Below are 60,651 nucleotides of genomic sequence, written 5' to 3'. Positions count from 1 at the left end.
CCCCAGTCCCTGTAATCACACAAAATTTTGACTAACAGTTAAAGTCAAATTTTCAGACTGGAAGAGGCGGGCTTACTGCAAGGTTTCCTCCCACCCCCGCCCCATTCACTCTCCTTAAAGAGACACTGAAGCGAGACTAAATCTCGCTTCAGGTCTTATATATAGCAGGGGCACGTGTGCCCCTGCTAAAACGCCGCTATCCCGCGGCTTAACGGGGGTCCCTTCACCCCCAACCCACCCCCCGCAAACCTGGGTCGGAAAAAGGTCGCTGGAGCTGAGCTTCCTGGAGGCAGGGCTAACGGCTGCAGCCCTGCCTCCAGTCGCGTCTATCAGACGCGCATCGCCGCCTCTCCCCCGCCCCTCTCAGTGAAGGAAGACTGAGAGGGGCGGGGGAGAGGCGGAGGTACGCGTCTGACAGACGCGCATGGGGCAGGGCTGCGGCGGTTAGCCCTGCCCCAACCAGGAAGCGCTCCCCCGCTGCTCGGAGGGGGTTTGGGGGGACAGGGACCCCCGTTAAGCCGCGCTATAGCGGCGTTTTAGCAGGGGCACGCATGCCCCTGCTAGCTATGAGGTCTGAAGCGAGATCTATTCTCGCTTCAGACTCTCTTTAAGAGGAGGGAAAGGGATGGTGATAAAAGGGAACATTGTGTCAAGCCTGCCTCTTCCTGTCTGGAAATTTGACTTTAACCAAAACTTAGATTATTCAGTGAGTGATTTCTGAGACCGAAAGGGGGGACCAGGAGAGAAACAGCACACATAGCTATTTGGATCCAGCATGACCATATCTCTGTGCTCCTTTAGAAATGCAGTAAAGGAGAAAAGCTTCCGGGCACCAGTGTGCCCGGAAGCTTTTCTCCTTTACTGCATATTGGATCTTAGATCTGGAGGCACAGTGGCTACACCGGTCCCTCAGTGGTCAACCAATGATCTAGTGCCAGTCCGTTTTTTGCTCTTCTTTTTGCATACAATTGACGACTATTTCTGGACTTGAGCACAGATGCAAGCTTCAAGCACCATTAGTTCCGAGAACCAGACTACGTCTGCCACTGGAGCGACGTCAGGAACTACAGTAGTGCAAGCTGGACGCAGCGATTGGTTGACCTTTCTCACCGATACTTCGCTTGGCACGGCTTCAAGTAAAGCGTTAGGTGTCAAAGTGGTGGAACAAAGATTGAATAAGCTTTCTGAGAAGGAATTACAGTTATTCTGGATGGTGGCGACCCTAAAACGCTAAAAAAGGTAAGGCTAGACCTTGCGAAACAGACTGTTAGGCTATAACATCCTATTTTAATCTTTGTACTGAGGATGGAATAAAGGTGTTTTCTTTTGCTACCCACTGGTGCCCGGAAGCTTTTCTCCTTTACTGCATATTGGATCTTAGATCTGGAGGCACAGTGGCTACACCGGTCCCTCAGTGGTCAACCAATGATCTAGTGCCAGTCCGTTTTTTGCTCTTCTTTTTGCATGCTCCTTTAGAAAGCTTTGTCTCTGGGCAGGTGTCCTTTAAGAGTCCAACTCAATCCAATATTAAACGAGACAAATTTTGAAAACCATCATGTTCACCATTGTAAACGAAAAATATCACTTTTTGAACCGAACATTCCAAGATGGAAAAACAACAACTAAACACCATTGCTTGCTTGCAGCCATTCATCTTGGGGAAGACCTTCCCTGTATGACAAGTTACCTTTTAGTCTGAGGTCTTACAATTGCTTGCCACGTATGTCCTATAAATTACAAACACCCTCTTCTCATGTAGACACATGTAGGGATGGTCAGTGAGATGCACAGGCAGATCTATGCAACCAAGGTAGAATTTAGTTGGTGAAATCTCACCTGTCCAGGTGCCACAACTGTGGTGGCTCAGTGTGATGGTGGTGCTCTGGGTAGACCGCAGAAGAAACCGGGAGTCGTAGCAGCCGGACAGGTGAGACCACGGACAGGCAATGGGGGGCATTTACATTTGGGGGAGAGTGGAATCGGCAGTGGCGTGAGGCAGATTCCTAAAAATGCTAAAACTTATCAGGAATGGGTCTGCGGTGTATGAGAAGCCAACAGATCTCCATTTAGATTCGATCAGAGAGAGAGATCTGTCTCTTGGTCAATTTGCCCATACATTGCTAGATTTATGAGCATGTTGACTGAGAAATTGAGGTTTGAGAAGATACCACAAAGAGCAACAAGTTTTGATCATGTTTAATCAAAACCTATCAAATCTTACTGCTGTACATGGTTTTGCCATGTTTAATACACTAAGGAACCGTTGATCCACAGACAGCTAATGACAATTTGCAGCTACAGTCAATCGCATCTTTGATCAGTTTGTTTGTTAAAACTGATCAGAAACAACCCCTCAATTTCTAGGGGGGGGAGGGGCGAACACACACACACACACACAAAGCTCAACACAGATTCTTTACAATCGATGTAATGTATGGCCATCACTGCTTTAATCTACCAGTGATGGTGACTTTTTGAACAAATTTGGTGTGACTTGGCTACCTTGACTCACCGTATACCAGAAAATCGGGTATATACAGATTTTGAATCAGTATTAAAAGTTTCATATCAACGGAATACTTGTACAGATTTTAAAGCATTTTTACTATGTAATTCTGGAAAACAAAACACTTGCAGACTATTTTAATGTTGTCAAATTATTTTTTAAGCATTTTACAGACTTTTCAAAACACTTAACGTGTTCACTTCCTATATTTCAATTGTGTAACCACTGAGTACAAACCGAATACTGTGGATCTAAGTGACTCAGGTTGGGAGTTGTTTATACTGCATGTTATCTTGTCAAGGTCCGCCCTTGCACAACTCTGGACCCGCCCCTGCAGAGCTCTGACCTCACCCCTGCTAAGCTTCAAGTTTACCCCTGAGGAGCTTCAAAACATATGGCCATTTTGGAGTCAATTCATCCAATGAATGAAGGGTCACAGTAATATTTACGATGATTAAAACACCTTGGGGTCACTTTGCATTGAGTGCAGCTTCTCCCAGACAAAAGTTACCCCCATCCATTATATCCCATTTCTATATGGTTTCTTTAAAAGTTCAGTACACAATTCAATATCATTGTACAGATCTTTGTATATACTTTTCATAGTCTTGGTACACTTTGAACAAACACCAAATAAATTTGTGTAAATATAACAGTGTGTGCATTTTTAATTGATGTGTTCAGTTTCTGTTGAATAAAATGTTTTGTATTGAGTGTTGTTTAGCCTGCTGTCAGTTTTAGGCAGCTAAAGGCATAAAGTACTTACATCTCACCATTTAAAGGGACATTCCATTTGGTTAAAAACTTCCATTCAGTTCTATATTTTGCAAGGATTACCAGTATGGATGATCAATGATTTGCAAATACTTCCGAGTTTATGCAAATGTATGTACATTTTTATGCAAATATATGGAGCTTGAATGTGAACCAGTCAAGTCCCACCCAGGTTTAAACTGATTGGTCCAATTTCAAGCTGCATCAATTTGCATAAATTCACAAATATTTGCATATCAATTCCATTTTATGTTCACATCAAGCAACCATTCTGGAGTGTTTCTAAAGCTATATACGCATGCTAAGCTAAACTCATCCAGGAAACGGGTGTGTGTGTACAGGTGATCCTAAGCTCATTGCTCCCCTTCTTACCCTGCCCACCTTGTGTGCCATGCTGACATGTCTCCTCCCCTTTCCATAGCAACAGTACACCACACTTTCTCCACAGTGCTTGTTGTGGGATCTAACGCAATTCAGATACAGAACACTAATTATATGTGCTTATTTACCTTAAAGGGAAGGTTCAGGGAGTATGAAAAAAAAATTAAAATCCATATCCACTTACCTGGGGCTTCCTCTAGCCCGTGGCAGGCAGGAGGTGCCCTCGCCGCCGCTCCGCAGGCTCCCGGTGGCCGACCCGACTTGGCCAGGCCGGCTGCCAGGTCGGGCTCTTCTGCGCTCCAACGACGGGCTCTTCTGCGTCCCACGCGGGCGCGTTGACGTCATAGGACGTCCGGGCTGTACTGCGCAGGCGCAGAACTACTGCGCCTGCGCAGTACATCCCGGAGGACGTCCGATGACGTCAGCGCGCCCCCGTGAGGCGCAGATTAGAGTGCAGAAGAGCCCGACCTGGCAGCCGGGCCTGGCCAGGTCGGGTCGGCCACCGGAGACGACCGGGAGCCTCTGGAGCGGGGGCGAGGGCACCTCCTGCCTGCCACGGGCTGGAGGAAGCCCCAGGTAAGTGGATATGGATTTTTTGTTTTCATACTCCCTGAACCTTCCCTTTAAAGTGTACCAGAGATGACATGTTGAAATAGACATGTGCACAGTGGCAAGCATACAGACACTTATGCTGTGCTCCTTTTCTTTTTTCCCTACCTGAAAAAGTTTATAATTAGCTATGGAACTAACTGTTTTTCTCCAGTTAGGACTCAGTCGGCTCACTGATAACAAATTACAGCTATAAAACACTTTCCTCAGCAGATACCTGGGCTTTTTACTGTGAGAGGAAAAGATAAAAGGGTCAATATTTCATGTATTTTCACTCTGACACTGCAATAAGGCAGAGGCTATGAAACATTAAATCTGCTTTGTAAATGTTGATGCATAAAATGAAACCTTGAGATATCTAAAAGAGTCATTTTTTAGGAGTAGAAGGACAGATCCAATTTTTTATCTCAGTAGTTTATTTTCATCTCTGGTTCACTTTAAGGGGCACCTAAAGTGAGAGGGAGATGGAGGCTGCCATTTTTATTTCCTTTTAAATAATGCAATTTGCCTGCCCTGCTGATCCTCTGCCTCTAAGGATCCTCTGCCTCTTGACCTGACGAAGGCGTGGTCAACGCCGAAACGCGTCGTGACGTCAGACGGCATCCCCGCGACCTGGCTCCGCCCACCGCTCTCGACTCCTCCGCCAACAACCACGCTCCCCGCTGCTCTGGCCAAGCACGGGTGACAGGAAGCGATTGCCGGCAGGCTGTACAGGCGCTTTTGTACTACGATACACTGTGAGTGTAACTTTTTATTGCGTGTTATTGAAGTAAAAAGGTAGTGCGCTCCTGGTTTCTTTTTCACTCTAATATTTTAGAGGAGGATCTGTAAGAAAAAGAGCCCCTGGTGGGTACTTACCTGATGAGGCTTCCCCCATCGTCCTCCATCCTTCCGTTCCAGTGATGGCAGCCCCCAAAGATCGCGCTGGGCTCAAGGATCATAACAATCCTGTGTGAGCCTCCCGCAGGCGCAGTAGTGGCTTTGTTTAGGCTCAGGCCGGAAATAGCCGAGCCAGATCAGCTCTACTGCGCAGATGCAGACACCAGACCAACTCTGCAGTAGAGCGGATCTGATCAGGCTCGGCTATTTCCACCTGAAGCCCCAGACTTCTAGGATTTGCCGATAATGTGTTGTTACCGGATACTGTAGAACAGTGTTTCTCAACACGCGGTTCGCGTACCCCACTGGTACGCAGCCAGGAGGGGGACGCAGCTCAAAACGGGGGAGCATGCCCACACATAGCGGCTGGGAGGGGGGTCCACTTCCCCCCTCCCTCACCTTGGGCTCCCCCGTCAGCGCTTCCCTCTCCAACACACATTAATAGCAGCGGCGGCAGCAGGGTAAAAGGAACGCGGACTTACTTCCACGTTCAACGCCGGAGGTCCTTCTCTGTCTGTGATGACGCTACTTCCTGTCTATCGGACCTTCGGCGTGGAACGCGGAACTGTGCGTTCCTTTTACCATGCCGCCGCCGCCACTGCTATGAATGAAGTGTTGGAGGGGGAAGCGCTGACGGGGGAGCCCAAGGTGAGGGAGGGGGGAAGTGGACCCCCTCCCAGCCGCTATGTGTGGGCATGTTCCCCCGTTTTGCGCTGCGTCCCCCTCCTGGGTATACTGAGGGCACCCATGCCTGGCCACACTGGGGGCACCCATGCCTAGCTATACTGAGGGCACCTATACCTAGATATACTGAGGGCACCTATACCTAGATATACTGTGGGCACCCACGCCTGGCTATACTGGGGGCATCTATACCTAGATATACTGTGGGCACCCACGCCTGGCTATACTGGGGGCATCTATACCTAGCTATACTGAGGGCACCTATACTGGGGCTGGCACCTATACATGGCTATCTATCTATACTGGGGGCACATATAGCTGCGGTGGGGTATATATATGTTAAAGGGAAAGATCCGAGGAAAAAAAAATTTACTTACCAGGGGCTTCCTCCAGCCCCTGGCAGCCTATCTGTTCCTTGCCGCAGCTCTGGTGTCCCGGGGTCTCCTCCGATGCAGATGCCGACCTTGCCAGGTTAGCATCTACTGCGCCTAGCATAACGCTCCAGATGACATGAGCACGATCGCAAGCAGTGCGGCCGCGCATTCGCACAGGCACAGTAGATACCGACCTGGCGAGGTCAGCATCTGCAACGGAGGAGACCCCAAGACACCGGAGCTGTTGCGAGGGACATATTGCCTGCCAGGGGCTAGAGGAAGCCACGGGTAAATAGAACTTTTTTTTTTCCTCGGTTCATTCCTTTACCTGCCAAGATTGCACCATACTATCTTACCAAAGAAGCTGTAGTAAGGGCCAACAGAAAATGCTTTGAAAAGGTTTAGGCCCGGTTCACATTAGCGTTCGCTATCCGGATTTTCCGGATCTGATCCGGACCGCATACTGTACAAACGGAACGTACGTTCCGCATAGCAATGCAAAGGCTATGCGGACGTTCACATACGTACGTTCCGTACAGTACGTAGCCGGACCGGATCCGGACTCCGGACTCTTTTCCAACATGTGCTATTTTTTGTGTCCGGATCTCCGGCCCACGCATCCTGACCGGAGCCTGACCTGAGCCTGACAGCACCATCAGGAACACAGAAACCAATGGGAAACGGAAGGCACAGAACACACTGCCTACAAAAACCTGACGTTCTACCCCACTTCCTATGTGTATCCAAGCGGCCATTTCGGATGGGGACACATGGGCCAAGCATGTCTGGAGTGGAGCAGCAGTGACAGACGTGCTGGAGCTGTTTGGCAGAATATCGGAGGTGATGCCTACAGCGGAGGAACCTGATTCTACAGGTGCACCAGGTGCACCTTCTGCTGACCCAAACATTTTTTTATTTATATTTAACTATTTTTTGCCCACGGATCCGGATGGCAGCCTGATGCATGCCTGATACAAACGGACCGGATCCGGATCGGAACCGTACGGTTCTGATCAGGATCAGGTCAGGATCCGATCAGGATCCGGTCCGTTTACTTACCAAAACGCAAGTGTGAACTTAAATAAATATCCATTATGGCTTTTTTTTCTTTACCTTCATAATTGTGATATTTCCCCTCTGTAACATGGCGAGGTCGAAGAGTGGGCTCACACACCAGCTTCTCAATAGAGCAAAAAAAGTCGTTTATTAATCCATCATGTGTCAAACACAGAGCATGACAATTGTTTCGGGGCCACTGCGGGTCCCCTTCATCAGATAAGTGCAGACAAACATTGAATTAAAATGTGCACACCAATAAGTACTAGTGATACAGGCTCAACCCATTAAAATGGGAAACACCCACTCATTATAATGTAAACATGTAGCAAACCATAGATAAATGCCATCTATGCAAATAACACAAACATCAACAAACATTATGGATGCATAGTGTAATGCCCAAGTAATGGGTCTCATAGCAAGCTTTGCTGTATGCATAAAAACAGAAACAGTAGTAATCTATCTATGTTGTCACTCACCGCTAAGTTCAAACCTATTGGTCAGCGCCGCCCGTGTGGGACAACACCCTCCGTGAGCAGCCGTTAGAGCAAGTGCCGATCGTGAGGAACATCCACAATACGCCCATTTCTGGCTGGCCCGATCCACCGCGAGATCCAACAGAGCTCGCCGGAGCGGAAGGGGCGTGGCCCGACATGCCGCCACAAGATCCAATAGGAGCCAGATCGCTCTGCGCACAGCAACAAAGCGTGACGCCACAGAGGACAAGTAGCTCAACAAGCTGGTATGCCTGGCGTCTCACGTCACCTTGGCAACCACACTGAGGCCACCCCGGAGTATACGCTGCGCTGGCTGCGCACCAAGTGCGCTAACGATGACCCATAAGAACGTGCACACATCGCGCTCCAATACCAAATGCGGGGGTGTCCCACTAAGGTCCGCGCCGACCAATAATAAGTATCAATCCTTGCAGAACATGCAAAGTTATCGTTACTATCCATATACTGCTGAACAAATAGGCCCTTATACAATACAATACAATACAATAACATTTCTATAGTGCTTTTCTCCCATAGGACTCAAAGCGCTTAGGCTTATAATACGTCCGCAGTGTTAGAACCAGTGACGGAGCTGCATGCACATTAAAGAGATGGGCAAGGACAAATAGGAAAGGGACAAACAGGGAATGGGAGACGAACAAGGGAAATACACAAGAGGGAAAATAACAGGAGGGCCTGTATAAATAAACAAATACTGTGATGATCGCTGCTGCAGCAGCTGTTGCTGGAAGTAGTAGTGCTGCAGCTCAGGCAGTTCTGATCTATTTCCATGCAAGCTGCATAGCTTTGTCTGTCTTTCCCTGCTGTCAGCTTGTGACTGATTATCATTCACCTGTGTGGGAATCTGCATGTCTGCTCCCATTGGATGACCTCAGTATAAAGATCTGCTTCCTGCAGGGTTTCCTTGGGTTTTCATAGCTTCAGTTTAAGCCCGTCTTGCTGTCGCTTTAGCCCCCGATCGTGTTTCTTGTTATAAAGATACTTTGCTGGTCTTTGCATCATATATTGGTTCATTGCCAATATATATGCATACCAGCACGTTTATTATTTTCCTTGTATTCGTGTTACGTTGATACATCAGTGTCGCTGATATATACGTACACGAACTGTTTATTTCCTGTGTTCAGTTAGTCAGTTTTCCAGCACGTTTTGGTAGTTTGCGCGTTCCGTGAGCACCCGTGCTGAGCTAGTTATCCTGTTTGTGGACTGGTCCTGTTTGTGGATTGCGTTCATCTCTGCGAAGAGATAACGAATCCTTCTGAATCCAGTTCTGTTACTGTTTGTGGATTGCGTTAATCTCTGCGAAGAGATAGCGAATCCTTCTGAGTCCTGTTCCCTGTATTACTCCAGTCCTAGTCAGCGTTCCTGCTTATGTCATATATCGGTTCATTGCCGATATATACATATGTTAGTCAGACGTTACAAATAGTTTCATTGATAGCTGTAATTGTAATACGCTAGGAAAACATACTTATTGTATATTTATCTGTGTTACGTTCATCTATCTCGATCCTGCTATTTCCTGACTATCCTGTCCTGTCTTTGTGAGGCACGCCATCGCCGCAACGCATTGGCTGCCTCATTCCAGTCTGTCTGGTTTTGGACGCTTGCTGTCGCTAAGTAGCCGCTAGCTAGCAAGCGTTCATTCTGTCTACCTGTCCTGATCTCCTCAGTTCTGGTTTATGCGCTCAGCGCTACTTTGCGCTGAGACGTTATAACGAAAGCATTGTTTGTGGCTGTCAGATCTGCACCGGCTCTGTGCGCCACAATCTCCTATTGGAGTCAGTCCTCCCCTCCACTATACTAGGGATAGCCTGTTTCTTTGTGCTAGTGTGTGTACCTCCTCCACGTCAGCTCATGCGTTGCATGCTGACTGTGGAGAATACACCACCAAGCCTTACAAATACATCGTGCAATTGCAAGTAGTTAATTGGAGACTACAGCGGAGAACTGCAAAAACTAATACAATAACCTTCCTGAGGTGTAAATAAACAATGCTATCTCTCATCAAGATAACATGTGAAGGAGTTGAACTGATTGAGTCCTTTTGGTGACACAGTGTCCAGAGTATGTATCCAGAAAGTTTCCTTCCTTAGCAAAAGATTGTCCCAATTGCCCCCTCGCCTCGGTTTTTTTACCCTGTCAATGACAAGGCCCCTAAGCTCACTGACTCGGTGACCCATTTGCACAAAGTGTACCACAACATGTTTAGTAGAATCCAGGGGTTTGCCTTCCTCATGTGCCTTTATGGCAATGCGTATATCACTCCTATGGTGTTGAAATCTGGTTTTAAAGGCTCCAGACCAGTGGTCTTTCCCACATATCCCTTGCCACATGGGCATTTCAATAGATAGACACAGTGTTCACTGTTACAATTGTAATAGTCATTCATAAAAAATTTCTTACCAGAACTTGGATGGGTGAAGAAGGTACCTGTAATAAGCGAGTTACAAAAATTACAGTTAAAACACTTATAACATCCTTTCTTTTGAGAGAAGATAAATTGTTGTATGCTATATTTTTGACATGGATCAGCTTGCACTAAAATGTCCCGGATGCTCCTGCTTGATCTATACGAGAACAGTGTTTTTTCTCTAAGTATAGGGTTGAGGCTTTTATCAGATTGTAAAATCGATAGGTTTTTATCCACTGATCTTTTAACAGCTGTGGACATTTGGCTAAAGTCTTGGACAAAGGGAATGTTGTTTTTGACAGGTTTCGTGATCGTACCATTGAAGATGGCATGTGCCTTGCCAATAGCTCCCTGGAGGATGTGGTCTGGGTATCCTCTCTCAATGAATCTGTCCCTCATATTGTCAATTTCATCCTCTGCTTCTTTTGCATCAGAACAAATCCTTAGAACTCTAAGAAATTGAGAGACAGGCAACCCATTCATTAGATGACTGGGATGAGCACTACTATACAGCAAAAATGTATTCCGATCAGTCGGTTTTCTGTACAATGTAGTGCTCAGACCATCTGCCGTTTTTTCCACCTTAACATCTAAGAAGGGCACAGAGAGATCAGAGATCTCCGGGTTGAAGACAATACCTACAAACAGTGAATTGAGGTATTCAATGAAATCAAAAAGATCCTTACGGTCACCTCTCCATAGCACAAACACATCGTCAATGTACCTTACCCACAAAACGACGTGGGCAAGGTACAGTGGCGACCGGAACACAAACATCTCCTCAAGATATCCAACAAATAAATTAGCATAGGCAGGGGCAGCCGATCTTGCGGCGGCACATCGGGCCACGCCCCTTCCGCTCCGGCGAGCTCTGTTGGATCTTGCGGTGGATCGGGCCAGCCAGAAGTGGGCGTATTGTGGATGTTCCTCACGATCGGCACTTGCTCTAACGGCTGCTCACGGAGGGTGTTGTCCCACACGGGCGGCGCTGACCAATAGGTTTGAACTTGAGTGGTGAGTGACAACATAGATAGATTACTACTGTTTCTGTTTTTATGCATACAGCAAAGCTTGCTATGAGACCCATTACTTGGGCATTACACTATGCATCCATGTTTGTTGATGTTTGTGTTATTTGCATAGATGGCATTTATCTATTGTTTGCTACATGTTTACATTATAATGAGTGGGTGTTTCCCATTTTAATGGGTTGAGCCTGTATCACTAGTACTTATTGGTGTGCACATTTCAATTCAATGTTTGTCTGCACTTATCTGATGAAGGGGACCCGCAGTGGCCCCGAAACAATTGTCATGCTCTGTGTTTGACACATAATGGATTAATAAACAACTTTTTTTTTGCTCTATTGAGAAGCTGGTGTGCGAGCCCACTCTTCGACCTCACTATAAGTATTGGATGTTGGCTTAGCGTCCAGGACTCAGCACCCGATCTTTGAAAACGGAAAGGTGTGCCGCTCCTAACCCTATTGTTGCTCTGTAACATGGCAGGCAGCCGAAGACGGAGCAGTTCTTTTCAGCGCATGAAGATTTGGGTGCAGCTGGTGCCACCACCATAAGCCGTAATAGGGCTTTTTAACACTGTAATTCGGCCGCCAGCGATAGCTGGAAGCCGAAATATATCATTCCTCATTATCCACATGGACCTAGAGGGGGAATAGTAATTAACGCCGCCAGGAACTTGTGCAGCAGCAGGATAAGCCATACCGGCTGTATCCTGCGCCCAAGTCTCCCGGCAGCCAATTCATATGTATGCTTTGCACAGGCGCAGTAGATACCGACCTGGGGAAGTCAGCATCTGCAACGGAACACCAGAGCTGCGGAGAGGAACAGCTGCCAGGGACAGGAGGAAGCCCCAGGTAAGTAAAACTTTTTTTTTTTTTAGCTGCCCTTTAGCTGCCAAGATTGCACAATACAATCTTACCAAAGCTATGTAGTAAGGGCCAACAGAAAATGCTTTGAAAATGTTTCTATGAATATCCATTATGTTCTTTTTTTTCTTTAGCTTAATTATGATATTTCCCCTCTGTGACATGGCAGGCAGCTGAAGACCATGTCAGAAAAGGCTGCCTCGTCTGACGACCACACCCCTCCATGGAAGGGAGCTGCACATGCTGATGGCAGTAAAAGCACACACAGCTATAGTACCGAAAAGAGCTGCACATGCGCAGTCTTACCCTTCTGATGGGGAGCCTCACCAAGCGACGGCGGAAATGAGAAGCTGCTCCCAGAATGCTGCACGGCAGGAAGTGGCTGGATTGTGTGTGTGTGTGTTTGTTTGTGAGAGGAAGGCAGAGTACTCTCCGAGGAGAAGAGCAGCAGTTCTGTAGCTAGCCCAGCATATCGGGGAGACAGCATGGCGCAATACAAGGGGGCGGCCAGCGAGGCTGGGAGGGCCATGCAGCTGATGAAGAAGCGAGAGAGGCAGCGAGAGCAGCTGGAGCAAATGAAGCAGAAGATCGCTGAGGTGACCCGCTCTCTACCCCTATACTGTGCTGGCTACTCCGACACTGCTCTGTACTGTGCCCCAATATATCACTATGCACCACTATACTCCATACTGCACCCCAATATTCAGCATCGCAATATACTGCTCTGTACTCAGTACTCTACCCCAATATACTATAATACACTATAACCCCTACTGCTCCCCAATATTCTATACTCCCTACTGCTCCCCAGTATACTGCACTGCTCTGTACTCTACCCCAATATATCACTATGCAACACTATACTCCATACTGCACCCCAATATTCAGCATCGCAATATACTGCTCTGTACTCAGTACTCTACCCCAATATACTATAATACACTATAACCCCTACTGCTCCCCAATATTCTATACTCCCTACTGCTCCCCAGTATACTGCACTGCTCTGTACTCTACCCCAATATATCACTATGCAACACTATACTCCATACTGCACCCCAATATTCAGCATCGCAATATACTGCTCTGTACTCAGTACTCTACCCCAATATACTATAATACACTATAACCCCTACTGCTCCCCAATATTCTATACTCCCTACTGCTCCCCAGTTTACTGCACTGCTCTGTACTCAGTACTGTACCCCAATATATCACTATGCACCACTATACTCCATACTGCACCCCAATATTCAGCATCGCAATATACTGCTCTGTACTCAGTACTCTACCCCAATATACTATAATACACTATAACCCCTACTGCTCCCCAATATTCTATACTCCCTACTGCTCCCCAGTATACTGCACTGCTCTGTACTCTACCCCAATATATCACTATGCACCACTATACTCCATACTGCACCCCAATATTCAGCATCGCAATATACTGCTCTGTACTCAGTACTCTACCCCAATATACTATAATACACTATAACCCCTACTGCTCCCCAATATTCTATACTCCCTACTGCTCCCCAGTTTACTGCACTGCTCTGTACTCAGTACTGTACCCCAATATATCACTATGCACCACTATACTCCATACTGCACCCCAATATTCAGCATCGCAATATACTGCTCTGTACTCAGTACTATACCCCAATATACTATAATACACTGTAACCCCTACTGCTCCCCAGTATTCTATACTCCCTACTGCTCCCCAGTTTACTGCACTGCTCTGTACTCAGTACTGTACCCCAATATATTACAATGCACTATACTCCATACTGTACCCCAATATTCAGCATCGCAATATATACTGCTCTGTACTCAGTAATCCACCCCAATATACTATAATACACTATAATCTCTACTGCTACCCAATATACTATACTCCCTACTGCTCTCCAGTATACTGCACTGCTCTGTACTCAGTACTGTACCCCATTATATTACAATGCTCTATACTCTATACTGTATCACAATATACTGCTCTACTCAGTACTCTACCCCAATATACTATAATACACTATAATCCCTACTGTTCCCCAGTATGCTGCACTGCTCTGAACTCAGTACTGTACCCCAACATATTACAATGCACTATACTCCATACTGTACCCCAAATATACTACAATACACTATACTTCATGCTGTACACCAATATACTGCACTGCTTTGTATTCAGTACTGTGCCCCAATGTACTACAATGCACTATACTCCATACTGTACCCCAATGTACTGCACTGCTCTGTACTCAATGCTGCACCCCAATGTACTAATACACTATAATCCCTACTGCTCCCCAATATACTACACTACTTTGCACTCTATGCTGTACCCAGTATTCTGCACCCCAATATACTGCACTGTACTCAATTCTGTGCCCCATTACACTACACTGCTCTGTACTCGGTACTGTGCCCCAATATACTGCAATGCTCGATACTCTATATTGTACCTCATATCCTACACTGCTCTGTACTCAATACCGTGCCCCAATATACTAAAATGCTCTATACTCCATATTGTACCCCAATATCTGACACTGCTCTGTATTCAATACTGTGCCCCGTTATACTACAGTGCACTATACTCCATACTGCACTCTAATATTCTGTACCCTAATATACTGCACTGTACTCAATACTGTACCCCATTATACTGCACTGTATTCAATACTGTACGCCAATATACTTCTCTGCACTCATTACTGTGCCCCAACATACAACACTGTTCTTAATATAGTGCCCCAATACACTGCACTGTATTCAATACTGTCCCTTGATATACTCCAGTGCACTATACTCCATGCTGCTGCACCCCAATATACTGCACTGTACCCCAGTATACTGCCCTGTACTCAATACTTTACCCTAATATACTACACTGCACTGTAATCCATCATGTACCCTATTATACTGCACTCAATACTATACCCCATTATACTGCACTGTATTCAATACTGGGTGCTGGTCTAGTTTAGGGAACCCAGCAGGAAACCTCATAGGGATTCGGCTAACATGATTGGGTGGACGGCACCCTCTTGAACGTCTTGGTTTCCAATAGGTTACAATAAACTACACCCACACTATTCAGTCAATCACAATGCTTTGTGCTGTAATGCTAGGAATACACAGTACGTTTTGTACCATGTAATAGAGCCACTGATGGCTCGATTGATAAAATCCGACATGCCCGATCACCCGCCGGATCGATTCCCCCGCTGGATACCGTGGGCAGGACAATAGAAGAAAACGAGAAGATAAGAAGCGCCCGTGGGAACGAGCGGGAATCGATCCAGGCGCCCGCGGGGATGCACCGGAATCGATCCAGCGGCTCGATTACAAGGTACAAACCGTACCGTGTATTCCTAGCATAAGAGAGTGCTGTGAATGATAAACTGTTTCCAATGAGGTGGCCTGCTGGGTCTCCTAGAATAGACTAGTGCCCAATACTGTATCACAATGGGCTCTATTCACAAAACTACTTGCGGGAAATTTGCGACCAAAATAAGACAATGTTGACATTCACAAAATTTTCCGCGTGCGGAAAATGTGCAGTAAAAGTGTGCAAATGTGGAAATTTACCGCAAAAGTCAGTAATTTCCACAAAAGATCCAAATTCACTATGAAAACTGGTGCATTATTTCTGCCTTAAAGGGGAACTTCAGCCTAAACAAACATACTGTCATTAAGTTACATTAGTTATGTTAATTAGAATAGATAGGTAGTATAATCTCTTACCCACCCCGTTTTAAAAGAACAGGCAAATGTTTGTGATTCATGGGGGCTGCCATCTTTGTCATGGGGCAGCCATCTTTTTGGTTGAAAGGAGGTGACAGGGAGCAGGAGACACAGTTCCAACTGTCATGTGCCCTGATCACCCCTCCCAGCTGCACACCCTAGGCTTCAAATGTCAAATTCAAAGTGTAAAAAAAAAGAAAAAGAAAAATTGCACCAAAACAGCAGAACGAGAACATCAGCAATCCCATCATGCTTTGCACAGCATTAGGGGAAAAAGGCCCGGGCAGTTTTCTTCTGTGCAGCTAAAAATGAGGCTTGTATAAGAGAAAAAAGTTCTGATGCTGTGAAACTGTTAATGAAACACCAGGCCTTTCCAGTGCTGCTGAGTCAATTTTTAGTCTGGAGGTTCACTTTAAAGTTGACCTGAACTCTTGCACAGGACTGAAGAAATACAAAGAGAAATGCACCCTGTATGTATTTAGAGAGTTTAGCCTGTTTAATCCCCCTCATTTGTGTCTAATCACAGGTTGTAATCTGATCTATCCCGTGTCATATGACTGCCACAGCAGAGATGCCAGATAAGGCCATTCGAAAGCACAGGAGGTGAACAATATGTCTGCTCCCATGAATCAGGAAGTAGAAACTGTGCAGATTTATTTTAGGATTTGAATCCGGTATAACAAAGAAATGTTTTTTGTTTAAAGGTTATGATGCTGTTGTGTATCTTTTAGAGCAGAGAGGACTTTCTGAGTTCAGGTCCGCTTTAAGTACTAATATTTTTTTCATATCACCTACAAGTAGCTGCCGGTAATTTAGCGGTAAAAAATCCTTTACCGCATGCGTGATTGTGAATAGAGCCCAATGTACTGTACCCCGATATACTGCACTGTACTTAATATACGCCAGTATGCTGCACTGTACCCCAATATATATAACTGGATCAAAAATTTAAAAAAGGTCCGCACACTCCAGTGTGGTCAGTACACGGTCCCCTTTGGCAAGGCAATAAGCAGAATGGTACCTTGACAAAGGGGACCCTCCGTGGCCCCGAAACGACTTGTTGGGTCTTGATTGGCATAATGTCACGTTTTGTCTAATAAATGTGGACTGACCACACTGGAGTGTGCGGACCTTTTTTGAATTTTTTATCCTCATATTGCCATGGACCAATATATAACTGCACTGTTCATTATTATTTACCCTGATATACTGCCCTGTACTCAATACTATACGCCAATGTACTGAACTATACTCAATAATGTTCCACAATATACTACAGAAGGAGGTTGCTGGTATTCTTCTTTGGTGGGAGGAGACTTTTGGACAAAATGATCATTAAAGGATACCCGAATTGACATGTCACATGATGAGAGACATGTGTATGTACAGTGTCAAGCACACAAATTACAGTGCTGTGTTCCTTTTTTTCTTTCTCTGCCTGAAAGAGTTAAATATCAGGTATGTAAGTGGCTGACTCAGTCCTGGCTCAGACAGGAAGTGACTACAGTGTGACCCTCACTGATAAGAAATTTCAACTATAAAATACTTTCCTTGCAGAAAATGGCTTCTGAGAGCAAGAAAGAGGTAAAAAGGGGAATTTCTTATCAGAGAGGGTCACACTGTAGTCACTTCCTGTCTGAGCCAGGACTGAGTCAGCCACTTACATACCTGATATTTAACTCTTTCAGGCAGAGAAAGAAAAAAAGGAAAACGGCATAATTATTTGTGTGCTAGGCATTGAACATACACGTCTATCTCATGTCGCATGTCACTTCAGGTTTCCTTTAATGACACATTTGGTCAGACAGTCTTGTCTTTACAGGGCTGAAGATATCAGTGACCAGCAAGAGGCTTTTTGTATCATTGCTCAGCAATGGCAGCCTCCTTGTTCTGATGATATATGAACACAGCCGGCTTGTATTTGCTTCGTTTTAATGATCAGGTTTTCTCTTGCAGGAGAATGTGGTTAAGGCAAACATCAACAAGAAGTTCTCAGCACATTATGATGCGGTGGAGGCGGAGCTGAAGTCCAGCACTGTGGGTGAGTAGAGATCATAATTGCAGAGGGGTCTGTCTAGCTTATTAGTGTCATACAATACAAGCAAAGCAGCTATTTTGTGAAGTGGGCCAGCGTTATGCCTGTCACTACAGCATAAATAAACTATCATCCTTCTGGGGCTTCTGCCTTGTATTCCTTCTAATAGCAGCTGCATGCAGCTTAAAGTACCCCTGAAATGAGAGGGATATGGAGGCTGCCATATTTATTTCCTTTTAAACAATAATAGTTGCCCGACTATCCTGCTGCTCTTTCATTTCAGTATTATCTGAATCACACACCTGAAACAAGCATGTGGCTAATCTAGTCAGATTTTTCTCAGAAACATCTGATCTGCTGCATGCTTGTTCAGGGGGCGTGGCTAAGAGTATTAGAGGCAGATGATCAGCAGGTCAGTCAGGCAATCTGCATTGTTTTAAAAAGAAAGAAATCTGGCAGCTTCCATATCCCTCTCACATCAGGTGTCCTTTAATATCAGATTCCAGTCCACTTTTGAATGACGTGTGGCATCCCCAGCAGAATGTGAGCTTATTGCACTAGAAGTTCAGCCTTTTAAAGCAGTGCTGAAGTATAAAAGATGGTCACCTGCATAGTCCAGAGGCTTCTCGGATCCTTTCCCAGCCCATTGATCCAGCATTAGTTGCGATTGTACCGGTTCAACCCAGCAGGTCAAATAGCCTTTCTCTGGTCGAATGCGGCCTTAAACAAGCGCATCTATCTACCAGTACCCAGTATAGGGAAGCAGCCATGCACTGTACATGGGGGGGGGGGGGGGGGTCGTGTCTGTGTATGATTGCTTGTACTGGGCATTTGCAGACTGTACTCGCACATACCTAGTGCAGATGTGCTTGTTTATGGCCTAAAGAGAAAGAGGGGCCCAACGCTAAAGAGAGAGAGATTGGCTGGAGAAGGACCAAGGAATCCTCTGGATGGTCCAGCTTCACACTTATGTGTTAAACTTAGCGGTAACCCCGAGTCAGGCTCAGGACGTAAATCTGCAGCTCAGGGCGGTAATCATGTGCCTGAGTGAGTTATGCATAGGTTGCTGCAGATCTCTCTGTGGAATGTTTTTTTTTTCTTGTTTTTAGGGTCTAAAAGCTTGTGAAACAATTGCACGGCTTTTAGACGCTACATCTGGAAATAATCATAACGCCAGGGAGGTTAAGTATCTAACTTTCAAATTTTATTACATTTCAGGCTTGCTTTAATTACAAAAAAAAACTTTCATATGTCTGAAATAATGCTGAACTTGCACTGGTTTGTTTTTTAAAGAGTAACTCCGGTAAAAATAACAGAGCCTGTCATGACAGTTTCTGTCTTAACCACCCTGGCGTTCTATTGAGATCGCCATGGCGGCTGCGGGAGGGTTTTTTTTAAATTAAAAAAAAAACTATTTCATGTAGCCAACTGAAAGTTGGCTGCATGAAAGCCCACTAGAGGGCGCTCCTGGAGCATAATTCCGATCGCCTCCGGCGATCAGAATTAACAAGGAAGGCTGCAACGAGCAGCCTTCCTTGTTTGGCTTTCCTCGTCGCCATGGCGACGAGCGGAGTGACGTCACCCGACGTCCTGACGTCAGCCGCCTCCGATCCAGCCCTTAGCGCTGGCCGGAACTATTTGTTCCGGCTGCGCAGGGCTCGGGCGGCTGGGGGGGACCCTCTTTCGCCGCTGCTCGCGGCGGATCGCCGCAGAGCGGCGGCGATCGGGCAGCACACGCGGCTGGCAAAGTGCCGGCTGCGTGTGCTGCTTTTTATTTGATTCAAATCGGCCCAGCAGGGCCTGAGCGGCACCCTCTGGCGGTAATGGACAAGCTGAGCTCGTCCATACCGCTAAGGTGGTTTAAGGACAACTGAAGTGAGAAGTATATGAAAGCTGCCATATTAATTTTCATTGTAATCAATACCAGTTGCCTGGCAGCCCTGCTGATCTCTTTGGCTGCAGAAGTGTCTGAAACAACTCTGAAATAAGCATGCAGCTAATCTTGTCAGATCTGACTATAATGTCAAACGCCCGATCTGCTGCATGCTTGTTCAAGGGTCTATGGCTAAAAGCATTAGAGGCAGGGGATCAGCAGGGCAGCCAGGCAACTGGTATTGCTTAAAAGGAAATAAATATGGCAGCCTCCATATACCCCTCACTTCAGTTCACTTTTGACAGATCAAAGAGTCTCGGGTTTAAATACTTACCTTATTCGCCGCTATTGGGTCACAGGTGATGCTCCGCACCCCCTCCTCCTCCAAAGCTCTTTGGAAACCATGCCACACCCCCAGATCAGCAGCCACCAATTAGGCAGTGGCTGCTGAGCTGGGAGTGGCAAACGCTTCGGCAATTTTGAAAAAAAAAAATCGCCATGAGCGCATCTGAGGGAGGCGTGCCTGTAGGCACCCCACCCCCATCCTCCTTTTACTGGAGGTACACTTTAAAGAAGGATTCTTGGTGTAGTCTTATGTTTTGTGACTTTTCTTCAGGTCTGGTGACCCTCAATGACATGAAGGCCAAGCAGGAAGCTCTGGTGAAGGAGCGGGAGAAGCAGCTGGCCAAGAAGGAGCAGTTCAAAGATCTGCAGTTGTGAGTCGAGGACACATCAGCCAATCGGGTACCGTACTGGGCTCCAGGTCATGTGACTGACTCCTTTCTCTATCTCCTGTATGTAGGAAGCTGGAGAAACAGAGGGAGAAAGAGCGGAAGAAGGAACAAAAGAGGAAGATTGCCAGCTTATCCTTCACTTTAGATGATGAGGAGGAGGATGAGGAAGAAGACGACGACGATGAAGAGGATGAGGAAGAGTATGATGATGATGATGATGAAATTGAGGAGGAGGAGGAGGACTTGGAGAAAGAAGGTAAGATTCTGCTTTTACCCATAATCCTTTGCTGTCAAGAATATATTCTTATAGATATCTTTGTCTGCCGCTGAACAGTTGTGTAATTGGCAGATCTGGATAAATCTAGCTGATGGTCCCACAAACTATTCACAAGGTTGTTCTGGTCATTTTGCGTGAAACTGCAGAGTCGCAGCGTAGTGCAATGTGGATGGCAAACCTTAGAAGGAATAGGCAGTGTTTACCCACCCAACTTACCTGCGGGGGAACCCTGCAGATTAGGGCCGCATTCAGCCCTAGTGGAAACGGGTCCTTACTGAACCCAGAAAGATCAGCCGTTCTGCCAGGCAACTGGTATTGTAACAGGAAATAAATATGGCAGCCTTTTGGGCCAAAGTCTTTTGATGCATTTTAGGCAGGCCGACTCAACCATATTTATGTACACGGGTACAGTTTTATCTAATAAGGTTCATGCCTCTGGTAATGCAGAATGCTCATGACAAAGGGTATTAACTGTCTACCGTTTCAGTTTGGCTTGGATGTCTGGTATTTCTTCCTCTGATCTTCATCTCTTCCTTTTTGTTTCAGAGTTGCCAAAGAAGAAGAGGAAACTGGGAAAGAATCCAGATGTAGACACCAGCTTTCTGCCAGACAGAGATAGAGAGGTATGGGAGCTCTATGTCTCTTAAAGAGACTTTGAAGTCTCTAAAAAATCTGTTTATTACAAAATTCCCCTTAACATAATAGCCCTACCTAAACCGCGGCATCCCCGCCGTTTTACGCTATCTAAATCCCTCCAAACTCCTCGGGGGGCACTCCGGGCAGAGCTTCCGTGTGAGGCAGAGCTATGAGCTGCAGCCCTGCCTCACACGCGTCTGTCAGCGGCGGATCGCCGCCTCTCCCCCGCCCCTCTGTCTTCCTTCATTGAGAGGGGTGGGGGAGAGGCGGAGATCCACCGCTGACAGACTTGTGTGAGGCAGAGCTGCAGCTCATAGCTCTGCCTCACACGGAAGCTAATGTTGGCAGCAAAATCTACAACCAAGAAAGTCGTGGATTTTGCAGGGGAGAGGGAGGGTGCGTTAGGGGGGATTTAGATCGCGTACAGCCGCTGGGATGCGGCGGTTTAGTTAGGGCTAAAATGTTAAACAGGATTTTGTTATAAAAAACGGATACAAAATATTACCTAAACCTAGATTGTTCAGAAAAAAACAAAACAATATATGGATCACCTTGATGGCATAAGTAATAAAGTTATTGCTGTATCAATAGTGACTGCTGAAATTCCAAAATTGCCAAGAATTTTAAAGGGAACCTAAACTGAGAAGGATATGGCTTTTTCCTTTTAAAATAATACCAGTTGCCTGACTCTCCTGCTGATCCTGTGTCTCTAATACTTTCAGCCACAGCCCCTCAACAAGCATGCAGATCAGGTGCTCTGACTGAAGTCAGACTGGATTAACTGCATGCTTGTTTCAGGTGTGTGATTCAGCCACTACTGCATCTAAAGAGGTCAGCCGGACTGCCAAGCAACTGGTATTGTTTAAAAAGAAACATCCATATTCCTCTCAGTTTAGGTTCCCTTTAAGTCCCATACACATGCTACATGAAACTTGGCCGAGGTGGCCAATAACAACCGCCTCTGCCGAGAATCCAGCGTATGTACAGCCCCACCCAACTCTGGTAGCAATCCACCTGGTGGATGCCTTCAGCCTGAGAGCATTATTCTCCCCACTTATCACTCCTGTTCTCCCCGCCTCCGAATACGAACAGAACACGCCACTAGCCTGCAGGCTAACGTCTGTACAGCCTTGGCCCTGCAATGTCACCTGAGGATCGGATCCTGATCCCCAGGGGTGACATGCCTCTTGTGTACGAGGCTGTACTGTACAGTATGCATATTTATTTATTATTTATTTATTGTATTTATAAAGCGCCAACATATTACGCAGCGCTGGACAATAAATAGGGATACATACAATATTTAGGGGTGACATACAGCAAAATGACTACCTGAATACAAGAAAGATCAGATCATGCAGCACAGTATGAGTACAAGGTAATGCTTAGTCAGTCACTGGATGGAGCATGGAGATTAGGCAAGTTAGGTTCACTCAGATGCCTAGCATGGGTTCACAGTAATGGAGGTGCATGATCAGGTTGGACACAAAAGGAGGAGGACCCTGCCCAAAGGCTTACAATCTAGAGGGAGAGGTAGGGACACGAGAGGTAGGAGACCAGAGTTCAGCTGTGGGTTTAGAGCACTTGTGAGGGGTAGTAGGCCAGAGTGAAAAGGTGAGTTTTGAGGGCTTTCTTGAAGATGTTGAAGGAGGGGGCTGCCCTAATGGGTGGAGGTAGGGAGTTCCATAGTGTTGGAGCAGCTCTTGAGAAGTCCTGGAGGCGTGCATGGGACTGGGTGATGAGGGGGGCGGTTAGGCGAAGTTCATTGGAAGAGCGGAGTGAGCGGCTAGGTGTGTACCTCTGTGTAAGATCGGAAATGTAGGTTGGACAGGTTTTGTGGACAGATTTGTAGGTCAGACACAGTATCTTGAATCTGATTCTGGACTGGATAGGAAGCCAGTGAAGGGATTCAAGGAGGGGATCCGCCATGGTGGAGCGATGGGAGCAGTGGATAATTCTGGCTGCTGCATTCATGATGGACTGCAGTGGGGCTGTTCGGGTCATAGGGAGACCAGACAGCAGGGCATTGCAGTAGTCAAGGCGGGAAGTTATGAGGGCATGGATGAGGAGTTTGGTGGTGGCAGAGGTCAGGAAAGGGCGAATCTTACAGATGTTACGAAGGTGGAAGTTGCAGGACTTTGAGGTTTTGGATGTGGGGAGTGAAGGAGAGTGCGGAGTCCAGGGTGACACCCAGACAGCTGGCTTGAGAGGTAGGGTGAATGGTAGTGTGGTTAGCAGTGACATGCACATCTGGGAGGTTTATGGATGTCCGGGGTGGGAAGATCATAAATTCCGTTTTGTCTAGGTTTAGTTTCAGGAACCTAGCGGACATCCAGGAGGAGATGGCTGATAGACAGGAGGAGACCTTCTCCATGGTAGTGGTGGATATGTCAGGGGTGTGGAGGTAGATCTGGGTGTCATCTGCATACAGATGATAGTTAAAACCCATGGAGGAGATAACCTTGCCAATGGAGGATGTGTATAGGGTGAACAGTAGGGGGCCAAGGACCGAACCTTGGGGGACTCCCACCGAGAGGTGGTTGGGGGTGGATGAGGACTCATTGAAGGCGGTATTTAAGAATTGTTACATTTTGTTTTGTTTTTTTAGACCCAATTTTATAAGACACATAAGGACACTGTTAGCCATGCACTGCATCCCAGTCCATGTCCAGTCGTCTTGACTACGTCTTGCCATTGGACCACGATGGACTGGGACTGATGGAGTGAGGCTGATGAACTGAGCAACTCTCCCTCACTATAATCCAGTTCATTCACAAAAAGTCAAGTGCCTAGTATGCGGAAGGTATTAGGCAAATGGAAGCTCTCTGCCCGCGTCACCATGTCAACCACTGACACATAGTAACAGTTTAGTTTAAAAAAAAACAAAACGTCCAAGTCCAACCAGAGAAAAACAAAAAGGCAAGTAAACATTCGTTTAACAAACGTTCTCTCCTGTACCCTCGACCTTTTTCTAACTCTGGGACACTTAATAGGCTGCCACTGATTAGAGACGGTAAACCATTCAACCTACATTGTAAATGTTTAAATATAAAAGAAAACCCTGGGATACTTTAAAGGACCCTGAGCAGTGGCCTAAATTAAAAAATCTGGACTTACCTGGGGCTTTCTCCAGCCACCTGCCCCCAGTAGCACACAAGGTCCCTTGGTATACTCTTTCTCCCTTCTGTGGTCCTGCTGGCGGCTTGGATAATTCGGCGACTATGCTGTGCGTGGCCACGCCGTGTCATCACGCCGGTCGCTGTTAGCATCTTGCGCAAGCACAGCTCTGTCTTTAGAGAACCGCTCAGGAAGCTTATGGGATCCGGTGTGATGACGTGCATGCGCACCTTCTGGCAAAGTTGCTGGGTTAACGGAGCCGACCACGGAAGGGAGCAAGAGAATGCCGGTATACAGGGAGTGCAGAATTATTAGGCAAGTTGTATTTTTAAGGAATAATTTTATTATTGGAACAACCATGTTCTCAATGAACCCAAAAAACTCATATCAAAGCTGAATATTTTTGAAAGTAGTTTTTAGTTTGTTTTTAGTTTTAGCTATTTTAGGGGGATATCTGTGTGTGCAGGTGACTATTGCTGTACATAATTATTAGGCAACTTAACAAAAAACAAATATATACCCATTTAAATTATTTATTTTTACCAGTGAAACCAATATAACATCTCAACATTCACAAATATACATTTCTGACATTCAAAAACAAAACAAAAACAAATCAGTGATCAATATAGCCACCTTTCTTTGCAAGGACACTCAAAAGCCTGCCATCCATGGATTCTGTCAGTGTTTTGATCTGTTCACCATCAACATTGCGTGCAGCAGCAACCACAGCCTCCCAGACACTGTTCAGAGAGGTGTACTGTTTTCCCTCCTCGTAAATCTCACATTTTTTTTTAATCATACTTGTTTTTATTTTAGAAATAAAAAAGTAAGAAAAAGGAACTGGGTTTACAGGTTGAACAATCAAGATGGTAATACAACGGATATGGGGGTACAAAGGAGGGGCAGTTGGGGCCTTAGGTTGAGTCCTAGAGGTAGATATGGAGAAGTCCCAATCAATGTCCCACCTTGAATCTTTTGGAGAAACAACAAAGTGAGTAGAGGAGGATTAAATCTTGACTCGAAGACAGAAAGTTCCAAGTGGAGGTGTGGCAGATGTTTGAAGTCCATGAGGAGTAGATAACTGGAGAGATTCAAGCCACATTCTGAGGAGTGGGAAGGACATAGGGAAGAGAGGGGAGGGGGGGGGGGGAGGAGATAGTAAGCTTCGAAATATAGAAGTGAGAAAGAGAAGTCACACCACTGCCCTGATGGCCTATGTTATGAATGGGATAGATGAGCTAATTGGAAAGGACCTAGCTAGATCTATCAAGAATGGATGTCCTATGGTGGGAATATGGCTTGTTAGGTCAGCTCAGGGGTGAGTTACTGGAGGGGTAGAAGAAGTGGGCTTATATTCAGGGGGGGGGTGATAAATGGGAGAAGAGTATGGCCAGGAATCCCAAATTTTGTGAAAGTTCAATTCTGTGTCTCTTAGTGAAGCCGTAAGTTGTTCCATATTTTTTGTCCAATTAATTTTGTGGATAACTTCTGATAGTGATGGGGGGGGCTATGTTCTTCCAGTTGGAAGCAATGGCTAGTCTAGTAGCAGTTAAGATGTGCGTTATTAGCCGATTGGTATATTTATTGGTGTTATTTTGTGGTGATTTGCCCAGGATCATATATAAGGGGTCCATGGGGACTGTAATATCAGTGGATGACTTAATAAGTTTTTGGATATCCGACCAGAGGGGGGAAATCCGAGGGCAGGACCAGTAAATGTGTTCAATAGTACCTTTGTTATCACAGCCTCTCCAGCAAAGGTCCGATGAGCCTGGGTAAATCCTTGCTAGTTTGTCGGGTGTAAGATACCAGTGGAAAAGTATTTTATATATGTTTTCTCGAATTTGGATACATTGTGAGGAATGTTTCGCATTGTCCCAAATATCATACCAGTCCCCTATTGAGATAGAAGTTGATAGAAGGCTATCCCATTTAGCCATATAAGAATGGTTGGGAGTTGTTGAGCCCGATTTTGTGTGTAGGATAGAATAGATCTGAGAAATCAGACCCTTCTGTTGAGCCGATCTATTACATAGTCTCTCAAAAGGGGACATTGTAGGCGTTGTTTGGAAATTTTTCATTAGAAAATGGAGAAAGTGAGATATCTGTTTGTATTGCAAGAGAAGTTGAGGCGTAAATGTGATTTTATCCTCTAACTGAGATTTATGTAAAACTTTACCTGTGAGTGGGTTAAGCCAGTCCTTAAGGTTGAAATATCCCAGGCCATACCATTCGGTCATAAAAGGCTTAGAGAGACTTGGTGAAAAATGTGGGTTGCCTAGGATTGGGCATAGAGGTGAGGGTGATGACCTCAACTTGGCTAAGTGGACAGTGGTTCCCCAGATGCGGAGTGTAAATTTGATGGTGGGGAGAAAGTCTTGATGGGAGATTTTGGGTTGGGGGTGGGTCCAAATAAGGGATGCTAAGGATATGGGGAGAATACTAGTTGCTTCGATGAGGCCCCATTTAGTAAAGACTTTAAAGTTGGACCACTCGGGTAGTTGGCGGAGGTGTGAAGCTTGGTAGTAATATCGCAGATGAGGGACGCCCAAACCGCCTTGGTCTCTAGGGGCAAGGAGGGTCGACCTACGAACTCTAGGGTGTTTGTGGTTCCAAATAAATTTGAAGAAGGCAGTTTGTAGGCTTGATAGTTGGGAGTTGGGGACTATAACTGGAAGGGTTTCAAATAGATAAAGAAGGCGAGGGAGGATGTTCATTTTAAGTGCATAGATGCGGCCCAGCCAGGAAATCTTATAGGCGGTCCATTTATGGAGATCTTGTAGTATTTTTTGTATGAGAGAGGGGAAGTTACGTTTATATAATGTGTTGTATGTGGGAGTGAGGTGGATACCCAGATATTTCAGAGAGTGAGTTTGCCATTTATAAGGGAAAGAAGATTGAAGGGACGAGAGTAGATTGGGAGGGATTTTAATAGGGAGAGCTTCCGTCTTATCTTGATTGAGTTTAAAGCCTGAGATAAGCTCAAAGGTTTTCAGTACGTTGTGCAAGGCTGGTAACGTAGTGAGTGGATGTGTGAGAGTTAGTAATATGTCGTCGGCAAATAAGGAGATCTTGTATTCCTGTTTGCCCAAAGAGATCCCTTTAATGTCAGGATTTTGTCTGATGGCTGTGGCTAAGGGCTCAATACTTAAGGCAAATAACAGGGGAGAAAGTGGACAGCCTTGTCTAGTGCCATTTCGGATGTGAAAGGGGGATGGAGAGGCAAAAGGTAGTTTGAGTGAGGCTGTGGGGGATGAGTAGATGAACTTTATCATGGAGAGGAAGGGACCTGTGAAGCCTTGATGAGTTAAGACGTGGAATAGATAAGGCCAGTACAGTCTATCAAAGGCCTTCTCTGCATCCAAACTAAGGAGCAGAGAAGGGTGCTTTGATTTATTCATTAGTGATATGAGGTCTATTGCCCGTCGAGTGTTGTCACCTGCTTGCCTCCCCATGATAAAGCCAACCTGATCATTATCGATAATTCTGGTAAGAATGGGGTTGAGGCGATTAGCCAAAGTTTTCGTCAGTATTTTTAGGTCGGAGTTGAGGAGGGAGATAGGGCGGTAGCTTTGGGGTAGGTGGGGATCTTTTCCTTCTTTTGGGATGACAGTGAGGAGAGAGGAAAGCATGGAGGAGGGGGGGAAGTCGTCTTTCATAATCTTATTAGCCAAAGTTACCAGGTGTGGGACCAGGGTGTCGGAAAAGTTTTTGTAGTAGGAGTAAGGGAGACCATCTGGGCCTGGGGATTTAGAGGAGGGAAGAGATTTGAGTACCTCGGATATCTCTTCTATAGTAAATGGGGAATTAAGAGGCGTTCTTGATCTGTGAGTTTTGGAAGGTTGAGATCATTGAGGAAGGAGAGGACTCTTGTGTTATAGTTTGGAAAAGAGGAGGGGTCTGGTAGGTTGTAAAGTTGTTCATAGAAACATGTGAATATTTGGGCTATTTTTAGAGGGTCATGATGTAAGGTGTTTTGTGAGTCTTTTAATGAGTGGACCGCCTGGTAAGAGCCCCTAGGGTTGAGCTTGCGGGCAAGAATAGTGTGTGGTTTGTTACCTCTTTCAAAGAAGAGCTGCCTTGTCCATTTCAGGCTTTTTTCTAAATGGGATGCTTGGAGGGCTCTGATGTCAAGCTTGATTCGTTGGATGTTGGAGAAATTGTCTTGAGTAGGGGAGCTTTTATAAGCGGAATAAGCCCTAACAAGGGAGGAGTTTAAAAGTGTCAGTTTTTCAGTAGAGAAGCGCTTTCGCTTGGAGCTCTCTGCGATGAAGAACCCTCTTATAAAAGCCTTGTGAGACTCCCACAGCAGGCCGAAAGAGGAAACTGAGTCTAGATTAGTGGCAAAGAATGATTGGAGTTCATCAGAGCATTTGTTGATTAGCGCTTTATCCCTGAAAAGTGACTCATTTAGTCTCCAATGGGTGGGTTTGTGTGGGGAGGATAACCAGTCTAGGTCGACTGTGACCGCTTGATGGTCAGACCAAGCTGTAGGAATAATGGATGAGGTGACTAAAATGGGTAAGACTGGTGTGTTAGCAAAAAAGTAGTCTATCCTGGAGTGGGAGGCATGAGGGGGAGAGTAGAAGGTATATTCTGTGCTTGTGGGGTTAGCTATGCGCCAAAGATCAAACAATTTGTATTTTCTGAGGAGTATCCTAAATTTGCGTGAGTTTCTGTCGTGTGAGGCCTGGGAAGGGGTAGAGGATAACTTGCTTCTATCCCTTGTGGAGGAGTAAGCCAAGTTGAAGTCACCACCCAAAAGGAGAAAACCTTTCATTACTTTGCACAGTTTTGTGAGGAAAGAGGATAAGAAGTCAATCTGGTGTGTGTTAGGAACATAAATGTTAGCTAGAGTGACTGGCTTTCCTGCTAGAGTGCCCACCAAAATTAGGAAGTGGCCCTGTGGATCCGCGATAGTTTTGTCTACCTGAAAGGGCAGGTCTTTCTTGTATAGAATTGCCACACCAGCACGTTTTTTCGGGCCGGAGGCCAGATGGACATTAGGGTAGAGTTTGTTAGTAAGGTATGTAGAGCTACCGGATGTTAGGTGGGTTTCCTGCAGGAAAACCAAGTCACTGTCTAGTCTCCTGAGGTCTTTTAATAGGGACTTCCTTTTTTGGGGGATATTTAGGCCCTTAGTATTAAGTGTATAAAGATTAACCATTATTCATTTTGAAGATGTAAGTATACAGGAGGCCAGGACGGCAGTGGTGTGAGCAGACAATGAGTGAGGTTGGGGAGGGGGAAGTGGGGAAGCACGGGGGGTAAGTTGCATTCGACAGCAATTGGTAAACATTGTTGAAAATATAGCCACTGCAAAAATTGTGGCAGCAATAAGAGGCAACTAAAAAGAGTTGCCAGGGGAAGAGTCGCCAAAAATAGCATGGTCCCTGAGAAGAACGGTGGGACAATGTGGCGACTCTACGGAGGTACATGCGGGTGAGCCAAAAGGGTCGCCCAGATCTCCCCCAACGATCTCCCTTGAATATAAACAGTCTATAAGGACTATCGTTAAATTAACAGCTAACTAGAGCACAGATGGCTAAACGTCTGTTAACCTGAAAGGGAAGATAGCATAGTAAAGATAAACAATTATAGGTATATATATATTTGCGTGCAGCCTGGAACGGGAACAAGCTGAGACGATAAGATTGTGAAGATCTGTTGTGGAGGCAGTAGAATCAGGTAGGTAGAGCTTCCATGTCCTCAGATGGTTCTGGGTAGGTGAGGCTTCTCAAGGTGCTTCTGGAATGGTCAGCCATGTGACGTATCTTTCTTGGGGGTGAGCTCGGAGAAAGAGTTAAGTTCTGCTGAGTGTAGTGGGACGGAGGAGGACGAAGGCCCATTTGCTTGAGGAACATTGGTGCATCATCTAAGTCCGATACTGTGAAGCGTGTGCCATTTCTATTGACAGAGAGGCGGAAGGGGAAACCCCATTGGTACTGGATTTTTGCATCTCTTAGGAGCTGAGTAATCGGCTTAAAGGCCCTTCTCTTGGCCAGAGTGATGAGTGAAAGGTCATTATAAATTGAGAGTTCATCTCCTTTAAAAGAAACTGTGGATGTATTTCGGATGGCTTTTAAGAGGGCCTCTTTTGCCTCATAGTAATGGAGTCGCACTATGACATCCTTAGGACGCTGGGCTGTAGGTCTGCGTTCACCTAGTGAGCGATGGGCCCTGTCCATTCGCCACATTTCATCAGTGAGGTCAGGTACTAATGATTTGTACAGTTCTAGCAGGTGTGTCAGGAGCTTATCGGCTGTGACAGTCATGGACATACCTTTGATGCGAATATTTTGACGTCGCTCGCGGTTTTCAAAGTCCTCCTGCGCAGACCTAATTGCCTTTAGATCAGTTTGAATGAGGCGTTGCTCGTCCTCTATATCGTGTTGCTTTAGCGAAATAGTGTCCATCCTATCTTCCAGAGCTGTGGAGCGTTCATTCAGGGAAGTGATGTCGTTTCTGAGGTCCTTGACTGCGGACAGGATCACCTGTTGCAGTGAATCATGGAGGGCTCTGTAATGCTTGTCCAGGGCTATGTCGAGTGTGGCAGCGGTCAGCGGTGTGTGATCCCTGGGTGTGGAGCCCGGGTCTGGGTAAGATGGAGCCTGCTGCGTGAGCTGGGAGAGGTGGGTAACGTCTGTGCTTGTGGCGCAGTCGGCGCCATCTTGTAACAGCGGCGGGCGGACAAAACGGTCCATGGAGCCGGCCTGTGGTGCTGTTCTCTGGCTTCTTTTCGTAGCCATCTGTGCTCGGAGGCTTCCTGTGCACTTGTCCTTTGTAGCCGCGCTGTGAGGGCGGAGTGGAAGCTAGTTGCGGCGAAAGAGAGGAGCGGGGCAGATCGGAGCCGAGAGTTACATAGTTACATAGTTATTTTGGTTGAAAAAAGACATACGTCCATCGAGTTCAACCAGTAAGGTTGAACTCGGCGGCGGTGACAAGATGGTCTAAGCGGCCATCTTGTCACCGCCGCGCATGCGCCTGTAAATCTCACATTTTATGATGGACCACAGGTTCTCAATGGGGTTCAGATCTGGTGAACAAGGAGGCCGTGTCATTAGTTTTTCTTTTTTTATACCCTTTCTTGCCATCCACGCTGTGGAGTACTTGGACGTGTGTGATGGAGCATTGTCCTGCATGAAAATCATGTTTTTCTTAAAGGATGCAGACTTCTTCCTGTACCACTGCTTGAAGAAGGTGTCTTCCAGAAACTGGCAGTAGGACTGGGAGTTGAGCTTGACTCCATCCTCAACCCAAAAAGGCCCCACAAGCTCATCTTTGATGATACCAACCCAAACCAGTACTCCGCCTCCACCTTGCTGGCGTCTGAGTCGGACTGGAGCTCTCTGCCCTTTACCAATCCAGCCACGGGCCCATCCATCTGGCCCATCAAGACTCACTCTCATTTCATCAGTCCATAAAACCTTAGAAAAATCAGTCTTGATATCTCTTGGCCCAGTCTTGACTTTTCAGCTTGTGTGTCTTGTTCAGTGGTGGTCGTCTTTCAGCCTTTCTTACCTTGGCCATGTCTCTGAGTATTGCACACCTTGTGCTTTTGGGCACTCCAGTGATGTTGCAGCTCTGAAATATGGCCAAACTGGTGGCAAGTGGCATCTTGGCAGCTGCACTCTTGACTTTTCACAGTTCATGGGCAGTTATTTTGCGCCTTCGTTTTTCCACACTCTTCTTGCGACCCTGTTGACTATTTTGAATGAAACGCTTGATTGTTCGATGATCACGCTTCAGAAGCTTTGCAATTTTAAGAGTGCTGCATGCCTCTGCAAGATATCTCACTTTTTTTGACTTTTCTGAGCCTGTCAAGTCCTTCTTTTGACCCATTTTGCCAAAGGAAAGGAAGTTGCCTAATAATTATGCACACCTGATATAGGGTGTTGGTCATTAGACCACACCCCTTCTCATTACAGAGATGCACATCACCTAATATGCTTAATTGGTAGTAGGCTTTCGAGCCTATACAGCTTGGAGTAGGACAACATGCATAAAGGGGATGATGTGGTCAAAATACTCATTTGCCTAATAATTCTGCACTCCCTGTACATCACAGCCTACTGTTGGCTGGAGGAAGCCCCAGGTAAGTCCAGATTTTCAAGTTAGGCCGTTGCTCAGGGTCTGTTTAAACAGTCATTTTTAAAGAGACTCTGTAACAAAATGTTCATCCTTATTTCTTCTATCCTATAAGTTCCTATGCCTGTTCTAATGTGGTCTGGCTTACTGCAGCCTTTCCTACTTGCACAGTGGCTGTATTATCTCTGTTATATAATCTAATCTTCTCTCCTCTGTCAGCTCTGTCGGGCTGAGGCAGTCGGGCTGGAATGTGCTGTGCTGTTTGTGATTGGATAGAAGCTATACACACCCTCTCCAGGCCCCCTGCAGGCTCTGTATGACTCTCACTAGCCAAACACAAGCTGGTTAGTTTGTTTGTAAACACTGCCTAAAACTGGCAATTACAAGCCAGGTTTGCAGCAGAGAGTGGCAGAGAGTGGCAGAAACAGCACAGAGGGGCCCAGCTTTTTATTGTAAGAATTATTGTAAGAGTACAGATTTTCTAGGAGGAGATTAAATATAATTGTTTCTCATCTGTTTATTTTCACAGTGGGTTCACTTTAAATGCCGATACAGAATTTGCCATAACTACTTCCTGTGGTAAAATATTCCACGTTTTAACAACTCTTTCTGTCCCATCACTTGTATATGCACCTGAACTCCATGATTTTTACTATGTAGATTTAAGTAAACCTAAGCGCAAGGGAGGAAATATTGACTTTACATGCCCCCTGTAGTCTGTCAGTTCCCTCACCATCTTCTCAGTCCCCTCCGTTGTGTTCCATTGAAGCCCACCATTCACCTGGGTCACACACTACTGCACATGCACGGACCTGGCTGACTACACCACCCAATGACACTGCCGTAGCCAGGAGTGTTCTGCACAAGCGCACATAAGTCTTATGTGTTTGTGTGGAACGTTTCCGTCCACAGGAAGTGCAATCAGGTGGTGTGTGCATGTGGCTGGGACGGTTTGTGCACAGCAGCCGAGTCGTGGACTTTACGGGGCTGTTAACAGCACAATGGAGGGTATCAGGAGGAAATTGAGGGGGCAGATGGACTACAGGGGGCTGGAGGAAGCCCCAGGTAAGTTAAAATACTCCCATTTGTTTAAGGTACATTTTTAAGCTTTTAGATATTTTCTCAGCAAAAGTGGAATTGACATTTAAATCGGTGTCCACATGACTTGCAGTTAATCTCTGAAATGTTAATTGGAATTGCCCCCATAGGAGGAAGAGAACCGCCTGCGAGAAGAGCTGAGACAAGAGTGGGAGCAGAAACAGGAGAAGATTAAAAGTAAGAGTGTAGTTTGTGGCTGATGATATTATTTGCTGTCTGTACAGAGAGGACCCCTGTTACTTACATTGTCTCCTCCTCTGCACAGGTGAGGAGATAGAAATCACCTTCAGTTACTGGGATGGGTCCGGACATCGCAGAACAGTGAAGGTAAGTGGAACTATTGCTTTCAGTAGCTAACCTACAGGTAAGGTCGTTCGAAGCTCAAGCTTTGTACTGCTCTCTAGCAGCGGCCCCCAACCCCCGGTCCTCAGCCCGGTGGCGGTCTGAGGGCATAGCCTCTCTGCAGTGTTATTCATGTGCGGCAGTGCACAGCGTCACCAGGCGGCGCTGTCCTCTCCTTACAGCCGTGTGCTGTACAATGCCATGCTCCGGACAGGGTTTAATGCTGACACACATCGGAGCCGTATGAAGTACGCTGCAACGCAGCTGATCGTTGTAAGGGGAGGACAGCGCCACCTGGTGACTCTGTGCTGATTACTGCAATGCATTGATCAAACTACAGAGAGACCAGGACGACGGACCGGCTCGCCTAATAGTAGGACTGCTCTGCTGTGCCCTGCTGTACCTAAATGTAGGGCGCAGTGGGGGAGTGTTTGGTTTGAGGAGAGACCCTGGCCCAGTTAAAATGTTTTTTGTGAGATGGGGAGGGGGGGGGGGGGGGGGGAGCAATTCCATGCTCCTGCTGAACCGCCCTTAATCTTCCTCCCCACAATTTGTTACCCCTAACACACCGCAATACCTCCCTTTCCTTAAGGAACCACCATTCCGCACGCTGTCAAAACCACCTGCACCCCATGTTATTGAAAATCCCCAACACTCTAATCCCCCAGCAAAAACACTGCCATTGAAATCCCCAACACCCCAGCCCCCCGGTCCCCAAGAAAACGTTTGCATTGCCAAGCTGTCCTCAGGCCGAAAAAGTTTGGGGACCTGTTTTATAGTACAAAGCTGAGAACCTTCACTCTCATTCCTTTCTTACCAGAACCCCACCACCTCCCATCCTAGTTTAGGGGCAGCGAGGAAAGGAAGTGGCTTTACTAGTAGATCAGTGATCTGTGCAATGATGGTCTCCTCGCTGTGGCTCAGACCTGTGTTCAGTATACCCTGTCCAGATGATCCAGTCAGCTCATCCCTACAGTACGTGGGTGGTGACCTCTGATGGTTGTAGCGGTGAGGAGGAGCTGTTGCTGCTGATAGCATTCAGCAATTTGATAACCGGTATTTCTGCTTCTTTCAGATGAAGAAGGGGAACACGATCCAGCAGTTCCTGCAGAAGGCTCTGGAAATTCTGCGGAAGGACTTCAGTGAGCTCAGGTGAGGAACAGGGTGAGTGACAAGGCAGCTTCTCCCGAGATGGAGATGGTTTCCTTTCCACCTATTCTTATCATACATCCCACAGTGTTGTACAGAGAACATTCAACAATTCAGGTCACTACACTGTGCCTCAGAGAGTCTCATAATCCAGTGTTCCTGCAGCAGTCTAGGGTCCTTTCTCTTCTGCTCAGCATTAGCTTGTTTTTTTATCGGGCAGCACAATGACAGAGGGGATAGAATTCCTGCCTTGCAGCACTACAGTACCCAGGTACAAATATGGGCCAGGACACCATCTGCATGGAGTATGTAGGTCCTCCCAGTGTTTGGGTGCATTTATTACTACATCCAAAAAACATGCAGGTAAGTTAAATGACTTCCCCCAAAATTGGCTTTAGTCTTTAACAGGGACATGTGACTGTGGTAGGATTAGATTATGAGTTCCTCTAAGGACAGTCAGTGATATGACTATGTACTCTGTAAAGTGCTGCAGATGTCAGTGCTATACAAACACATAATAATAGTAATATGGTAGAACATTAGACTATGGTAGGGATTTGTGAGCTCCTCTGAGGACAGTCAGTGACATAACTATGTACTCTGTAAAGTGCTGCAGAAGATTTCGGTGCTATATAAATACAGAATAATAATAATATGGTAGGACATTAAACTATGACTGTGGTAGGGATTAGGTTGTGATCTCTTCTTAAAATGTGACATATCTATTGATACTGTGTAAAGTGCTGCAGATATCACCCTTATACAAATAATAATAGTAGTGTAGGGCATTAGACTTTGACTATAGCAGGATTAGATTGTGAGCTCCTCTGAGGACAGTCAGTGGTATGGCTATGTACTCTGTAAAGTGCTGCAGAAGATGTCAGGGCAATATAAATATATAATAATATGGTAGGACATTATACTTTAGGACATTAAAGTACCCAAGGTGACATGAGAGAAACGTGTATGTACAGTGCCGAGCATACAAATAGGCTGTTTTTTTTTTTTTCTTGTAGTGCCTGAAAAAGTTAAACTTCAGGCATGCAAGTTACGATTTCTCCCCTTGTTGGACTAGCATATGCCTCACTGATAAAGAATTACAGCCATAAAACTTTTTTCTGCAGAGAACATCTTCTGAAGGAAGGGCATAGATAAAAAATAGTTCAATGGCTCATGTATTTTAGCTCTGGGACACTTAAAGAAAACCTGTAACTAAAAAAAGTTAACCTGGGGGTACTTATCTCAGGTGGGGGGTACTCACCTCAGGTAAATGTTTACATCACCGCTCTTCAGAGGGGCACAGCGAGACCGCCGTGGGACACAGGAGGACTAGGGAAGCCTTGATGTGTCCCACGGCGGTCTTGCTGTGCCCCTCTGAACAGCGGCGATGTAAACATTTACCTTCCCGGCTCCAGCGCAGGCGCAGTATCAGCTCTCCGCTCGGAGATAGGTGGAAATAGCTGATCGCTGTCGGTCCGCTCTATTGTGCAGGCGCAAGTCTCCTGCTCCTGCGTAGTAGAGCGAACCCGACATCGATAGGTTATTTCTGCCTATCTCCGTGCTGACAGCTACAACAGCGCCCCCGCTGGAGCCAGGGAAGGTAAATATATCAATGCTTGTCAGGCTTGTCCAGCCACGATTGTGGAACGCTTCGGGGGAGCCAGTGCTGGATTGCCTGCTGCTACAGGGGAGGGGGAAGCCTCATTGTACCCTGAGGCTCCCCCCCTCCCGAGGTAAGTACCCCCCAGGGGAACCTTTTTTTTTTGTTAGAAAGTCTCTTTAAAGAACATCCGAGGTGTAAATAAACTTATGAGATAAACAATTGTATCTCTCCTCCTGCTCCTCTCTACTTTATAAATGTTTTTTTAAAAAAATCATAGGATATCTAAAGTCATTTTTAGGAGTAGGACAATGGATACAATTGTTTATCTATTTTTGTTTTTAATTTTATTGACAAATAGGTAGAAAAGATAAAGTTTCAGTAGCAGTTGTGTAAACATGCATGTATAACAATGAAACTGCACGATTTACGACAATGCATCTCCCTTAATACAACCACCGATATCCACCCACTAGTACAGTAGGTGGGCGTGCAATGGTTGCGTCAATGAGAACATACACTATATATGTCAATGGAAAAATAAATATGAAAATTATATAGATAAACCACTGAGCAGTAGGCTCAGGTAATAACAAATGAACAAGTAGCAGATAACCCTGATACCCATGAACAACCAGGCTGGATTCCCGTCTCCATATCCAGCCAGCTTTGCCAGATCTTGCTGAACTTTAATGGACACTTACGATGAGACAACTGTATTTTTTTTCGAACTGAATTACCTCCAGGACCAGGGACTTCCACTGGGATTACTGGTCGATCAGAGGAAAGTCACTTTAACAGCGCAGCACTTTAAAAAAAAAAAAATTTTTTAAAGCCTGTAGCTAGCCTAGGGCGACTATTGCGATGACGTCATCGACGTCGTGACGTCAGCGGGTGTTCCGATCCACCCCTCAGCGCTGCCTGGCTCTGATTGGCCAAGCAGCGAAAGGTGTCTGGGGGTGGGGGGGGCGCGGCGAATCGGCGGGTAGCAGCGGCGAATCAGCGGGTAGCGGCGGCGATCGTTATGCACACACAGCTAGCAAGCTGCGTGCAGCAAAGAAAAAAAATATGTAAATCGGCCCAGCAGGACCTGAGCGGCACCCTCCGACGGCTTATCTCGTGTCACATGGGGTTACCGCCAAGGAGGTTAAAGAGACTCTGTAACAAAAATTTCAGCCTTATTTCTTCTATCCTATAAGTTCCTATACCTGTTCTAATGTAGTCTGGATTACTGCAGCCTTTTCTAGTTGCACTGTCTCTGTAATATATCTTATCATCTCTTCTTTGTCAAGCTTTGTCGACCCAGGGAGGAATGGACTGCCTCTGTTGTAATAGGACAAGTTATGCACGCCCCCTGCAGGCTCTGTGTGCTTTGCTTACTCCTCACAGACAGAGCTCTCTGCTCTGTTTCAGCTTGTCTGGATGCAGTTTGTGTGGCTGAAGGGGGAGGGAGCTGCCTGTCACATGCTGAGAAACTGTGACTAATACCAGACTGCAGTGCAGAAAATTCACTATGTAATAAAAACGTGTAGTATACTGTAACACACACACACACACACACACACACACACACACACACACACACACACACACACACACACACACACACACACACACACACACACACACACACACACACACACACACACACACACACACACACACACACACACACACACACACACACACACACACACACACACACACACTTCCTGGTTAGCAACCATGTTTTTTGTTTGTAAACGCTGCCTAAAACACACACATGGGGCACTGAACATGCCAGGCACCAATTTTGCACTTTAAAGCACATTTCAGAATAGCAGGAAGGTCTGTAGATGTATATGGATGCATGGAACCTCTGACTATACATACAGCATGTTATGTGTTTTATGTATGATCTCTACAGGTCGGCAGGAGTTGAGCAGCTAATGTACATTAAGGAAGATCTCATCATTCCACATGTAAGTATGCTATGGCAATGGCGACCCTTCTCTGCACTAGTCATTCTATTAATTGTCCTCAGGTTGGTGAAAGGTAAGACTAGTGGTGTTCAGAGTGTAAAGGTGGCCACTAATGATACAATTTGCTGAACCATCGATTACGAACGATTCCTTCGTAAGAATGATCGGAAATGAGTTTGTGACCACTTATGGACAAAAATCTTCTAACAGATCAGATTAATTCGATTCGGTTTTTGGATCAGTCATGTCAATATGATCGGATTTGTTAGATTTGTGTCCATCAAGGTCATACACACCTACCAACTACCTGTCCATCTATCTGCCAAACTTGTCTGTTAAGCCTCCTTCACACAGTCAACAGCAGTATTTTATGCAGCACAATTGTCAAACAGCTTTTGTTGTGAATCAAGTTGAAACAACTAAAAAAAAGTGTTTGACTATTGTTCAAAAAGTTGATAAGACTGATAAGTCAATCAAACAGTTGAATTGACTTCTTATCAGTCTTATCAGCTGTTTGAACAATAGCAAAATACTTTTTTTTAGTTGTTTCAATTTGTTTCACAACAAAAGTTGTATGGGGCTTAACAGACCAGTTTGGCAGATAGTTGGACAGATAGTTGGTAGGTGTGTATGAACCTTTAGTGGTCCCAAATTACCATTTCTGATTGTTCTTACGAAGAATCGTTCGTAATCGATTGTTCAGCAAATTGTATCATTAATGGCCACCTTTTACTGACCATACATGAGTGGAACACGGGAATGGCTGTTAGTGTATTACAGGGGGGAACATTGTAATAACGTCAGTATACAACCACGTGGTTAGTCCACCAACAGAGAGACCCAACAGCTGTGATGGGGGAATCTCTGGCTCTTTGAGTCCGCCAGGAGAAAAGCGCAATATAAATGTTCTGTGGGTCTGACTACAGGAGTGAACAAAATATGGAAACCTCTTGCTTACTGTAATACTTGCCTTGATTTACATGTTTGCTAGAGCAGAGTTTGTAGGTGAGGCTGTCTTTGTGTAATGCTACTAACTAGATGAGCTTGTCTACACATTGTAAGCAGCATTTGTCATTAGGACAGCGGTTTGTACAATTGAGTCAATGTCAGAATTCCAACATGGTCAAATTGTTGGAGCTTGCATGATGGGTGTGTCTATAACCAAGGTAGTGATAGGGACGTGTTTGGTGTATCGTATGTAACTGCATACAGTGAGACTGAAAAAAACTCATCTGACAAACACCAGCATGGATGGAAAATGTGTGTTAAAGGAAACCAGAGTCCTGAGAATAGAAAGAATCGATACCTACCCAGGGCTTCTTCCAGCTCCATAAGCACGTCTGAGTCCCACACCGTCCTCCTGCGGTTCAGCCGCAATCAGCTCTGGTAACTGGCTGTCGTGCAAGTCGTGGTCTCCCGCACATGCCCAGAAGACACCGACTGATGCGACTGAACCAGTTACCAGCGCTGATTGCGGCTGAATGGCAGAGGACAGCGAGGGGCTCAGGCGTGCTTATGGGGTTGGAGGAAGCCCCGGGTAAGTATTGATTCTTTCTATTCTCAGATGTCTGGTACACTTTAAGACAAACAAACATTGCATAGGGTTGTAATGCAAAAATGACTGCTGTGCTGAATACCTTTCTCGCAAATCCTATCCACACCAAAATAGTATGACCAGACCTCCACAAGTAATGAATTTCTAGATGAGCTGCCATAGCAAAACCATTAATCAGTGATGCAAACTAAGCGTAGACAATGGTGCCAGAGTCGTCAAACCTGGACTACGGAGCAATAGAAAGAGGTCATTTGGTCAGATGGGCTGAGCTTTACTCGGTTTCCAGTTTTTTTGCCAAATTACGATCCAACTTGTTTGCTACCAAAAGTGAAACCTGGCGGGGTCCAGCCATAGTATGGGCAGCCATATCGTGGTATTGTCCTGAACCATCATTACTCTGCAAAGTCATGTCACTGGCAATGACTACTTGACCATTTTTGAGTGACCAGGACCATACTATGGTGCAAGGTTTGCACCCCGATGGTGGTGCTGTTTATCAAGATGACAAAGCCCAGATCACAGGGCTCATGTCCTCCAGTACTGGTTTTCTGAGCACCAATATGGAATTTAACATCTGCCATGAAATCCACAATCGTCCAAACTCCATATTAGTGAGCCCTTGTGGTCAGTGTTGGAGATAAATGTCCGTAGTCCACCTTTATCGGAACTTGAGAATATTTTGCAGGAAGAATGGCACGAGATTTCCCTGAAAACTATACAGGACCTCAGTTTATCCATTCCAAGGAGACTGAAAGCAGTTCTGAATTGCAAAGGTGGTCCTACATCATATTAGTCAAGGTTATGTCTTTTGCCAGGTTTGTGTGGAAGGGTGAACAATGCACTCCAAGAAGAAAACACAGAGACGATGGGAGCCCACATGGGGCAGTGTGTCACAAAGTACAGTACAGACCAAAAGTTTGGACACATTTTCTCATTCAAAGAGTTTTCTTTATTTTCATGACTATGAACATTGTAGATTCACACTGAAGGCATCCAAACTATGAATTAACACATGTGGAAGTATAGTACATAACCAAAAAGTGTGAAACAACTGAAAATATGTCATATTCTAGGTTCTTCCAAGTAGCCACCTTTTGCTTAGATTACTGCTTTGCACACTCTTTGCATTCTCTTGATGAGCTTCAAGAGGTAGTCACCTGAAATGGTCTTCCAGCAGTCTTGAAGAAGTTCCAATAGATGCTTAGCACTTGTTGGCCCTTTTGCCTTCATTCTGCGGCCTTCACTCCGCCGGAGCTGGCCGCGGCTGCGCAGTCTGCATTGCCCCGAGTGCGGCTGCGCAGCCCTAGGGCCAACCCCTCCAAACCACGCACTGTAGCGTGGATCGGAGGGGTTGGCCCTAGAGCTGCGCAGCCGCACTCGGGGCAATGCGGACTGCGCAGCCGCGGCCAGCTCTGGCGGCCATATTAGGAGTGGCATGAGAACCCGACCTGGCCTATGGGGTCGCGATCGGCACGGGGGGGGGGGGGGGGGGGGGGCTGGGGGGCGCTTTCAGGAAGGGGACCCGGCGGAACTGCACGGAGGGCATTTAAACATCTTCCAGGTACTTTACTTTTTTTAACGATTTGGGCCTCGTAAGTCCATTAACAGTTGTTCTAGAGATGTCTGCTCATAGAACTCTGTGTGACATTGACCTGGTCTCTAATCTGAGCTGCTGTTAACCTGCGATTTCTGAGGCTGGTGACTCTGATGAACTTATCCTCCGCAGCAGAGGTGACTCACGGTCTTCCTTTCCTGGGGAGGTCCGCATGTGAGCCAGTTTCTTTGTAGCGCTTGATGGTTTTTGAGACTGCACTTGGGGACACTTTCAAAGTTTTCCCAATTTTTCGGACTGACTGACCTTCATTTCTTAAAGTAATGATGGCCACTCTTTAGCTGCTTTTTTTCTTGCCATAATAAAAATTTTAACAGTCCTATTCAGTAGGACTATCAGCTGTGTATCCACCTGACTTCTCCAACGCAACTGATGGTCCCAACCCCATTTATAAGGCAAGAAATCCCATTTATTAAACTTGACAGGGCACACCTGTGAAGTGAAAACCATTTCAGGTGACTACCTCCTTGAAGCCCATCAAGAGAATGCCAAGAGTGTGCAAAGCAGTAATCAAAACAAAAGGTGGCTACTTTAAAGAACCTAGAATATGACATATTTTCAGTTGTTTCACACTTTTTGGTTATGTACTATACTTTCACATGTGTTAATTCATAGTTTGGATGCCTTCAGTGTGAATCTACAATGTTCATAGTCATGAAAATAAAGAAAACTTTGAATGAGGTGTGTCCAAACTTTTGGTCTGTACAGTATACAGTATAAAAATTTAAATTATGCAAAATGAATACTTTCAAAGGGAGGTTGCATAGGGAGCAACCAACCACTGGAAGCAGGTGGAGATGCACAAACCCGACTTCACTCGGGTATCCAGAGAAGGGTGGTGATGGTTGCACTCTTGAAAACAGCAGTAAGGTCCTGACATGTGGTGACCAGACCTCATAAGGAGGTAAACGATCACAAAGGTGTTTCAATAGACAGGTCCAGAGGCTCTCTGCACCTAACTTCTGATACTCTTCTGCACTATATGAGGCCTGAGGAAGTGGGCAGAGACCCACGAAAGACGTTGCCTGTGCTTATTAAAAATATGAATTTGTCATTGAGATATGCCACCTCCCCTTTTCTTATGTTTTATACACTCACTCCTGGGCACCTCTTACCCCCTTGGAGCTTTTGCCAGGTGTTCCCATACTTTTGTCCACCCCCTTTACCCTAATATTAATCTTTTACTACATTGTCCGTAGGATATGAGATCTCAGCAGAAATACTAATATCCATTTCCCCTCCCCAGCTGCAAGCTCTGTATTACTCTTCACAATACAAAGCTATAGTGTCCTTTTCACACTGCTCTTACTATTTACAACCCTCTCTATCTCCTGAGTATAGGCCTTTCCCAAGCAATGTTTGATGGGCAAAATGAACATTAACCTCTTTTTCTGGACAGACGCAGTTGAAATCTACGTCCTGCATGTGGCAGCGCGGATCTGACAGGACGTAGATTTAAACAATCCTCGTCACGCAGCTCCCGTCCGATCGCGCTGTTCTTTCCCCGCTGCAATACACTCACCCTGCCGTCTCTATGACAGCAGAGCTCTGTGAGCCAGTCGGGAGCTGTTTTCATTGGCTCCTTACCCTGTCATCGCTGTAAGTCAATCCCATTGGCTTACATTGATTGACAGGGTCAGGAGCCAATGAAAGCGGCTCCCTAATGGCGCACAGTGCTCTAGCATCATAGAGACGGCAGAGAGAGAAACCTGCAGCGATGGGCGAGCGGCGAGACTGCACGGAGATTCATTGGTAAGCGCCGCTTTGCTGTTCCCATTAGTCTCTAGTCCTTAAAGTGACTCAGATGATTCTTGCCTTTTTTTTTTTTACTTACCCAGGGCTTCCTTCAGCCCCATAAGCATGGATGTGTCCCTCGCCGCCATCCTGCGATCACCCGCTCAGCCGCCGTCAACTCCTGGTACGTGGCTCCGTCAGATTCAATCTGACGTCAGCCGGGCCTTCTGCGCTTGCACAGAAGGTCCGCAGCTGACGTCACTGAGCCGCTTACCGGGGCTCACTGCGGCTGAACAGGACATCGCAGGAGGACGGCAAGGGACACATCCATGCTTATAGGGTTGGAGGAAGCCCGGGTAAGTAAAAAAAAAAAAAAAAAAGGCTCCTTTCTGAGTCCCTTTAACCTCCTTGCCGGTTATCCCGAACTCAGTTCGGGGTAACCTGCGCAGGAGGATTGCTCAGGCCCCGCTGGGCCGATTTGCATATTTTTTTTTTTTTGTTACAAGCAGCTAGCACTTTGCTAGCTGCTTGTAACTTCCGCTCGCCGCCGAGCCGCTCCCCCCCGCCTCAGAGCCCTGCGCTGCCTGGCCAATCAATTCCAGGCAGCGTTGAGGGGCGGATCGGGATTCCCTATGACGTCCCAACCCGCCCCGTCGCCATGGCGACCGGGGAAGCCCTGCAGGAAATCCCGTTCTCAACGGGATTTCCTGCATACTCTGATCGCCGAAGGCGATCGGAGTGGGTGGGGGGATGCCGCCGCTCAGCGGCTATCATGTAGCGAGCCCTCGGCTCGCTACATGATTTAAAAAAAAAAAAAAACTAAAAAAAACCTCCAGCGCTGCCTCCTTGCCGGAGGAATTGAACCAGCAAGGAGGTTAAGGGGGCAGAGACTGCTGGTACAGAACAGGTTATAGTGGTCTGAAACCCAGCATTACTACTTTGCTCTAAAAGATTCCTTACAGCTTTTAACGCTACTATCACAAATAAAAATCGTAGCAGAACATCATTCAATCAGTTAAGCACAGCACTTTGTCCTGCTATGGAAAGGCTATTCCGCTTTAAATCTGCATCCAGACTGGAGTTAACAGTATCTTTGTTTACATTCCAATGTAGTCCCATTGAGTGTAACAACTGAAAGCACTCTGAGCAGCTCTCTGTGCTTTAACCCTCCTGTCGGTACGCAGTTTCTGAGGCTGCGTCTGCGGGAGGGATTCTTTACATTAAATTTGTTGTTCTCCAAGTCCCCCCGCACGCTTCTGATCACCCCCAATCGCCACCGCTATACTTTACCTAGCAGCGATCCCGCAAGAGCCGCAGCCTCCCCAATGTGCTTCAGTCGTCGCTATGGCGATGATCAGACATGACGTCTGTCATCGACGACCTGAAGTCACACGCAATCCCGATCCTCCCCATAGCAAAGCCTGGCACTGATTGGAGAGCCTGCACCATCGCAGGATCCCTGGGGGGGGTACATATAGCGGTGGCAATCGGGGGGGGGGGGGGTATAGGTAGAGAGCGGATGGACTTGGGGGGTCACAGGTAGCTAGCGAACTGCTAGCTACAACGGATAAAACCATTTTTATTTAAAAAAAAACCTCCCCGGGCAGAGAAATCCCCTGCGGCGGCTACCCCGATTGTAGGTTGGGGTTACTGCCAGAAGGGTTAAGCATACACACAGTTCAAAACAGCTCACTAGAAGATTGTAATATATAATAAAAAGCAGCTGGAATAAAATGCAATGGCAGCTTTCAGGGTACATAAACTACACTTTTGTAATTTGTAGACAGACAATATTACCTGTGCGCAGAAGCAAATATAACTGTGTGGGTAATCAAAAGGAAAACACATTTTTATTGAATGTTATGTCAGAGTTTCAGACCACTTTAATTGAGGAGGCAGCCTATTTTAATAAGTTTTGATGTTTTATGAGATCCAACATCTAATTTTTTGAACTGTATGGTGTGTTCTATTAAACTGTATGATGTATTCTTCCCTTAAAGAGACTCTGAAGTCTCCAAAAAATGAGGTTTTTACTTTAAAAACCTCATTAACATTATTGCCCCTCTTAAATCGCTGCATCCGCGTGGCTGAAAACACCCTAAATCACCCCTAACTCGCCCGGCAATATCCACGACTTTCTTGGTCGTGGATTTTGATGGCGCCTCTATGCGCGTCAATCAGCGCGTATCTCCGCCTCTTCCCCGCCCCTCTCAGTGAAGGAAGACTGAGAGGGAGAGGCGGCGATCCGCGCTGATGGACACGTATGGAGGCAGAGCTGCAGCCAAATGCTCTGCCTCTATGCGGAAGGAGCCCGCAATGTACCCCAGAGAGTTTGGGGTGATTTAGGGTATTTTCAGGATGCGGCGATTTAAGAGGGGCAATAACGTTAATGAGGTTTTTAAAGTAAAAACCTCATTTTTTTGGAGACTTCAGAGTCTCCTTAACTTATGTTTTAGACTGTTGCTGCCATGTTGCGTTGTACCTCACTTTTAACCCGTTGTACTTTTCCCCTCCAGCATCACAGCTTTTACGATTTCATTGTTACAAAAGCCAGAGGCAAAAGTGGTGAGTAAATAACTTTTTTTACACTGTTGGGGTCCGTACACAGGCTAAATTAAAGTCAGTGCACAGAAACAAGTGACGTCACTCAAAGGTAATTATCTGGCAAAAAGAAACAACAAGTAGTTTAAAGGGACACCGAGCACTCCATAAAAATGACATTTCCACTTACCTGGGGCTTCCTCCAGCCCACTGTAGGCCGCGAGGACCCCTGGTGTCCTCCTGGCGGGCCCATTATCAGACGACTTTGGTCTGAAGTTGTCCGGTCTGCTTCCCTCTTCTTGATGAGTGTACTCACGCCGTCCGGCGTGAGAGTCCTGCGCATGGGCGGTTCTCTACTATTGAACCGCGCATGTGCAGGACTCTCTCACCCACTGGCGTGATGACACGTGGAGGCTGCCATATTCATTTCCATTTAAGCAATACTACTTTACTTGCCGTTCTGCTGATATTTCTGGTCAGTAGTGTCTGAATCACACATGAAACAAGCATGCATGTATTCCAGATTTCAGCAAGGCTTGGTGTACAGAGGCGCCAGAGTAGAATAAAAACGTTTAAAAACAGTCTAAAACAGGGGGATGTTTAGGTGGACTTACCTCCCTCGACCATATAAAAAAACTCAATTGAGTCACAATATAGCAATACAAAAAATCTTTTTATTATTCAACTCCACTTAGTGCAATGGGTTTTGCGGGTGTGGTCCCGCTTCATCAGGCAAACAGGAGTATAACTCAATAGGTCTAAATGCAGAAGTGAGCGCCTCTGTAGACAGAGATCCCGTTCTTTGGGGCTGGGGGGATGCCGCTGAGCAGCGGCTATAATGTAGCGAGACCTTGTCTCGCTACATGAGAATTTTTTTTTTTTTTTTTTTTTAAACGTCTGCTGCCCCCTGGCGGATTTTACTAAACCGCCAGGAGGGTTAAAGCAAAAAATCTTAGATATACTCACAAACATGGGTTACACATAGGCAACCACTTCAAGTGCATGGCGACGGGCGGGATGATGTCATCGACGTCAAAGGGGACTCCGATCCACCCCACAGCGCTGCCTGGCACTGATTGGCCAGGCAGCGCACGGGGTCTGGGGGGGCGGCTGCATGCGACGGATAGCGGCGGATCGGCAGGTAGCGGCGGCGATCGGATTGCACACACAGCTAGCAAAGTGCTAGCTGCGTGTAGCAAAAAAAAAAAAAATTATGCAAATCTGCCCAGCGGGGCCTGAGCGGTACCTTCCGGCGGCATAGCCCGAGCTCAGCTCGGGCTTACCGCCAGGAAGGTTAAACCACAACCAACTTAACAATATTACACCATATTGGGCTCTCGATTTCTCTTTGTTCTTCCAAGCATGCATGTATTCCAGTCAGACTTAAATCGAACACCTGTTCTGCATGCTTGTTTAGGGTCTATGGGTAAGAGTGTTAGAGGTAGAGGATCAGCAGTAGTGCCAGGCAATGCGCATTGTTTAAAAGGAAATAAATGTCAGCCTCCACATCCCACTCAGTTCAGTTGTCCTTTAATAAATGTGATTGAATGTGTCAGAAAACTGAGCCTTTCTTTTTGTTTTTAATTAACTGTAAGCTCATTAAGTGGTAGCTGCTGCCTTTTAATTTTCTGTTCAAAGATTCTAAATATAATTAACTAAAAAATGTGTAACTAGGGAGCACTATCCCAATATCAGAATATTTTGTTACATAATTATAGAATACTAAAACATTTCATCTATAACTGTTTAACAAAAGAGCACAGTAATACAATGTAGTGTAGTTACTCGTAATTACAGAAACTACAGTAGCGTTTACTAGTAGAAATCGCTGGATAATTGTGATAGTAGAATGTCTGTTAATTTACTAGTATTCTATTAACCTTTTACCTAACCACTTTCTCATGATAATCCTCCCTCTACCCACTCCTAACACTCTCTCGCTGCCTACGCTTAACACTACCTCCATAACCTACTCCTAACACTAACCTACCACTGCCTACACCTAACACTGTCCTCATTACTCACTCCTAACACTGACCTACCACTACCTACACCTAACACTGTCCTCATTACCCACTCCTAACATTGACCTACGCCTAACACTACCCCATTACCAATTCCTAACACTAAGCTACCACTACCTACGCCTAACACCACCCCCATTACTCCTAACGCTGTCTGCACTGTCCTTTCACTGCTTTTTATCATCTTCTGGGATTTGGCTATAACCTGGGCATTCAACGCCCAAATGCAGCTTGTTTGCGATCTGCGCAACACGCCGCAATCACAGCAGTGAGAGTAATCCCATTGTAGCAGCACTTTGCTGATGGCCAGCGATCAGCAAAGTGCTGATCATGGGGAAAAAAGCACCCCAGTGTGAATCTGTCCTAAATAGTTTTCCTGAATACTGATGGGTTGACTAGCACATTTGTTAATGAAGCCTAAATTTCCAAAAAAAATGTAACCAACTACATAAGGTTCCGGACTTAAGCTAGGCACAAAGCCAAATGTAAAAAAAAAAATGGAGATGCGGTGAGGTTGGCACTGGGGATAGCTGCTCCTAAGATATTGGTAAATCACCAATATTCTACTGTTGATTAATGGCCAATTCCGATAGTAGGGTATTGCTAATATTTGCCAATATTTTTTGATCACCAAACCTCAAGCTCTCCCTCTACACATGCATAACACTAACACTGCGATCTGTGCGGCCCTCAAACTATCTGCTTCGAGGAATAAACTGTGCTATATGGCTGGCTGGGCGCGCACATAACATAATGTGAAAGGCTGCATTTTATGTCATGTTATGTGCGGTTTTGGTGAGTTTGTGTTTAAGGCAGATGCGTTTTGCGTGCGTTTTAATGCATTTGCGGTTCGCATATGTAAAACGCATATGCATTTTGTATGCGTTTTTACATTTATGAAAATCACTAGGAAGACAACAGGAAGCAGAAATACATCAGAAATCTTTATTTATTTAAAAGCATCAAAAGCGCATACAAATCGCAATGCATTGCGCTTCATTATGTGCGTTTGATGCAGTGCATCGAGTAACATTGATGTATGCAACGCTAGCGTGTCTGCTATGTGTTCACCTAGCCAAAATGTTTAATTTGTAAAATTTGTCATCTGTTATTCCCTGATTGCAACGTGATCAGGAAATATCGGTCATTTTTAACTACCTTGCATCCTATTATATAGATCATAGACCTTTCAATTTGTAGCACCAACCTCACTAGCTTTGTACTTCTTAAAGGGAGTTTGAAGTGTAATTAAAAAAAAATGCTTGCATAAGGAGGGGGAGGACTCTGGGTCTGTCCTATAGAGCCTTCCAGTAACATTAGGGACTAAGGGAGAGGGACATTTTTGACCATTAATCACCCATTACACTATCCTTCACTGAGTAATTTTTACCCAAACGCCACAATTGTAATCAGACAATTAAAACGTGACAAACTTGACGTGAAAAAATGTAAGGGTTCTTTTTATTATTTTCTCTTAGTGACTTACCAAAACGTAAAAGCTGTGTCAGAACACAACATATTTAAAAAACAGCGCTGTTGTACAATAGCTGCATCACACCGTCAGCCAGACACACCACCAAACATTCCACATGCACACGGGCCCATAGAGACTGCAAGAATTCTCCAAAACTTCAGAGGAGGAAAATTAATTCCTAAACTGCATATATCAGAGATGAACATAAATCCCTAAGGTTGTCAAATAGGAAGGCGTAGGTTAATCCACAATAATAGTGCCAGTCCACAAGTCCGTTGACGAAAAAAATTCTCCCTATCTGCGTAGTAAAGCAAGCGAAAGCAGAGCAAAGCAATCCGCAGCATAGAGGTAAAGTCATATGAGCCTTGCTTATTACTCACATCTCTGGCAGCTTAAACCCGAAGTTCAGGATATTGATACCTCTCTGCAGGGGCCCCTGCACGTGCACGTGTTATCCCTCATGCACCGACAAGCTCCTTATCCATGCAGATATGCCAAACAGGATCGTGGCTGTAGTACTCCACCAATGCTCCTTACACCAGCACTCTGCCGTGCGCCGCAGTCACCTTCTGCCTCTGCACTGCTATGAACTCCTCGAGTCCCATCTTGGCTTGGTGAGACCCAGCAATTCCAGCCGATTGGGTTCCCTTATAGAGGTTGTCCCCATGATACTTGAGCCTGCCAGAAATAGAGCGCGCTCGGTGGTGAGCCGGACCGAATAAATGACACAATTCATAAAAACATTCCAGCATGCTGTCAGCCTGGCAGACAAGTCGCTGCACCTGTTTAGGCATTTTGTTTATCAGTTTAGGTGTCACAGGTACCGAGCCATGATGGTGATTAAGTAATCCCTCTCCTCGTGTTTCAGGTCCTCTGTTTAACTTCGATGTACATGAAGATGTCCGGTTGTTGAGCGATGCCACTGTGGAGAAAGATGAAGTGAGGAAACTGATCTTATATCTTTGCATAGGATCTACACCATAAATAGAATGTTTAACTTCCTTGTATTGTATAGAAGCTTTTGAATACATTGTAAATCTGAAGTTGCCTAAAACAAGACTTAGATACTTACCTAAAAGGCCCCTACACACGCCTGACTAAGGGCCCATACACAATGTCAACTGATGTCGCCCGTTGATCAGCATCTGATCCCCTTGGGTGACATCGCTGGGCCGGAATGCACACGTGTCAGCTGTGTAGCTGACAACATGCTATGTTACTATGTGGGGGGGACAATGAGTGATGCATGGGTGACGTCACGTGGGTAAGCGAAACAAACAATGGGATTGGTAGGAGGTTCGGCGTCTCTTGGGTTGGGTACATCCTTGTGGTGGATCACTCGCGGGTTGAGTGTCAGGTGCTGATTGTCGATTGATGTGGTTGTTAGCTGAGTTAAGTCAGGCGCGTGTACGGTGGTCCCCAACTCGCCCCCATGTTAGCTGATAGCATTGTCTGTGCTGCTCCACCGTGGGATATCACGCATGTGCCACTCCATTGTCCTCCTGCTGCATAGCAACATAATGTGTCGTCGGCTACATAGCTGACACGCGTCTGTAAAGGCTGGTCAGCGATGTTGCACTAGGGGATTGAGTCCCATTCACCGACAGGCGAAATATAATCAAGGGGTGTGTACGCACCTTAAGAAGAAGATCGTCCCATAGATCCTTCTCAGTCCTCACTCCGTGCTCTCTGTCCACTGCTGCCCCCTGTGAAGTTCTTCAACCAGCTTGGTGGAATACTACTTCTGTCCTCCTTAGGCAGTCTGTGGAAGTACTTGTGTCCCTGAATGCTGCTGAAGACGGGTGGATCCGTACTGACCACATGCAGGTCCACTCGGGAACACAAGTTCATTCAAACACTGCTGAGAAGTCCTGAAGGCGCAGAACTTCATCGGGGACAGAGGAGGAGCGAGGGAATGGGATGCAGTGCCTTCCCTCTACATCGGTATTTGTTTTGTTTTTATGTATTACAAATCTCTCTATTTGAAAGTACACCTTGCATCTCACAGCTATGGCACCTGCTATCTTGACATCATGTTGTGCCAGTTTCTTGGCTAAAATTTAGAGTTCACATCGCATCCATTCAGATCACAACCCTCAGAGCAGGCATTCAGATCACGACCCTCAGAGCAGGCATTCAGATCACGACCCTCAGAGCAGACATTTAGATCACAACCCTCAGAGCAGGCATTCAGATCAGGGAAGACCTGATTACTATATGTGCTCCAGGCACGGTTCAGAATGAAGATTAATAACCTCAAAATCATAAGAAAACAGACCGGTCCTCGAAAAGGTACCTCGCCACTCAAGTATATTATGGTAATCAAATTAACACTTTTTTTTTTTTTTTTTTACACAAACGCACACAAAGAACCCCAAACACTAAAAACATAGTGGGAAGCAGACAGTATAAATATATAATTAAGTACCATATTTTTCAGCATATAAGGCGCTCCAGAATATAAGTCGAACCAAGGTTTAGAGAGCAAAAAAAAAAAAAAAAAAATACTAAACCTGGTATGACCATGTTCCAGGGTCGTCCCCCCCCCCCCCTCTCACTCCCTTGTGTATAATTAGCAGCGTCTGCAGCTTGGCTCCCCTAATCCATGGTTCCTGCAGACCTGTTCTCTTCTGCACGGCTCCCCCTAGTGTCAGCCTTTTCTGATAATCAGCAAAAGCTGACACTAGACAGGGAAGGGGCTTTTTGCAGTCATTTTTTAGACTGCAGTGGGAAGCCCCTTCCCCATAGTTTATAGACATTATCAAGGTCACCAGATTCTGGTGGGGCGCAGGGGGTAAAACAGCCGCGATCAGGGCACACGGCATGTCCTGCAGATGGGAACATGCCTCTGTCCCTTTTTTGGATTTATTAACCCGCCTCAGGTTCTCTTTAATAACCTTAGTACTAGTTATTAGCCTGTTGACAAGTCTCAGTATTGAGTACCCAATGCCTGGACACTGAGCAGAATTGTTTTTACTATAGATGGCCAATCATTCTACCTTGCATACAAATCTATTCTGAATTGTGGGCTGCTTGTGATAGGGCCAATCAAATGCAGCTTTTGCTACCCTCCTGACCAATTCCACCTGGCATACAAACTGCATTAGATGTGCATGCAAGCTGGAATGATCAACCTCTCATTAAAGGGACTCCGAGCAGTGCAGAAACTATGGAAAGATGCATATCATTTTAAAGCTCTCTTTCTCCTCTTTCCAATGATATATAAACCGCCGCCCTACGCCTTTTAGTTTTCGCTATTGAAATTGCCGCGGCCGCGATTTCAATCGCGAAAATAAAGAAAACCAAAAGGCGTAGAGCGACGATTTAGGGGTCACCAGAAAGAGGAGAAAGAGAGCTTTAAAATGATATCCATCTTTCCATAGTTACTTGTATTACACAGGACGACACTTTCCCCAGTGTCAGCAGCTCCATTCAGCAGAAAAAGTCGGCCTGTGTAATACAATGTAACTGTGGAAAGATGGATATCATTTTAAAGCTCTCTTCCTCCTCTTTCTGGCGACACCTAAATCGTTGCCCTACGCCTTTTAGTTTTCTTTATTTTCGCGATTTAAATTGCGGCCGCGGCCATTTCAGTCGCGAAAATAGCGATAACTAAAAGGCGTAGGGCGGCGGTTTATATATCGTTGGAAAGAGGAGAAACAGAGCTTTAAAATGATATGCATCTTTCCATAGTTTGTGCACTGCTCGGAGTCCCTTTAACCATTTCTGTTACACCTTTCCCTGTTAGTTGTTTTTGCCCCTCCCTCTTTGAGCCTGGTTCCCGCCTTATCTTCTGGTTGGCTGATGTGAGATCACATGCAGCTGTAGTGGTAATCTTGTCTTTCTCCTGCACATTTGCTGAGTCTATCCTGTCTCCTCCTCTCAGTCTCACGCTGGGAAGGTCGTTCTCCGGAGCTGGTATGAGAAGAACAAGCACATATTCCCGGCCAGCCGATGGGAGCCGTACGACCCGGAGAAAAAGTGGGACAAGTATACAGTAAGTGCAGCTTTAAAGGGGCCAAACTGTAAAACTTCAAATCCGTACATGCGTTTGTCCCAGAGTTAAAGCACTTTTTTTTTTTTTTTGCCTATGTAGCTGTCCCTTATACTCAGAGTTCCCCAACCCTGTCCTCAAGGCCCACCAACAGTACATGTTTTGCAGAAAACCACAAACATTCACAGGTTGGGTAGTTAGTGTCTCAGCAGAGCTGATTTACTACCTCTGTGGACTGCCACAAAACATGCACTGTTGGTGGGCCTTGAGGACAGGGTTGGGGAACACTACATAGTATAATCTGACAGCTCAGACTTTCTTGCTGACAGCAGTGCTGATAATTTGCACAGTGAGCAGAGTTCCCATCTTATTCCTTTAACCACTTTTTCCACCACTACAGTATATCTAAGTCCTCTGTGACTTCATCTAAGCCACAAGGATGTAGATATACATCTTGTAGCAGAAGCAGTGCTGTGCAGGATTGGGCTTGCTCCTGGGCAAAACCTCTGGCACTATCTGCTGAAAGGGAATATATGTTTCCTGAGCCAATAAGATTAATTTTTACCATTAAAAATACTTTAATTTTCTCAGTTCATAGTGAAAAACAGACTAGCATTATTTCAGAATCAAATAGCTTCACCATAAATTGTGACAGGAATGTAATTTAAGTTTTGTGATAAACCGTAGAAATAGCCAAACGAAATGTGTTTTTTACAATAGTGCTTTTTATTTTTCAACTGGAATTGGTAAAACTGAAAAATGCTTTCTATTTTTTCCCTATTAAAATGCATAGAAAACAAAATTATTCAAGGGAAAAAATACCATACAATGAAAGCCTAGTTAGTCTTGAAAAAATTTATATATTTCATTTAGGTGTCATAAGTAGGGCTAACGTTATTGCTGATTAAATAAGGACATAGCTAAAATGGCACAACTGCTCTGGTCCATAAGGGGGAAACAAGGTCTGGATGCCAAGTGGTTAAAGGACACCTGATGTGAGAGGAATATGGAGGCTGTTGTATTTATTTCCTGTTAAACAATAGTGGTTGCCTGGCAGTCTTGTCTGCATCACTCATCTGAAACAAGCATGCAGCTCATCTAGTCAAACTTCAGTCAGAAACCTCTCCCTCTGTGCATAGAACTCTGGTACGAACATTCCGTACAGATCACCTGGCAGAACTAAAGATGTCACCTCCAGTGATAACTGTCAGAATGTAAATCAGGGAGAGGAAAGATTTTACAATGGGCACTGAACACTTTTACTAAATAATTTATAAATGAATATTGTAAAAAATTAGCAATTTTATTTATGTCATTTTCATTACAGTATTTTTTGTATAAATCCCAATAACGTGCTGTCAATTGTTATTGGTCCAAGTTCAAGCTGCATAAAATGTTATATTTTAATGCAAGTAGAATTATTTGCATGTCACTGATCATCCGTAGTGGCCACATTGTGCCATGGTGGGTATATTATGATGAGATTCTTACTGTGCTGTGTATTTACTCTCTGCAGATTCGGTGATCAGGTCGGGAGCCTCGTCCTCTCCAAGTCCAGCTGGGAGAGAAGAGATCGGTCCGTGTATTATTGGCTCATGTACATATTGTTGTTGTGTGTCTTGTCTGTATGTAGCACAGAATAAATGTATTATTTGTCACTATTGGTTTTTTTTATTCTCTGCCCCTCTGTATACACTTTGCACAAAAACAGTTTTGTTTGCAGTCAGTTATGGGAATGTTAGCTGAATGGTTACTATTTCACATAATGGAATTTACAGAGAAACTGATGGATGAGAACTGAACAATAGTTGTAGAGGGGAAGGGGAGGAGGGAGTGTTGCGGCTTCTCTTAAAGCGGTATTGTCACCATAAAAATCAAATTTCAACAGCAACTGGTCTGAGTCCTTTGTGCAATATAGATTCTTATGCTGTATTCAAAATTTTAAAAAATATGTCTGCAGGTATTGTTTGGGGGTATTGCATTACTGGACATTTATTTCGCCATCGCCGGACTTTTGCTTGCCGGCGCTCTCCTATCTATAATATATTCACCCATTTCCCCTCCTTCTAACCCACCCACCCCTTCCTTGCTTCCCCACCCACATCTGTCCTCTTCCCTGGTTGGCTGACACCGCATGTGACGTCTATACTAGTCGCCACAGGTGTCAGTCACAGCCACCATGGGAAGAGGAGCTGGAGGAAGCCTGCCGCTGCCCGCCGCCCACATGACCGCCGCTGCCCACATGACCGCCGCTCCGCCGCTGCCCACATGACCGCCGCTGCCCACATCACGCCGCTGCCCACATGACCGCCTCTCCGCCGCTGCCCACATCACGCCGCTGCCCACATCACGCCGCTGCCCACATGACCGCCGCTGCCCACATGACCGCCGCTCCGCCGCTGCCCACATGACCGCCGCTCCGCCGCTGCCCACATGACCGCCGCTCCGCCGCTGCCCACATGACCGCCGCTCCGCCGCTGCCCACATGACCGCCGCTCCGCCGCTGCCCACATGACCGCCGCTCAGCCGCTGCCCACATCACCACCGCTGCCCACATCACCGCCGCTGCCCGGAGCCTGTGCAGCCACCAGGGGAGAAGTGGAGCCCCATAGCCGCTGGAGGAAGAGGACAGGACACGTACCTGCCGCCGCCGCCAGCAGGCCGAGGAGCCGGTGTTCCAACATGCTCAGTAGCATTTGTCGGGTATGCTAAAGTGTTGGAACACCGGTATAGCAGCCACCCGGATGGAAGCCTGGCAGCCGCGGGGAGAAGTGGAGCTCTGGAGGGGGAAGATCCCTTGGACACTGCTCTCACACACACTCTCTCTCACTCTCACACTCTGACTCACTCCCTCACACTCTCTCACATCTTGCTCACACTTACACTCACTCTCACACTCTGACTCACGCCCTCACACTCACTCACTCTCACTATTTCATGCACACTCACATCCTCACTCTCACATTCTGACTCTCACTCACTATCTCACTCACTCTCACTCCCTCACACTCTCTCACACTTACACTCTGACTCACTCCCTCACTCTCTCTAATTCTCTCACTCTCACCATCTCACGCACACTCACACTCTGACTCTCACTCCCTCACTCTCTCACACTTACACTCACACTCTGACTCACTCCCTCACACTCTCTCTCACACTATTTCACAACTCACACTCTCACTCACTCTCACACTCGCTGCAGAGAGAAGAGTAGCCGCCGGAGGGAAGCCTGCGGGGAGCAGAGGAGCCGCCGGAGGGAAGCCTGCGGGGAGCAGAGGAGCCGCCGGAGGGAAGCCTGCGGGGAGCAGAGGAGCCGCCGGAGGGCAGCCTGCGGGGAGCAGAGGAGCCGCCGGAGGGAAGCCTGCGGGAGCAGAGGAGCCGCCGGAGGGAAGCCTGCGGGAGCAGAGGAGCCGCCGGAGGGAAGCCTGCGGGGAGCAGAGGAGCCGCTGGAGGGAAGCCTGCGGGGGTAGAAGAGGAGCCGCCGGAGGGAAGCCTGCGGGGATAGAAGGGGAGCCGCCGGAGGGAAGCCTGCGGGGATAGAAGGGGAGCCGCCGGAGGGAAGCCTGCGGGGATAGAAGGGGAGCCGCCGGAGGGAAGCCTGCGGGGATAGAAGAGGAGCCGCCGGAGGGAAGCCTGCGGGGATAGAAGGGGAGCCGCCGGAGGGAAGCCTGCAGGGAGCATAGGAGCCGCTGGAGGGAAGCCTGCGGGGAGAAGAGGCGACGCCGGAGGGAAGCCTGAAGCCTGCGGGGAGAAGAAGAGCCGCCGGAGCTGTAAGGTAAAGCTCACACACACTCACACAATCTCTTACTCTCACACTCTGACTCTCACTCCCTCACACACTCTCACTCACACAATCTCACACTGTGACACTCCCTCCCTCATACTCTCTCCCTCACACTTTCTCACTCGCACTGTCGCACACTCACTCACACTGAAACTCACTCTCACATTTACTTTCACTCTCACTGCAGGGAGAAGACGAGCCGCCAGAGGGAAGCCTGCAGGGAAAAGAGGAGCTGTAAGGTAAGGGTCATCCTCACACTGACTCTCTCTCTCTCACACACACTCTCACTCCCTCACACTCTCTTTCACACACACACTCATACTCTCACACTCACTCCCTCTCTCTTACACACACACACTCACTCACTCCCTCTCACACACACTCACTCACTCCCTCTCTCACACACACTCACTCACTCCCTCACACTCTCTCTTTCACACACACACACACACTCTCACTCTCACACACACACTCTCACTCACACACTCTCACTCACACACTCAAACTCACACTTACTTTCACTCCCTCACATCCTCACACTCTCTCACATCCTCACACTCTCTCACATCCTCACACTCTCTCACATCCTCACACTCTCTCACATCCTCACACTCTCACATCCTCACACTCTCTCACATCCTCACACTCTCTCACATCCTCACACTCTCTCAGATCCTCACACCCTCTCTCACAGATCCTCACACCCTCTCTCACAGATCCTCACACTCTCTCTCACAGATCCTCACACTCTCTCTCACAGATCCTCACACTCTCTCTCACAGATTCTCACACTCTCACACATTCTCACTCTCTCTCACACATTCTCACTCTCTCTCACACATTCTCACACTCTCTCTCACACATTCTCACACTCTCTCTCACACATTCTCACACTCTCTCACTCACACTCTCTCACTCACACTCTCTCACTCACACTCTCTCACTCACTCACTCACTCTCTCTCACTCACTCTCTCTCTCACTCACTCTCACTCACTCTCACTCACTCTCACACTCTCTCACTCACTCTCACACTCGCTTACACTCACACTCACTCTCTCACACTCGCTTACACTCACACTCACTCTCTCACACTCGCTTACTCTCACACTCACTCTCTCACACTCGCTTACTCTCACACTCACTCTCTCACACTCGCTTACTCTCACACTCACACTCGCTTACTCTCACACTCACACTCGCTTACTCTCACACTCACACTCGCTTACTCTCACACTCACACTCGCTTACTCTCACACTCACACTCACTTACTCTCTCACACTTGCTTACTCTCACACTCACACTCACTTACTCTCTCACACTTGCTTACTCTCACACTCGCTTACTCACACTCGCTTTCTCTCACACTCGCTTACTCTCACACTCGCTTACTCTCACACTCGCTTACTCTCACACTCGCTTACTCTCACACTCGCTTACTCTCACACTCGCTTACTCTCACACTCGCTTACTCTCACACTCGCTTACTCTCACACTCGCTTACTCTCACACTCGCTTACTCTCACACTCGCTTACTCTCACACTCGCTTACTCTCACACTCGCTTACTCTCACACTCGCTTACTCTCACACTCGCTTACTCTCACACTCGCTTACTCTCACACTCGCTTACTCTCACACTCGCTTACTCTCACACTCGCTTACTCTCACACTCGCTTACTCTCACACTCGCTTACTCTCACACTCGCTTACTCTCACACTCGCTTACTCTCACACTCGCTTACTCTCACACTCGCTTACTCTCACACTCGCTTACTCTCACACTCGCTTACTCTCACACTCGCTTACTCTCACACTCGCTTACTCTCACACTCGCTTACTCTCACACTCGCTTACTCTCACACTCGCTTACTCTCACACTCTGCCTATACTCATACTGGGGGGGACCATCCTGCCTATACTTATACAAGGGGGACCTACCTGCCTATACTTATACTGGGGGGGGGGGGGGACCTACCTGCCTATACTTATACTGGGGGGGACCATCCTGCCTATACTCATACTGGGGGGACCTACCTGCCTATACTTATACTGGGGGGACCTACCTGCCTATACTTATACTGGGGGGACCTAACTGCCTATACTTATACTGGGGGGACCTAACTGCCTATACTTATACTGGGGGGACCCCCCCCCCCCCCCCGCTGCTTCCCATAATCCTTTTCAAATATTCATAACTGTCAGTAAGGTCTAACACTAATCCTGTCTTTTGTTAAAAAAAAAAAGATAAGTGGAAGAGAGCTATATATGTATTTTGGAGTATGGAGGGGGAAAAAGTTGAATGTCGGCAGCAGTGGACATTAGCACTGGTCACATTGGAGGGGTGACAGAGCAAGACCGGCATCGGAAGGGGATGGTGTGGCGGCACAGAGGAACTAAGTGCACAGGTGCGGACACTGAGATGCCTGGGCACTGAAGAAAACACGGACACCGGTGGACGCAGCCACCTTAGGATTTGATTAGGTTGGATGAGGATAAAAAGTGACCTCTTACTTCATGGTAGATTTTGTGGATACAAACTCTTGCGCAAAATCCTCATGTTGTAGTTGAATGTCTCCTTGTTCCCATGAAAATGTAAATGATCTGTAATTTTTTTTTTTTAAACTTAATGTAAAAACTTTTGTGCTGAAATATTTTTTAATAAATTTTATTTCTTACACAACCTGTAAAAACAGGAAAACTATGTCGTCAATGAACAATAATTAACTTTGTAAAATTGGACACTGACTTTGAAAGCATATACCTTTGGTTTTATGCAACAACTGTTCAATGCTTGTTATACAGCAAATGTAGGTGATGATGTGCAACCAGAGGTAGGGTTGGGTATCCCTGGCTACCTATGCTGTGGCCATCTAATACTGGCGACATATGCTGTGGCCTCCTACTACTGGCTACACCTATTCCTGGCTACCTATGCTGCAGCCACCTAATACTGGCTACCTATGCTGCGGCCTCCTACTGGCTACACCTATCCCTGTCTACCTATGCTGCGGCCACCTATTACTAGCTACACCTATCCCTGGCTACCTATGCTCCGGCCACCTATTACTGGCTACACCTATCCCTGTCTACCTATGCTGTGGCCACCTACTACTAGCTACACCTATCCCTGGCTACCTATGCTGCGGCCACTTACTACTGGCTACACCTATCCCTGGC

The 60,651-nt window shown here is 46.3% G+C and overlaps 1 protein-coding gene across 1 annotated transcript; it reads left to right on the top strand.

Moving 5' to 3' along the window:
* The first annotated feature begins 12,441 nt into the window (after window positions 1–12,441).
* FAM50A (family with sequence similarity 50 member A) lies at window positions 12,442–55,343 on the top strand. Its single transcript, XM_068248811.1, has 13 exons — window positions 12,442–12,681; window positions 17,795–17,879; window positions 20,363–20,462; window positions 20,549–20,736; window positions 21,304–21,380; window positions 33,810–33,876; window positions 33,965–34,026; window positions 35,117–35,193; window positions 38,697–38,751; window positions 46,169–46,217; window positions 50,560–50,630; window positions 53,578–53,688; window positions 55,202–55,343. Exons 1-13 carry the CDS (start codon window positions 12,571–12,573, stop codon window positions 55,208–55,210), a joined length of 1,062 nt encoding a protein of 353 aa, XP_068104912.1. The 5' UTR covers window positions 12,442–12,570; the 3' UTR covers window positions 55,211–55,343.
* The last annotated feature ends 5,308 nt before the right edge of the window (window positions 55,344–60,651 follow it).

Source organism: Hyperolius riggenbachi, chromosome 8, assembly GCF_040937935.1.
Source record: "Hyperolius riggenbachi isolate aHypRig1 chromosome 8, aHypRig1.pri, whole genome shotgun sequence".
NCBI lineage: Eukaryota > Metazoa > Chordata > Amphibia > Anura > Hyperoliidae > Hyperolius > Hyperolius riggenbachi.
The sequence above is the reverse complement of the archived record's forward strand: the minus strand, read 5'-3'. Positions and strand labels throughout refer to the sequence as shown.

Coding starts and splice junctions, on each gene's coding strand:
- FAM50A (XM_068248811.1), top strand. CDS start 12,571: ATGGCGCAATACAAGGGGGCGGCCAGCGAGGCTGGGAGGGCCATGCAG. Junction 20,737..21,303: donor GGAGGACTTGGAGAAAGAAG/GTAAGATTCTGC, acceptor TTTTTGTTTCAG/AGTTGCCAAAGAAGAAGAGG. Junction 33,877..33,964: donor GAAACAGGAGAAGATTAAAA/GTAAGAGTGTAG, acceptor TCCTCTGCACAG/GTGAGGAGATAGAAATCACC.